The 72,089-nt window shown below is 33.9% G+C and overlaps 1 protein-coding gene and 1 non-coding gene across 2 annotated transcripts; one reads left to right on the top strand and one right to left on the bottom strand.

The window, feature by feature from the left end:
* Positions 1-22,727: 22,727 nt before the first annotated feature.
* Positions 22,728-54,329, bottom strand: LOC139855189 (uncharacterized). The gene is made up of 5 exons (XM_071844431.1): positions 53,916-54,329; positions 48,700-48,830; positions 48,377-48,493; positions 24,580-24,696; positions 22,728-23,286 (listed from the first exon to the last, which is right to left on the bottom strand). The coding sequence occupies exons 1-5, from the start codon at positions 54,327-54,329 to the stop codon at positions 22,728-22,730; spliced, it is 1,338 nt and encodes a 445-aa protein (XP_071700532.1).
* On the top strand, positions 41,963-42,069 carry LOC139856644 (small nucleolar RNA R71). The gene has a single exon (XR_011762112.1). It is a non-coding gene; the product is annotated as a small nucleolar RNA R71 (small nucleolar RNA).
* Positions 54,330-72,089: the final 17,760 nt, after the last annotated feature.

Raw genomic sequence — 72,089 nt, 5'->3', positions numbered from 1 at the left:
GCTAGCAAACTTGAAAGTATTCTTGATTTTATGAAACTAGAACTTTTGGAATTTATGAAGAACACTTAGAACTTGAAGATAGAACTTGAGAGAGTTCAATTAGATGAAGAAAATTGAAGAATGAAAGTGTTTGTAGGTGTTTTTGGTCGTTGGTGTATGGATTAGATATAAAGGATATGTAATTTTGTTTTCATGTAAATAAGTCATGAATGATTACTCATATTTTTGTAATCTTATGAGATATTTCATGCTAGTTGCCAAATGATGGTTCCCACATGTGTTAGGTGACTCACATGGGCTGCTAAGAGCTGATCATTGGAGTGTATATACCAATAGTACATACATCTAAAAGCTGTGTATTGTACGAGTACGAATACGGGTGCATACTAGTAGAATTGTTGATGAAACTGAACGAGAATGTAATTGTAAGCATTTTTGTTAAGTAGAAGTATTTTGATAAGTGTATTGAAGTCTTTCAAAAGTGTATAAATACATATTAAAACACTACATGTATATACATTTTAACTGAGTCGTTAAGTCATCGTTAGTCGTTACATGTAAGTGTTGTTTTGAAACCTTTAGGTTAACGATCTTGTTAAATGTTGTTAACCCAATGTTTATAATAACAAAAGAGATTTTAAATTATTATATTATCATGATATTATGATGTACGAATATCTCTTAATATGATATATATACATTAAATGTCGTTACAACGATAAACGTTACATATATGTCTCGTTTCAAAATCATTAAGTTAGTAGTCTTGTTTTTACATATGTAGTTCATTGTTAATATAATTAATGATATGTTTACTTATCATAATATCATGTTAACTATATATATAACCATATATATGTCATCATATAGTTTTTTACAAGTTTTAACGTTCGTGAATCACCGGTCAACTTGGGTGGTCAATTGTCTATATGAAACATATTTCAATTAATCAAGTCTTAACAAGTTTGATTGCTTAACATGTTGGAAACATTTAATCATGTAAATATCAATCTCAATTAATATATATAAACATGGAAAAGTTCGGGTCACTACAGTACCTACCCGTTAAATAAATTTCGTCCCGAAATTTTAAGCTGTTGAAGGTGTTGACGAATCTTCTGGAAATAGATGCGGGTATTTCTTCTTCATCTGATCTTCACGCTCCCAGGTGAACTCGGGTCCTCTACGAGCATTCCATCGAACCTTAACAATTGGTATCTTGTTTTGCTTAAGTCTTTTAACCTCACGATCCATTATTTCGACGGGTTCTTCGATGAATTGGAGTTTTTCGTTGATTTGGATTTCATCTAACGGAATAGTGAGATCTTCTTTAGCAAAACATTTCTTCAAATTCGAGACGTGGAAAGTGTTATGTACAGCCGCGAGTTGTTGAGGTAACTCAAGTCGGTAAGCTACTGGTCCGACACGATCAATAATCTTGAATGGTCCAATATACCTTGGATTTAATTTCCCTCGTTTACCAAATCGAACAACGCCTTTCCAAGGTGAAACTTTAAGCATGACCATCTCTCCAATTTCAAATTCTATATCTTTTCTTTTAATGTCAGCGTAGCTCTTTTGTCGACTTTGGGCGGTTTTCAACCGTTGTTGAATTTGGATGATCTTCTCGGTAGTTTCTTGTATAATCTCCGGACCCGTAATCTGTCTATCCCCCACTTCACTCCAACAAATCGGAGACCTGCACTTTCTACCATAAAGTGCTTCAAACGGCGCCATCTCAATGCTTGAATGGTAGCTGTTGTTGTAGGAAAATTCTGCTAACGGTAGATGTCGATCCCAACTGTTTCCGAAATCAATAACACATGCTCGTAGCATGTCTTCAAGCGTTTGTATCGTCCTTTCACTCTGCCCATCAGTTTGTGGATGATAGGCAGTACTCATGTCTAGACGAGTTCCTAATGCTTGCTGTAATGTCTGCCAGAATCTTGAAATAAATCTGCCATCCCTATCAGAGATAATAGAGATTGGTATTCCATGTCTGGAGACGACTTCCTTCAAATACAGTCGTGCTAACTTCTCCATCTTGTCATCTTCTCTTATTGGCAGAAAGTGTGCTGATTTGGTGAGACGATCAACTATTACCCAAATAGTATCAAAACCACCTGCAGTCCTTGGCAATTTAGTGATGAAATCCATGGTAATGTTTTCCCATTTCCATTCTGGGATTTCGGGTTGTTGAAGTAGACCTGATGGTTTCTGATGCTCAGCTTTGACCTTAGAACACGTCAAACATTCTCCTACATATTTAGCAACATCGGCTTTCATACCCGGCCACCAAAAATGTTTCTTGAGATCCTTGTACATCTTCCCCGTTCCAGGATGTATTGAGTATCTGGTTTTATGAGCTTCTCTAAGTACCATTTCTCTCATATCTCCAAATCTTGGTACCCAAATCCTTTCAGCCCTATACCGGGTTCCGTCTTCCCGAATATTAAGATGCTTCTCCGATCCTTTGGGTATTTCATCCTTTAAATTTCCTTCTTTTAAAACTCCTTGTTGCGCCTCCTTTATTTGAGTAGTAAGGTTATTATGAATCATTATATTCATAGATTTTACTCGAATGGGTTCTCTGTCCTTCCTGCTCAAGGCATCGGCTACCACATTTGCCTTTCCCGGGTGGTAACGAATCTCAAAGTCGTAATCATTCAATAATTCAATCCACCTACGCTGCCTCATATTCAGTTGTTTCTGATTAAATATGTGTTGAAGACTTTTGTGGTCGGTATATATAATACTTTTGACCCCATATAAGTAGTGCCTCCAAGTCTTTAATGCAAAAACAACCGCGCCTAATTCCAAATCATGCGTCGTATAATTTTGTTCGTGAATCTTCAATTGTCTAGACGCATAAGCAATCACCTTCGTTCGTTGCATTAATACACAACCGAGACCTTGCTTTGATGCGTCACAATAAATCACAAAATCATCATTCCCTTCAGGCAATGACAATATAGGTGCCGTAGTTAGCTTTTTCTTCAATAACTGAAACGCTTTCTCTTGTTCATCATTCCATTCAAATTTCTTCCCTTTATGCGTTAATGCAGTCAAGGGTTTTGCTATTCTGGAAAAGTCTTGGATGAACCTTCTGTAGTAACCAGCTAGTCCTAAAAACTGGCGTATGTGTTTCGGAGTTTTCGGGGTTTCCCACTTTTCAACAGTTTCTATCTTTGCCGGATCCACCTTAATACCTTCTTTGTTCACTATGTGACCGAGGAATTGAACTTCTTCCAACCAAAATGCACACTTTGAAAACTTAGCGTACAATTCTTCCTTCCTCAATACTTCTAACACCTTTCTCAAATGTTCACCGTGTTCTTGGTCATTCTTTGAGTAAATAAGTATGTCATCAATGAAAACAATGACAAACTTGTCAAGGTATGGTCCACACACTCGGTTTATAAGGTCCATGAACACAGCTGGTGCATTAGTTAAACCAAACGGCATGACCATAAACTCGTAATGACCGTAACGTGTTCTGAAAGCAGTCTTTGGAATATCATCTTCTTTCACCCGCATTTGATGATACCCGGAACGTAAGTCAATCTTTGAATAAACAGACGAGCCTTGTAGTTGATCAAATAAGTCGTCGATTCTCGGTAGTGGGTAGCGGTTCTTGATGGTAAGTTTGTTCAACTCTCGGTAGTCGATACACAACCTGAATGTACCATCTTTCTTCTTGACAAACAAAACAGGAGCTCCCCACGGTGATGTGCTTGGTCGAATGAAACCACGCTCTAAAAGTTCTTGTAATTGGCTTTGTAGTTCTTTCATCTCGCTGGGTGCGAGTCTGTAAGGAGCACGAGCTATTGGTGCAGCTCCTGGTACAAGATCTATTTGAAATTCAACGGATCGATGTGGGGGTAATCCCGGTAATTCTTTCGGAAATACATCAGGAAATTCTTTTGCGACGGGAACATCATTGATGCTCTTTTCTTCAGTTTGTACTTTCTCGACGTGTGCTAGAACAGCATAGCAACCTTTTTTTTATTAGTTTTTGTGCCTTCAAATTACTAATAAGATGTAGCTTCGTGTTGCCCTTTTCTCCGTACACCATTAAGGGTTTTCCTTTTTCTCGTATAATGCGAATTGCATTTTTGTAACAAACGATCTCCGCTTTCACTTCTTTCAACCAGTCCATACCGATTATCACATCAAAACTCCCTAACTCTACTGGTATCAAATCAATCTTAAATGTTTCGCTAACCAGTTTAATTTCTCGATTCCGACATATATTATCTGCTGAAATTAATTTACCATTTGCTAATTCGAGTAAAAATTTACTATCCAAAGGCGTCAATGGACAACTTAATTTAGCACAAAAATCTCTACTCATATAGCTTCTATCCGCACCCGAATCAAATAAAACGTAAGCAGATTTATTGTCAATAAGAAACGTACCCGTAACAAGCTCCGGGTCTTCCTGTGCCTCTGCCGCATTAATATTGAAAACTCTTCCACGGCCTTGTCCATTCGTGTTCTCCTGGTTCGGGCAATTTCTAATAATGTGGCCTGGTTTTCCACATTTATAACAAACTACATTGGCATAACTTGCTCCGACACTACTTGCTCCGCCATTACTCGTTCCGACACCATTTGTTCCTTTCGTTCTATTAACCCCTGGTCCGTAGACCTCACACTTCGCCGCGCTATGACCATTTCTTTTACACTTGTTGCAAAATTTGGTGCAGAACCCCGAGTGATTCTTTTCACACCTTTGGCATAGCTGCTTCTGATTGTTGTTGTTGTTGCGGTTATTATTGTTGTTGGGATGATTGTTGTAGTTGCTGTTGTTGTTGTTGTTGTTGTTGTTGGGCCGTTTGTTATAGTTGCGATTGATGTTGCGATTGTTGGGATAATTGTTGCGATTATTGTTGTAATTGTTGTTGTTGTTGTATTGGTGATTCTTATCACCGTTTTCCTCCCACTTTCTTTTGACTTGCTTCACATTGGCCTCTTCAGCAGTCTGTTCTTTAATTCTTTCTTCAATCTGGTTCACTAGTTTGTGAGCCATTCTACATGCCTGTTGTATGGAGGCGGGCTCGTGTGAACTTATATCTTCTTGGATTCTTTCCGGTAATCCTTTCACAAACGCGTCGATCTTCTCTTCCTCATCTTCGAATGCTCCCGGACACAATAGGCACAATTCTGTGAATCGTCTTTCGTACGTGGTAATATCAAATCCTTGGGTTCGTAACCCTCTAAGTTCTGTCTTGAGCTTATTGACCTCGGTTCTGGGACGGTACTTCTCGTTCATCAAGTGCTTGAATGCTGACCACGGTAGTGCGTACGCATCATCTTGTCCCACTTGCTCTAGATAGGTATTCCACCATGTTAACGCAGAACCTGTAAAGGTATGCGTAGCGTACTTCACTTTGTCCTCTTCAGTACACTTACTTATAGCAAACACCGATTCGACCTTCTCGGTCCAACGTTTCAATCCGATCGGTCCTTCGGTTCCATCAAATTCCAAAGGTTTGCAGGCAGTGAATTCTTTGTAGGTGCATCCTACACGATTTCCTGTACTGCCAGATCCAAGGTTATTGTTGGTATATAGCGCAGCCTGTACTGCGGCTATGTTTGAAGCTAGAAAAGTACGGAATTCCTCTTCATTCATATTCACGGTGTGTCGAGTAGTCGGTGCCATTTCCTTCAAAATAGTTAAATGGAACAAGTTAATCATACAGAATATTAAGAGTAGTTAATAGTATTTCGTAGCATAATATGAACTCATTTATAAAAGCTTTTTCTTCATATTAGCGTTTTATAAGTTTAAATTCGGGTAGTACCTACCCGTTAAGTTCATACTTAGTAGCTAATATACAATTCAACTACTACAATTCTATATGAAAAACTGATTATAATAATATTTCGCGTTCAAACTTTTACACAATATTTTACAAACTTACAATACCGCTTATTTTACATATAGCATGAAATATAGCACACAATAAATTTGATACAAGATGGTTGTGAAGATAATTCTAGCTAGTACACAAGTCGTTCAGCAAAGGCAATAAAGACACGTAATTCATACGTCCAGAAACAAGTCATGCATTCTGGTTTTACTAGGATTACTTCCCATCCTTGGTCTTGTGGAACATAACCTTTATGGCCGTTGATAAGACAGCGTGTTGTAACGTCGTCAAAGGGACGAGGGTTACGTAATGACCAACAGTCTCGTAATAACCTAAAAACCTCATTTCTTACCCCAATTACCGACTCCGTCACTTGAGGGAACGTTTTGTTTAATAGTTGTAGCCCGATGTTCTTGTTCTCACTTTGGTGAGAAGCGAACATTACTAACCCGTAAGCATAACATGCTTCTTTATGTTGCATGTTAGCCGCTTTTTCTAAATCACGAAGTCCTATATTTGGATATACTGAGTCAAAATAATTTCTTAACCCGTTGCGTAAAATAGCATTTGGGTTCCCCGCAATATATGCGTCAAAGTAAACACATCGTAACTTATGGATTTCCCAATATGATATCCCCCATCTTCCGAACGAAAGCCTTTTATAAACCAAATCATTCTTGGAACGTTCTTCGAATGTCTTACAAACTGATCTCGCCTTAAATAGTTGTGCCGAGGAATTCTGACCGACTCTAGACAAGATTTCATCAATCATGTCTCCGGGTAGGTCTCTTAAAATATTGGGTTGTCTATCCATTTTGTGTTTTTATACTGTAAAATAGACAAGAGTTAGATTCATAAAAAAAAAAATACTTATTAATACAAGCAATTTTTACATATATCATAAAGCATAAGCACACTATATTACATATATTACACCACACGAATACAATTATCTTATTCCGACTCGCTTGTTTCTTCTTCTTCGGTTTTGGTTCGTTTTGCCAAGTTTCTAGGGATATATGATGTTCCCCTAATACGAGCCGTAATTTTCCACATTGGTTTAGAAAAACCTGGTGGTTTAGAGGTTCCCGGGTCATTGTTACAACTTAAGGACTTCGGGGGTTGACGATACATATAAAGTTCATCGGGGTTGGAATTAGATTTCTCTATTTTTATGCCCTTTCCCTTATTATTTTCTTTTGCCTTTTTAAATTCAGTTGGGGTAATTTCTATAACATCATCGGAATTCTCGTCGGAATCCGATTCATCGGAGAATTGGTAATCCTCCCAATATTTTGCTTCCTTGGCGGAAACACCATTGACCATAATTAACCTTGGTCGGTTGGTTGAGGATTCTCTTTTACTTAACCGTTTTATTATTTCCCCCACCGGTTCCGATTCTTCTTCCGGTTCCGATTCTTCTTCCGGTTCTGATTCTTCTTCCGGTTCCGACTCTTCTTCCGGTTCCTCTTCGGGAACTTGTGAATCAGTCCACGAATCATTCCAATTTACATTTGACTCTTCATTATTATTAGGTGAGTCAATGGGACTTGTTCTAGAGGTAGACATCTATCACATAATATCAAACACGTTAAGAGATTAATATATCACATAATATTCACATGTTAAAAATATATAGTTTCCAACAAAATTTGTTAAGCAATCATTTTTCAAGTAAACACGGTCGAAGTCCAGACTCACTAATGCATCCTAACAAACTCGATAAGACACACTAATGCAAAATTCTGGTTCTCTAAGACCAACGCTCTGATACCAACTGAAATGTCCCGTTCTTATTGATTAAAAACGTTCCATATTAATTGATTTCGTTGCGAGGTTTTGACCTCTATATGAGACGTTTTTCAAAGACTGCATTCATTTTAAAACAAACCATAACCTTTATTTCATCAATAAAGGTTTAAAAAGCTTTACGTAGATTATCAAATAATGATAATCTAAAATATCCTGTTTACACACGACCATTACATAATGGTTTACAATACAAATATGTTACAACAAAATAAGTTTCTTGAATGCAGTTTTTACACAATATCATACAAGCATGGACTCCAAATCTCGTCCTTATTTAAGTATGCGACAGCGGAAGCTCTTAATAATCACCTGAGAATAAACATGCTTAAAACGTCAACAAAAATGTTGGTGAGTTATAGGTTTAACCTATATATATCAAATCATAATAATAGACCACAAGATTTCATATTTCAATACACATCCCATACATAGAGATAAAAATCATTCATATGGTGAACACCTGGTAACCGACAATAACAAGATGCATATATAAGAATATCCCCATCATTCCGGGACACCCTTCGGATATGATATAATTTCGAAGTACTAAAGCATCCGGTACTTTGGATGGGGTTTGTTAGGCCCAATAGATCTATCTTTAGGATTCGCGTCAATTAGGGTGTCTGTTCCCTAATTCTTAGATTACCAGACTTAATAAAAAGGGGCATATTCGATTTCGATAATTCAACCATAGAATGTAGTTTCACGTACTTGTGTCTATTTTGTAAATCATTTATAAAACCTGCATGTATTCTCATCCCAAAAATATTAGATTTTAAAAGTGGGACTATAACTCACTTTCACAGATTTTTACTTCGTCGGGAAGTAAGACTTGGCCACTGGTTGATTCACGAACCTATAACAATATATACATATATATCAAAGTATGTTCAAAATATATTTACAACACTTTTAATATATTTTGATGTTTTAAGTTTATTAAGTCAGCTGTCCTCGTTAGTAACCTACAACTAGTTGTCCACAGTTAGATGTACAGAAATAAATCGATAAATATTATCTTGAATCAATCCACGACCCAGTGTATACGTATCTCAGTATTGATCACAACTCAAACTATATATATTTTGGAATCAACCTCAACCCTGTATAGCTAACTCCAACATTCACATATAGAGTGTCTATGGTTGTTCCGAAATATATATAGATGTGTCGACATGATAGGTCGAAACATTGTATACGTGTCTATGGTATCTCAAGATTACATAATATATAATACAAGTTGATTAAGTTATGGTTGGAATAGATTTGTTACCAATTTTCACGTAGCTAAAATGAGAAAAATTATCCAATCTTGTTTTACCCATAACTTCTTCATTTTAAATCCGTTTTGAGTGAATCAAATTGCTATGGTTTCATATTGAACTCTATTTTATGAATCTAAACAAAAAAAGTATAGGTTTCTAGTCGGAAAAATAAGTTACAAGTCGTTTTTGTAAGTAGTCATTTCAGTCGAAAGAACGACGTCTAGATGACCATTTTAGAAAACATACTTCCACTTTGAGTTTAACCATAATTTTTGGATATAGTTTCATGTTCATAATAAAAATCATTTTCTCAGAATAAAAACTTTTAAATCAAAGTTTATCATAGTTTTTAATTAACTAACCCAAAACAGCCCGCGGTGTTACTACGACGGCGTAAATCCGGTTTTACGGTGTTTTTCGTGTTTCCAGGTTTTAAATCATTAAGTTAGCATATCATATAGATATAGAACATGTGTTTAGTTGATTTTAAAAGTCAAGTTAGAAGGATTAACTTTTGTTTGCGAACAAGTTTAGAATTAACTAAACTATGTTCTAGTGATTACAAGTTTAAACCTTCGAATAAGATAGCTTTATATGTATGAATCGAATGATGTTATGAACATCATTACTACCTTAAGTTCCTTGGATGAACCTACTGGAAAAGAGAGAAATGGATCTAGCTTCAATGGATCCTTGGATGGCTCAAAGTTCTTGAAGCAAAATCATGACACGAAAACAAGTTCAAGTAAGATCATCACTTGAAATAAGATTGTTATAGTTATAAAAATTGAACCAAAGTTTGAATATGATTATTACCTTGTATTAGAATGATAACCTACTGTAAGAAACAAAGATTTCTTGAGGTTGGATGATCACCTTACAAGATTGGAAGTGAGCTAGCAAACTTGAAAGTATTCTTGATTTTATGAAACTAGAACTTTTGGAATTTATGAAGAACACTTAGAACTTGAAGATAGAACTTGAGAGAGTTCAATTAGATGAAGAAAATTGAAGAATGAAAGTGTTTGTAGGTGTTTTTGGTCGTTGGTGTATGGATTAGATATAAAGGATATGTAATTTTGTTTTCATGTAAATAAGTCATGAATGATTACTCATATTTTTGTAATCTTATGAGATATTTCATGCTAGTTGCCAAATGATGGTTCCCACATGTGTTAGGTGACTCACATGGGCTGCTAAGAGCTGATCATTGGAGTGTATATACCAATAGTACATACATCTAAAAGCTGTGTATTGTACGAGTACGAATACGGGTGCATACTAGTAGAATTGTTGATGAAACTGAACGAGAATGTAATTGTAAGCATTTTTGTTAAGTAGAAGTATTTTGATAAGTGTATTGAAGTCTTTCAAAAGTGTATAAATACATATTAAAACACTACATGTATATACATTTTAACTGAGTCGTTAAGTCATCGTTAGTCGTTACATGTAAGTGTTGTTTTGAAACCTTTAGGTTAACGATCTTGTTAAATGTTGTTAACCCAATGTTTATAATAACAAAAGAGATTTTAAATTATTATATTATCATGATATTATGATGTACGAATATCTCTTAATATGATATATATACATTAAATGTCGTTACAACGATAAACGTTACATATATGTCTCGTTTCAAAATCATTAAGTTAGTAGTCTTGTTTTTACATATGTAGTTCATTGTTAATATAATTAATGATATGTTTACTTATCATAATATCATGTTAACTATATATATAACCATATATATGTCATCATATAGTTTTTTACAAGTTTTAACGTTCGTGAATCACCGGTCAACTTGGGTGGTCAATTGTCTATATGAAACATATTTCAATTAATCAAGTCTTAACAAGTTTGATTGCTTAACATGTTGGAAACATTTAATCATGTAAATATCAATCTCAATTAATATATATAAACATGGAAAAGTTCGGGTCACTACACCGATCACTTATTAAAGCTTTCGGTGTTCCAAACCTTGCAAAAAGACGTTTTAAAAAGTTGACTACAACTCGTGCATCGTTAGTTGGGAGAGCTTGTGCTTCCGCCCATTTAGATACATAATCAATGGCTACGAGTATATATAGATTATTATGAGATTTTGGAAATGGACCCATAAAGTCAATACCCCAAATGTCAAATACTTCACATACTTGGATGACATTTTGTGGCATTTCATCACGTTGACTTATTTTTCCGGCCCTTTGACATGCATCACAGGATTTGCAAAGAAGGTGTGCGTCTTTGTAAATTGTAGGCCAATAGAATCCAGCTTCATAAACTTTTCTTGCTGTTAGTTGAGGCCCATAATGCCCTCCTGTTGGTCCTGTGTGACAATGGTTTAAAATTTTACTAGCTTCATCTCCAAATACACATCGGCGTATTATTCCATCGGGACAACTTTTAAACAGATGTGGATCTTCCCAGAAATAGTGTTTTATATCACTGAAGAATTTCTTTCGTCTTTGGTACGATAATCCTTTTTCAAGGAATCCACAAACTAAGTAGTTTGCATAGTCTGCAAACCATGGGATTTCTTTATAATCTATCTTCAATAGATATTCATCAGGAAAGTTGTCTTGTATGGCCGATTCATTCAGAACTTCTAATTCGGGATTTTCAAGACGAGAAAGATGATCAGCGGCGAGATTTTCTGCTCCTCTTTTATCTCGGATTTCAATATCAAACTCTTGTAAGAGTAAGATCCAACGGATTAATCTTGGTTTAGCATCTTGTTTTGAAAATAGGTATCTAAGAGCAGAATGGTCTGTATAGACCACCGTTTTTGCTAGAACGAGATATGATCGAAATTTGTCAAAAGCAAAGACAATAGCAAGGAGTTCTTTTTCAGTAGTTGTATAGTTCGTTTGTGCTCCTTGTAATGTCTTACTAGCATAATATATAGGTTGAAATCGTTTTTCAATCCTTTGTCCTAAAACGGCTCCCATTGCAAAATCACTTGCATCGCACATTAGTTCAAATGGTAGATTCCAATTTGGTGTTATCATGATCGGCGCATTAGTGAGTTTTTCTTTAAGAATATTAAAAGATTTGATACACTCATCTGAAAAGATGAATTGCGCATCCTTTTCTAGGAGTTTATTCATAGGAGTGGCAATTTTAGAAAAATCTTTTATGAAACGTCGGTAAAAACCGGCATGCCCTAGAAAACTCCTAACTCCTCTAACATTGGTGGGATGTGGAAGTTTAGCAATTACATCTACTTTAGCTCTATCCACTTCAATCCCTTCTTTTGAAATTTTATGTCCAAGAACGATGCCTTCTTTAACCATGAAATGGCATTTCTCCCAATTAAGTACTAGATTTGATTTTTCGCATCTAATTAGCATTCGTTCCAGATTAACTAGACATGATTTAAATGTATCACCGAAGACTGAAAAGTCATCCATGAATACTTCCATGCATTCTTCTATCATGTCATGAAAAATCGCCATCATACACCTTTGAAAGGTTGCAGGGGCGTTGCAAAGTCCAAATGGCATTCTTTTGTAAGCAAAAGTACCATAAGGGCACGTGAATGTGGTTTTCTCTTGGTCCTCGGGTGCTATTAGAATTTGAAAATATCCGGAAAATCCATCTAGAAAACAATAGTAACTATTTCCGGCTAATCTTTCCAACATTTGATCTATAAAAGGTAAGGGAAAGTGATCTTTTCTGGTGGCGTCATTTAATTTTCTATAATCAATACATACACGCCATCCTGTTACAGTCCTAGTAGGAATAAGCTCATTTTTCTCATTTGTAATGACAGTCATGCCACCCTTCTTAGGTACGCATTGAACTGGGCTTACCCATGGACTATCAGAGATTGGATAAATTAAACCTGCATCTAGCAGTTTAATAATCTCTTTCTTAACTACATCTTGCATATTAGGATTTAGTCTTCGTTGGCGTTGCACATACGTTTTATGACCTTCTTCCATAAGGATTTTATGTGTGCAATACGAAGGACTTATTCCTTTAATATCATGAATCTTCCATGCAATGGCTGGTTTATGAGCTTTCAACACAGAAATGAGTTGTGATTTCTCATTTTCAGTAAGAGAAGACGATATTATTACAGGTAATTCAGATTCACCATGTAAATAAGCGTATTCCAAATGGTTTGGAAGTGGCTTTAACTCTAATTTCGGAGGTTCTTCTATCGATGATTTATATCGATATCTGTCTTCTTCTTTTAGCATTTGAATTTCTTCTGTTGTTGGTTCATATCCATTAGCTATAAGTGTAGCTAACATTTCAGCTTCATCAATTGGTTCATTACCTTCTCCTAAAGAACATTCTCCTGTTCCTTGTAATTCTGGAAATTCTTCTAATAATTCTGCATGTGCATCTATAGTTTGAATATAATAACATGTATCATCTGCAGATTGTGGTTGTTGCATTGCTCTATCAACTGAAAAGGTAACACTCTCATCCTCTATACTTAGGGTCAGTTTCTTACCGAACACGTCTATCATTGCTTTAGCCGTGTTTAAGAATGGTCTTCCTAATATGAGAGGAACTTGAGAATCTTCTTCCATGTCCAAAACAACAAAATCTACTGGAAATACTAAAGTACCAACTTTAACTAGCATGTTCTCCATTATCCCTCTAGGATATTTTATTGATCTATCGGCTAGTTGTATGCTTATTCTGGTTGGTTTCAATTCTCCAAGGTCTAGTTTAGCGTATAGTGAATACGGCATTAGATTTATACTAGCACCTAAGTCTGCCAATGCTTCTATTGAACTAAGACTACCCAGAAAACATGGAATTGTGAAACTTCCTGGATCAGATAGTTTTTCTGGTATCTTATTCAACAGCACTGCTGAACAATTTGCATTCATAGTGACAGCCGAGAGTTCTTCCATTTTCTTTCTATTTGTGATTAGATCTTTTAAGAATTTAGCATATCTAGGCATTCCTGAAATCACATCAATGAAAGGAAGATTTACATTTATCTGTTTAAACATATCCAAGAATTTGGATTGCTCGGCTTCAAGTTTTTCTTTCTTCATTTTACTCGGGTAAGGAAGTGGTGGTTGGTATGGTTTAACATAAGGTTTATCCTTAACTGTGTTATCTTCATTAACCTTTTCAACTACCGGTTCTTTTTCCTTATCTTGATCAGGTTGTGGTTCTTGTGGAGTAGGAATAGTTTCATCAGAAGTTACAGGTATTTCAGGTGGTTTAAGTGTTGTACCACTTCTTGTGGTAATAGCTTTAGCTGTTTCATTTCGTGGGTTAGCATTTGTATCACTAGGTAGACTTCCCGGTTTTCTTTCACCTATTAACCTTGCTAGGTTACTCACTTCTTGTTCCAGATTTTGAATAGAAGCTTGTTGATTTCTAAATGCTTGAGCATTTTGTTCATTGGTTTGTTTTTGAGATGTGAAAAACTGTGTTTGAGTTTCAACTAGCTTCGTCATCATATCTTCTAAATTCGGCTTTTTATCATCGGTTTGTTGTGGTGGTTTGTTTTAAAAATTCGGTCTTTGCTGATTGTAAGTATTATTGGATACTTGTTGATTGCTTGGACCTTGTTGGTTGTTGTATGGAATATTTCGGTTATAATTCTGGTTTTGATTGTAAATCGGTCTTGGCGGTTGATAATTATTCTGATAATTATTTCCAGGCCTTTGGTTTATGTATGAAATATTCTCTCTTTGTTCCATTGTTAATTCAATACTGAGACAATCTTTTGTCAAATGTGGTCCTCCACACTGCTCACAACTAATTCGTATTGAGTGAATATCCTTAGTCATCTTTTCCATTCGTCTCTCCACAGCATCTATCTTTGCGGAAATGGAATCTAAGTCATGGCTAGAATCGGCTCTAGCTGCTTTAGATGATCTAATGATATCTTTTTCTTGGTGCCACTCATGTGAGTGGGAAGCAGTGTTATCAATAATTTTGTAAGCATCAGTTTCGGTTTTCTTCATAATAGAACCACCAGCTGCTATATCTATATCTTTCCTTGTAGTGATGTCGCATCCTTGGTAGAATATTTGTACTATTTGACAGGTGTCTAAACCATGTTGCGGACATCCTCTTAACAACTTTCCATATCTTGTCCACGCCTCATATAGAGTTTCATTTGGCTTTTGTGTGAACGTAACAATTTCTGCTTGAATTCTTACGGCTTTAGATGCAGGAAAGAATTGTTTAAGAAATTTGTCAATTAAAACATCCCATGTATCAATCGCCCCTTCAGGTAACGATTCCAACCAATCTTTGGCTTCTCCCTTTAAAGTCCAGGGAAATAACATGAGATATATCTGTTCATCCTCCACTTCTCGGATTTTAAATAGTGTGCAGATCCTATTAAAGGTACGTAGATGTTCATTTGGATCTTCCTTCGGCGCACCACTAAATTGGCATTGATTAGTCACCATGTGTAGAATTTGTCCTTTGATTTCATAATCTGGCGCATTAATGTCTGGATGAGTAATTGCGTGACCTTGGCCAGTGCGTTTAGCTCTCATTCGGTCTTCCATACTTAGAGGTTCTAGATTCTCCATAATTGAATTTGTTGAATCGGTATCACTAGATGATTCTGTTTTAATGGTCCGTTCCTCAACAATCTCTGTTTGAATGATTGGTGGTTCCGGAGGAAAGTTTAATGGTTCAGGATCTATGAACCGTTCCTGAATATTCTCTGGATTCTCAATTGTGAGGTTGGGTTCAAAAAATGGATTATCGGAAATTTGAACTGAAGTACTTGGTCGACTGGATGACGATTCTAAAGAAAAATCAATGGCGGTTATATTTGTTAAACGATGTCTTGATCGAGTTACAGGTGGTGAACGTACAAAAGGTGATGAACGTCTTGCTCGGTGCATTCACTGAATATCCTATTAGTTTTTAAAAGGAAAGAAAAATTATAATAAGTTATCCAATCAATAGACTTTTCTGATTTTGCCCACGTTTCGAATAGCCAAAAGATGCAGCAGAGGGGCAGGATTCGTTTGGTCTCAATATAATTGAGGACTGTTTGGCTCCAATAACCCGGTCCACGTACAAATCCAACTATTACTACGAACCAGAAAATTTTGATGTCTATCAATTTAACTACTTAAAATAAATTTTCGTAATTTTAAGAAATTTAGATAAGAAGTAGAAAAAATTCTAAGTCCTAAAAACTAGAATATCGAGAAATAAGAAAGAAAAAGAGTTCGTCGCAAAAGGTCGAAAAAGAAAAAAAATGGTTGAAAAATAAAAGATGACGAAAAAAAAAAAAAAATTAAAGAAACTTATCAAAACTTAAAAATACTTTACTAACCTAACCTTATTACTACAACTAACTTAAAATTATAATCGCAAATTGAAATTACTAATTGGAATGATAATTGGTACATAGTAAAAGGTGTCTAAAAATATTAAAGCTTACAGGAAAAACTAAATCCCAAATGGAAATAACTTAAAAAGAAACTAAAACTTAAAAAGGCGTCGCAAAATTCTAAAGCACCTAAATCTTAGTCTAAAGAAAGAGCACTTAAGGAATTCTACGGCAAAGCCTAAAAATCTAGGAGTAAAAATAACTAAAGCAAAAACTAAGTTTAAAATTAAATATGAGCTAAAAATACAAAAGTTACGCTAAAACGATTAAAAAGGGACAAAATATAAAAATATACAAAAAGTTGTAAAAAGTACAATTTTTTATAAAAATATTATTTTTATATTATTTATTTTATTAAACTATTAATTTTACAATTTTAATAAAACTAATTAAACAAAATACATAAATTAAATAAAAAGTAAAAATAAAACTAAAACTAATAATAATAATAATAATAATAATTAGGGTAAAATAATAATAATTAATAATTACCGTAATTAATGCTCGATTAGGGCTTCCTGTTCGCGTGTCAGAGAAGCTCCGCGAGTCACGGCAATTAATGAAGAAAACCCCGCGAGTCGCGGGGTTTAGAATTTCAGCTGACAGGTTTGAAATTTTACGCGTTTTCTTTATTTTTTTTTATTTATTTTCTGTTTTCTGTTTTTTTTAATAAATAAAAGATTTTAAAATAAAACTTATATTTTTATAAACTAAAATAAAAATAAAGAAACTTATAAAACTTAAATATTTAACAAAATCTTAAAAATACATATATTTTTGTTTTTCTTTTTATATTTTTCGAATATTTAAAACGTATTTTTACAAAACGAATTTTAATAAAAGTAAACTAAATTTTTTTTTATATATTAGCGTTGCGCTTCCGGCGTTTAAGATGAGTTCCCCGGCAGCGGCGCCAAAAATAACTTGATGTTAAGCGAGGTGTATATAAAATAGTTATTATTTTACTAGGAAAATACTATTAAATACGATACAATTTTACACAAGATATTTATTTTATTTTTAGAATGGATATACTTAAACCTTGCTACAACACTTATAGGCAGTGTACCTAATCGTACAGTAGTGTAGTTTTTAGTAAGTCCGGTTCGTTCCACAGGGAAATCTTTAAACAAAGCTCAACGCTATATTAGTTTACTTTTATAAAAATACAAATATATATATAAGTAATATTATTATTATAAAGGGGGGTTTTTACCGTTTAATGACCGGTTTGTCGATTTTAAAACTTTAGTCGCAGTTAAAACCTAATGTAAAATATAAAATAAATAAAAGACGTAATTTAAAGCGTAAAGTAAATAACGATAATGAAATTGCGAATAATAAAAGTGCGATTAAATAACAATAAATAAAAGTGCGATAATTAGAAGTGCAATTAAATATAAAATAAAGGAAATTAAATATGAAATAAAAGAATTATGCTTATTTAAACTTCCGTAATCATGATGTTTGACGTGTTGATTTTAGTTTTATGCCCATGGGTTAATTGTCCTTTGTCCTGGATTATTTAATATGTCCGTCTGGTTTTTGTCCATAACAGTCCATCAGTCATAAATATAAATTGCAAGTGTCCTTGTCAAATTATTATTATACCCGAAGATAAATATTCCAACTAATTGGGGATTCGAATTGTAACAAGGTTTTAATACTTTGTTTAATGAATACACCAGGTTATCGACTGCGTGTAAACCAAGGTTTTACTACTTTGTTAACAATTACACCAATTACCCTTGAATGTAATTTCACCCCTGTTTTAATTATTCTAGTGGCTATTAATCCATTCCCGTTTCCGGTTAAATGAACGATTATTCGTACATATAAATATCCCGCCCATCGTGTCCGATCGAGTGTATATGGTAATTTATAGGGACGCCCAATTGTAAATCTTTATATTAACATTAACAAACTTTCATTTAGTTAAACAAATATAAAGCCCATTAATAGCCCATAGTCTAATTTCCACAAGTGTCGTTCTTTTGTCCAAACCCCAATTATGGTACAAAGCCCAATTACCCAATTTTAGTAATTAGCCCAACATCATGATTACTTCGTTTTAAATAAGCATAATAATAACTTAGCTACGAGACATTAATATAAAAAGGTTGAACATAACTTACAATGATTAAAAATAGCGTAGCGTTACACGGACAGAATTTCGACTTACACCCTTACAACATTCGCTAACATACCCTTATTATTAGGATTTAAAATTAAAATTAAAATATAAATTATATATATATATTACGTATATATTGAGAGAGATATAGAAATAGAATATGAAATTTGATCAGAATTCGGTTTGCTTTATAGCCAGAGTTGAATTTTGGGGCTCCGCGACTCGCGGCAAAATCCCCTTCAAACTCCGCGAGTCGCGGAGATAGTATTTACAGCTCAGTCCTTGGAGTTTTCTCTGCCGACGGTTTTATATATATAAATATAATATATATATATAATTAATATAATTAATTATATATTATATTATATTTATATACATAGTTAACTTGTAATTTTTAGTCCGTTGCGTCGAGCGTTAAGAGTTGACTCTGGTCCCGGTTCCGGATTTTCGAACGTCCTTGCGTACAATTTTATATTTTGTACTTTGCGTTTTGAATCTTGTACTCTTGTAATTTCGAGACGTTTCTTATCAATAATTGGAACCTTTTTGATTGTCTTTTGTACTTTTGAGCTTTTTGGTCGTTTGCGTCTTCAATTCGTCGAATCTGTCTTTTGTCTTCACCTTTTATTATTTAAACGAATATCACTTGTAAATAGAACAATTGCAACTAAAAGCTTGTCTTTCTTGAGGAATAATGCTATGAAATATATGTTCGTTTTTAGCATTATCAATTTCCCTAGATTTGCGGGCTGACGTGGCATGCGGCTTGCTTGCATGCTTGTTCCGTGATCAAGTGGTCACTCCGGGACAGAGTGCCTACTTCGTGGCAATGTATTCTGTTCCGGGACAACGTGCTTGTCTCGGGAGTTTCTTCATGTCGGTTTGAAATTCCGAGACGGTAGTGTCGGCGGGTTGATTTCGGTTAAGGCTTCACGGTGCTCTCAGTCTAGCCGAGTAGGTTTCGCCAGACACTTGTTCCAAGTGTTTCTTCTCGGTCGTGATTATAATGATTGGCTTTACGGTGCCTAGTTGTGATTATCCTGACCACCTGCATGGTGCCGGTTGTGTGTGTCATCCAAGTTCTTGGTCCTGCCATTTGTCCGTCAAGGTAGGATAACTGGGAAGACGTCAGACAGATGTCGAGAAAGGAGTCGGCAACCCGGGACGCGTAGTACCGGGTAAGATTTTGCCGAGATGCTTGCCTATTTTGAGACGGATCGTTATGCATATCATTAAATCCCCCCAGTTTGGTAAGGTCATCTGGGACAGTTGAGTTGCCAAACTTAAATTATTATGACCCGTTCACGTGATTCGACGTGCAATAAATGCGCGTTGCATGCTGTCTTAATCATAGTACTTCTCGTGTTCCAACGCACCTTTTTTTATTTGAGTGGGTCCCGCGCAGGACTTTTTCCTATATAAAGGAGCATTTCTCTTCATTTTATTCTTCCCACCTTCGATAATACTTGCTTTTTTAAATTACAGAGAAACGATTTTCTTGTCTTCTGTGGTTTGTATCTTCATCTTTTTTTTTCTTTTTAGTATGGCCCCCAGACCTAACATTCTTCATGATGTGTTACGTGCACCCAGCAGCGTTGACAAAGCGTATCTCGATAGGATTTGTCACATATGCCCTCAGTTGCGAGGTTTGGAGTTGATCATTCCAAGGTCACATCAGCGCTCCTGTGGGCCCCCCAATCATTGTGCTATCTATTTGAGACCGTTCGAGGTTTCGAATTTGAGGTACCCCTTCACCCGCTTTTTCACGAAGGTTTTAAATTTCTATAACCTTTGCGTTGCTCACTTACATCCGAATGGGGTTCGTGCGATTGTGTTGTTCGAGATGTATTTCAATGGTTTAGGCATGAGCCTAAGCTTGAATATTTTCAGGAGCTTTTTTCGGCTATCATCCTATCGTAAGGGGTGGTACACGTTTACTGACGAAATTGATTTTCTGGAGGAGGCACCGGCGATTGTAGACAATTGGGTGCAATCGTTTGTTTTTGCCAAGTGTTCTGACTTTCCATTGAAGAACGAACAATTCTATCTATTTAGGTCTGTGACTGTTCAGCCGCTAAGGCAGCTCTCTGAGCTAGGCGAATCGATGGTAGACCAATTGAGGGGCCTGAGGATTACTCAACGGTCTTATGAGGAGCAGGTGCTGGTAATGGCTAATGTTAGCAATAACTGGACTCATGCTGATAGAATCCCTGTTGCCCGAAGAGGCGGGAGAGGTAACTTACCGTTTGATGCTTTCCGTCTTTTTAAAGTTACTGTGATTTATAGGATGATAATTTATAATCTGCACAGAGTTTACCGTGCCGGAAGTTCTGAGGGCGTTGAGCCTGGATGGCATGGTCTTTACCGATAAACTGGTTGAAGGGACCGCACCGGCTTCCTCCAGCCGCCGCAGGGTGGCGCCTCCTGAAGATTTGGAGTCTTCGACTGGTGGCTCTTCGTAGGGCGGACTGATCCGACGTACCAGGCGTCGGATTGAGCCGGTAGCCGAAGATATGCGTTGGTCCTTTACTTTCTTTGACTTAACTGTATCTGATGCTGATTATATTATCGTTTGTGTTTTGTGCAGGTAACACAGTTGTGACCCCTACGAGGGCGCAGGCGTCTGCTCGCTCGGTGCCATTGCTGGAAGGGGCCGTTTCCTGGGAGGGACATGGGCCGGTTGCTAGGGAGAATCGGAGCACAGAAGGGTCAGTCATGGGGAGAGAGACGGCTCAAGGGCATCGTCCCGGTAAAGAACCCGTCATAGAGGTCTCGGATGCTCATCCCCGGTTGACGACTAGTGCTGAGCAGAATGTTTATGTGCTGCCCGACTGTAATATTGGGCCATTCCGTGATCTTTTTCGTTGTGAAGCTTCAGATTATCCAGTCTTTAAGGAATATCTTGATTTCATTACTTTTCCGGCTTTGAAAGAGGCGTTGGCCGCGCTTTCCGCTACTCAGGCACAACACTTGCGTTCTCAGTTCGCCGTATTTGCTCAGCATCTTGCGGCAGATGAGCTGAACCGAAGCGAGGCTGATGCTCGTCGTATTCACGAGCATTATGTGCTGTTTGAAAATGATAACCGTCAGGTAGCGAAATTGTCAGGTACGATTGCTCGCCTTGAAGGGGAGTTGGTGTCGGCCAGGGAAACGCAGGAGTCGTTGAAAGCTGCGCTTGCCCAGGAACAGGAGAAAGTCGCCTTACTTTCTGATGACAATAAAAAGTTATCGGAGAAGGTGTCAGCCACGTTAGGCGAACTTACCCGTCTTCAGTATGGCATTCCCGTGCTTTTTGCCCGCCTCCTGAAGTCATCTATTGTTCATCAGCCGTTCAGTGTCTTTATTAAGGCCATTAAGAAGTTGACTACGTTTGAGGTATTGAAGGCGGTGTAGTGTTTCCTACCTCCTGGTAGCGTGGCCCAGAGAAAAAAGGCTGCTTTGAGCGTTACCTGTGTGCAGGATTGCCACCGGGCACATGAGGCTCTCGGCCGGATTAGTTTTGATGAACTAGATAAAATCTGTAGGGATGAGAACTCATCCGTTGATGATATTGTAAGTTACCAACCGTAGAGATATGCACTCGGTTGGGTTTTTGTATAATTAATGTGATTTCGTTACATCGTGTTGCATGTTGTGTATAAACTAGTTTACTTTTCCGTTGTGTTTCGTATATTTGTCATGACAAAAACGTAGATATCTAGACTACGCGTGAGTGTGGTCGAGTTGTTTATGCGGTAAAACCGGGCCACCAATGATATGGTCGGACGTCCTTATTATCCGTTAAGGTTCTTCAAGGAGTGTCCTCCTACCAACGAAAGCTAGAAAGCATTTCTTCTGGCGGTAGGTCCGAAATATGCCAAAGGATTTTTGATGTTACTTGTGTCATATTCAGAGTCATTACAGTGCATAAGTATAGATAATGAAGCTTTATTGATGACTTATACATAGAAATTATTTGAATACATAAGTGTTTCTGCCGTCCGAGTGGGTGATTAGTCTTCACGGTTGCAGGTAAGTTACACATGATATTTCTTTAAATGAAAGGCGTGCCAAGGGCGTTGTATCGGAATTCCGTCCGGTGTCTCCAGGTGGTATGCACCGTACTCAGTTATTCCGACAACCCTGTAGGGTCCCTCCCATTTGGGGCCTAATTTGCCGAAATCTTGCTGCCGGCTGGCCTCGTTGCTGCGCAATAACAAATCGTATAACTGAAAGTCCAGTAGTTTGACTTTTTTGTCATAGTTGGTTGCGATTTGTTGCTTCTTTTCAGCTTGCCGGATATGGGCTATTGTTCATCGCTCTTCGAGAGCATCCAAGTTTTCGCTTAATGCGTCATCATTTTGCTGTTCATCAAATTCCATTATTCGATCAGTTGGAACTAGTACTTCAGCCGGTATGACCGCTTCGGTTCCGTATACCAGACTGAAGGGTGTTTCGTTCATACTGTCTTTCGGCGTTGTCCGATGTGCCCACAGTACATGTTGGAGTTCATCTACCCATCCTTGTCGGTGTTTGCCTAATCTTGCTTTTATGCCGGCAACGATGTCTCTGTTTGTGACCTCGACCTGCCCATTGGCCTGCGGGTAGGCCACGGAGGTAAATGACTGTTGAATGTCCATGTCGGCGCACCAGTCTTTGAATGGATTATGTGCGAACTGCGTGCCATTGTCGCTGACTATCTCTCGTGGTAAGCCGAAACGACAAACAATGTCCTCCCATACAAATGTTAAGATCTTCCTTCCTGTAATTGTGCTTAACGGTTTCGCTTTGACCCACTTGGTAAAATAGTCGATTGCGACTACTAAGAATTTAACGTTGCCGACACCCCGTGGGAATGGGCTATGACGATCGCTTCAAATCCATATGGACGAACACGTCATTCATCGATTTCATTGCGAGGTATTTGACCTCTATGTGACGACCCGGAAATTTCTGACCAAATTTAAACTTAATCTTTATATGATTTCGATACGATAAGCAAAGTATGTAATGTTGAGTCTAGAAAATTTTGAAACGATGTTCATATATTCAATTGACATTCGACTGCTCTTGACGATTCACGAACAACTAATTATAAATAGATACATACATATATATATATATATATATATATATATATATATATATATATATATATATATATATATATATATATATATATATATATATATATATATATATTGATTTGAAATATTATTTGAAATAATATATGATGTAATTATTGAAAACGAATAAGTAAAATAATATGCGCTTTATATTATTTGAAATTGAAAATAAATAATGGACGAGCATTTTTAATCCAGTTTCCACATTCAATAACCAAAATAAATAAAGATTTTAAATTAAAAATATAGGATTTTTCTAAAAGACTTTTATCCGCCACTGATTAACAACGGAGTACGATATAATCTCCGTGTTAAAATCGTCCGTACCAAATAATAAGATGACAGCTAAATGAATTATAATTCATTAACTTTTACTATTTTCCCTTTTGAATTCTTGAGATTTCTATTTGGCTATTAGTAAAGATTCGGTTATATATCACTTTCATATTATCTCATGAGTGATTTAAATTAGAGTTACTATTAGATAGTGTAAATGTGATATTTAATAAAAAGATTACTGTGTTACTAGTTAGTTTTGTCTCTTCACAATTTAATAGTAATACATATATGGACGTTTGCATTTTACATGATCAATCATCTGTTTCCTTTTGACAATATCACCAACTCTCCACTGCTACTAATTGATTACCTTTGCCATTTAATATTATGATTGATTGACACTAGGCTTGTTTTGGTACGTCACTCATTAAATTATATACATATAGTACATATGCACATAGTTACATATATACACACTGCATATTAATATTGAGGATAGTCACAAACACCTACTCCACTCACAAATTATGGATTAAAAAAAAAGGGGGCAGTTAATCATCTAATTCACTTTTTACTTGTTTTATTTTTGTTTTTGTCTGATTGTCGACTCACACACCAATTCACTTAAAAGCAAATCGATCCTCATTACCATCTTCTAACCTTGTTACTTGAAACCACCTCAACCGAAACACTTAATGTATTAACTTCAGTTTCTATTCAATCTCTAGCTAAATCGGACTATTGACTTGGTTGTTGTTACCATTTGTCTTCTGTTTGTAGCTCAAACATTAACCAAAACTGCACCTTCTTCTTATTCGAATCACCACCACCACCTCGGCACTCTAACCACCACCATGTGTCATCTTTTCTGTTGCAACTAAGATCAAACACACTCATTAACCAAAACAGATTCATTTTGTTCAATCACCATCTTCAACAAACATATACACACAAGAGTTATTATTTTGAACTAGATATTAAAACAAACCACCATTAGTTCCTAACTGTTAACCCATCATCTCTTAATCACAACCAACAAGAAACACTATGATCGAGCTACTGCTATGCTATACTTGCTACTACTATTCGAAGAACTTCACAACCAATAAACCAAAGAAAACTGCTACTGCTCTATCTATTATGTTCCTGTTACAGTCTCCTTTGAAAACCACCGCCACCAAATAGCCATCACCAATATCCTTGTGTCTGTTTTTCTGTGATCAAGCAAACAAAACATAAAGCCACCATCAATCGCCACCACTCCACACATCACCAAACCATATTCTCCTGCCTCTATTATATCGTTTCTACTTCTATTCTCTTCCTCGTTACTACTCAATTCGAAACCCACTTGTTGTGTTAGAACTGAGACCAAGAACCAAAACACCATCATCAATTTATCATCATCATCATCATTGTCAATCTATCACTGCCATAATTATTCGACAATCACTAAACAAATCATCATCTTTCGATAATTGTTACTATCGTATAGAAACCATAACCAAAAATAATCATCAAAACGGTATCAATACCTGCTATTAACTGCTATCAAACTGCTACTGTGTTGTTGCTTGCTCATTCGTCACTCAACAAACCGAAATCACCATCATCACAAATTCTGCTACAAACAATCAATCAATTCGTTCATACAATAATTAATAAATTAAACCGCCTTCAATCAAGTAACCGAATTTCAATTGATTCAAAGAAATTGAAATCCCTTTTTAGTATTTTAATTCAGTGACTGTCTATTAATTTAGAAAGAATTAAAGGAACATACCTATGACTTGTCCCCATTCCTTGTGAAGAATCTTGAACGAATGAACGAACAAACGATTTAGGGTTGATGAATGAAATAAGGTTGAAGACTCTAGGGTTTGTAATTGTGCGTAGATGATGGTGAATGATATTATGGAAGTAATTGGGGTAAATTGGTTACCTAGAAATCGGAATACCTAATAAGTAAGATAATGCTCCGTATAAATATATATTTTTTATTTACTTTATTATTTATTATTTATTAATACTAATTATTATTATTATTATTATTATTATTAATATCATTTTCATTTATTACTATTATTATTATTATTATTATTATTATTAGGGTTAGGATATAAAAATTTGATATATTAATAGAATTCGATATGTTATATATAATCAAAAAAAGATGATCAAGTTTATATTTATAATGAAAAATTGATATAGCTTTATGATTATGAAAATTAAGATTATTATATGTGATCACTAAATTATAAAATTTTGATAAAAATGACGATATTATGATTATAGATGTAAACTTTAATAACTGATAACTATATGTACTATTAATAATAATAATAATAATATTATTATTATCATTATCAATATTAGTAAAAGTATTATTATTATTAGAATTATCATTTTTTTATCATTATTATTATTATGCTTATTATTATCTTGTTATATAAATATTAATATTAGTTTTATGAATATTACTATTAATATAATTTTATACATATTATAATTATTATTATTATCATTATTATTATGATTTTTAACATTAATATCATGATTTTTAATATTATTATTATTACTATCATATTATTATTACTAGTATCATTTTTATTATTATAATAACTATTATTATTATTATAAAATAAAATAACTCCTTATTATCAATATTATTTTTTCATATAATTATTAGTTATATAAAACTATATTTAACATAACTATATTAATAATTTTTATATAAATTATTTATTTAAAGTATACAAAATAAATATAATTAATTAAGTTATAAATGAAACACATGATTAAAATAACAATTAGATCACTAATAATATATATATTTGTTTGATTATCATTACATGTTTTAATATATATAACTGATATAGGTTCGTGAATCCGAGATCAACCCTACACTTGTTAAATGATGTCATATGTATTTTTACTACAAAATACAATATTGTGAGTTCATTTGCTCCCTTTTACTCTTTACATTTTTGGGACTGAGAATACATGGGCTGTTTTTACAACTGCTTTATTAAATGCTTTTGAAATATATTTTGAACTGCGAATACATGAAATACTTTTATAAATGTTTGACGAGATAGACACAAGCAAAACATTCCTCGAACGAATTATTATGTAGACAGAAGTTCTGTGGATTATTATTGAATTATGTGGACTTGATAATTGCCACTAATTGTTGTGAATATTTTTTCCCTGATTATTATTGCTTGGTAACCTAAGAATTAGAATCGGGTATGGCCCTAATTCACGCGAATCCTAAAGGTAGCTACCGGGTTTAACACCCCCACCCAGAATGTTCACTAGACGGAAGGGCTAGTGGGCGTGGTGTTTAGTACTTCGAAGTTTATATGATTATTATACAGACGAGATGTTCTGTTTTGGGGATATTATTATGCTCATTATATGTTAAGGTCGGTTACCAAGCCAAGCTATGAAAGAAATGAAAAGTGAATGTTATGTATCGAGAAAATGATTTTATACACAGGTTATGTGTATGTTATTTTTGTGCACGAGATATGTGTACGGTTACTAAGATTTATGAAAAATGATTTCGTACACGAGAAAGGTGTACTGTATTTAAAAGATATCGCATGTGCATTACAGGTGGGTATAGGATTTGGGCCCATTTGTACCATGCAGGATTTAAATCTTGTAGTCTATCAAAATGATGAATTTTATTGTTTTATGATAAACTTATGAACTCACCAACCTTTTGGTTGACACTTTAAAGCATGTTTATTCTCAAGTATGAAATAAATCTTCCGCTGTGCATTTGCTCATTTAAAAGATATTACTTGGAGTCGTTCAAGGCATATAGACGTCAGTTCATTGCGATGGTACCATATGTTATTGTGTTCGTTCAGGAAGATTTTGGACAGGGTATGACATGTGGTATCAGAGCGGTGGTCTTAGCGAACCAAGTCTTGCATTAGTGTGTCTAACTGATAGTTGTTTAGATGCATTAATGAGTCTGAACTTCGACCGTGTCTGCATGTCAAAAGTTTTGCTTATCATTTCGTGTCGAAAATTACCTACTTATCATTATTAGGGAATCATTTGCTTATCATTCTTAGTCTAGACACATCTTACTGCATTGATTGCATGAAAAGTGTATAGACAAAATTCATATCTTAGCGTATATGCTAATTCATTTCTTAGCGTATCTTTTACTGTAAACTATGCCTGGCATATTCCGTAAATTCCTCCTTAATCTACGGGGTCTTTTATACTATATATAGGTATTCTATGTAATTAGAATATCATCCGACATCCGAATCATTCCATATCGAAAAATCCTTTATCTAACCGTGCAAGATGAATTTTGCAACCAGTTCAAGTTCCTCGGATTCCGATATGGATTTCCGCTCGAGTTTCGAAAGCAGTGTAACCGGAATGGGTCAACCAATTAGCCATCATAAATTCAGGATGAATTGAGAATGGGTACGAAGTAAACTTAATCAATGGAGATGCGAAGAAGCGATCCTTTCCATCAACCGAATTCACCTCTTGGCGAAGAACCTGAAGCACTTACCGGCGAACCTGTTCATAATACCATTTTTTCTCTCATTTTCAGGGTATCTCGTCATGACTATATGCTATCTCAGATTCTAAATCTTATTCATCCGCTCGTCCGAACCGACAATCATCCCGGTGTAATAGAAGAAGTAAAGGAACTTCGCACTCGGGTAGTAGCTTTGGAGAATATGGTGCAAAGGTTACAAGCACCAGCAGCAACACCGACAGCAATAGTACTACCATCAACAACTCCAACAATACCATCACCACCGCCAACAGCAACATCCGCATCACACGTCTCGACATCACAATCTATACCTCGAACATCAACATCATACGCACCATAGATACCAAGGAGTACCAAGAACAATGAACGATGAAGTATTGATCCATAACTTCATTAATATTCTGCGAAGAATATGTGGTTCCTAATAGTTTTAGAGATTACTTATTCTAGCTCAAACCGAAAATCATATGAGTTTAATATCATATTAACTCATTAAATCCATGATTACATCTGAAGAAAATATATATGTATATATGTTTTCATAAAGATTGTAATAAAAAATTCTTTTGTACAAACTGATAATGGTGAAAATATTTTAACGGGTAGGTAATACCTGAGGAATATTTAGTTTCACATTAATAAGTTACACTGTATATTCTCCGAATCTGATTCAACAGTCATTTACGATCCTACTTACATCGGCAGATATACGAATCCGTTCACCACTGAATAACCATTTTTATTCGATTTCATATTTGGATTTTGACTTATCAGAATCAAACAAGTGGCATAATGAAGAAAACATTGGACAATTAAAATGAATTAAAATATTGATTATAACATGTGAAACTAAACAATTCTTCAAGTCTGCCACTTGATTTCATCTTAAACCTCATTTGTATCTTGACGATTACAATCTGCATTCAAACCTTTCATGATTCTTGAAAACACCTCAATCGAGAGGATGAACCAACCGCACTTCATCTACGGAAGAAAAGAGTGAGGCATATAGCTATGCACCTGAAAAATTCTCGAAACCTGAGTAAACGTTTAACACATATCTGTGCTAGCTCCTTTGGTGTTGTTATTACTGAAAATAACTTTACAATTTCTTTCCAAATTAGTCAATTTTGTCACAACTCCAGCAAGTCAACTTCGACTTTTCGTTCGAAACAACCTTATTATAATCTTGATATATATACGTACTCTTTTATTGTTACTGGGAAACCTTTTATATTCCACCATAGTACCATCAGCGTTTAATCATCTAAAAACACAATTCTCCTGAAACCACCTCGGATTGATAACCGACGATTCAAATATCGTAGCATTAAATGCAGAGGAAACAGAAAAATTGTAGATGGTCTAAACGGCCAAAAGTTTGATGATAAAGAAGGGAGTGTTAGGAACGCTCGATAGAAAATTAGGAACTGAAAAATGGATTGAGCAAACTATGAAGGAGACCGAGGACAAATACAAGGTCCAAACTCTATATTCAAAGAATCCAGATAATTCTGTATCCAATGAAATCTTTAGAGAATATCTTGCTCCGAAGTCATGTTAAAATGTTGCGAAAAATTTTTCTTCATCAACCATCGAACTTAGAAATTCTAAAATATCATCATAAATATCGTCGATATTTCTGAGGATATTTTCATAAACATCCTTATCTGAAACTATCTACCTCTTCGTGTTTTCTGTATTCCATTATACCGGAAACTTCTTTAAAACTCAAGTATAAATTAGAAATGATTTGTGGAGAAGTGTTGGGAATTGAAGCATGTGTTAGTATAATATAATGATGCTTGGCCAACGTGATTATATTACAGTAAGTTATGCTGAGTTTCTATTGGAACATGATGATTCACAGATCATAACGTCATCATGTGCCATGTTACATAACTCTTTCATTCTACTTAACTTCTGAACATATCAAGAAAATGTATTCCTGATGGTTCTATCTTCCGTGATGTTGAAAAAAATATTTGAAAATCAAATCGTGCTATCATGTTCCTTCCTGCTTAGAACATTATAATCATTCGAAACTCTATATCTACGAATTCTGGACCATTATTCGTGATGTTATGCGAGGTGTATATAAAATAGCTTATATTTTACAAGGAAATACTATTAAATATGATACAATTTTACACAAGATATTTATTTATTTATAGAATGGATATACTTAAACCTTGCTACAACACTTATAGGCAGTGTACCTAATCGTACAGTAGTGTAGTTTTTAGTAAGTCCGGTTCGTTCCACAGGGAATCTTTTTCACAAAGCTTAACGCTATATTAGTTTAAATTTATAAAAATACAAATATATATATATAAGTAATATTATTATTATAAAGGGGGGTTTTTACCGTTTAATGACCGGTTTGTCGATTTTAAAACTTTAGTCGCAGTTAAAATAAAATGTAAAATATTAAATAAATAAAAGACTTAATTTAAAGCGTAAAGTAAATAACGATAATGAAATTGCGATAAATAAAAGTGCGATAAAATAAACTTGAGTTAAAATAAAATGTAAAATATTAAATAAATAAAAGACTTAATTTAAAGCGTAAAGTAAATAACGATAATGAAATTGCGATAAATAAAAGTGCGATAAAATAAACTTGCGATAATTAAAAAGTACGATAATTAAAAGTGCAATTAAATACAATAACAATAAATAAAAGTGCGATAATTAGAAGTACAATTAAATATAAAATAAAGGAAATTAAATATGAAATAAAAGAATTATGCTTATTTAAACTTCCGTAATCATGATGTTTGACGTGTTGATTTTAGTTTTATGCCCATGGGTTAATTGTCCTTTGTCCTGAATTATTTAATATGTCCGTCTGGTTTTTGTCCATAACAGTCCATCAGTCATAAATATAAAGTGCGAGTGTCCTCGTCAAATTATCCTTATACCCGAAGTCAAATATTCCAACTAATTGGGGACTTAAACTGTAACAAGATTTTAATACTTTGTTTAATAATTACACCAGGATGTCGACTGAGCGTAACCTAAGGTTTTAATACTCTGTTATCAATTATGCCAAGTGTCCTTGTACATAATTTCACCCCTGTTTTAATAATTCTAGTGGCTATTAATCCATTCCCGTGTCCGGTTAAATGAACGATTATTCGTACATATAAATATCCCGCCCATCGTGTCCGATTGAGTGTATATGGTTATTTATAGGGACGTCCAATTGTAAATCTTTATATTAAAATTAACAAACTATCATTTAGTTAAACAAATATAAAGCCCATTAATAGCCCATAGTCTAATTTCTACAAGTGTCGTTCTTTTGTCCAAACCCCAATTATGGTACAAAGCCCAATTACCCAATTTTAGTAATTAGCCCAACATCATGATTACTTCGTTTTAAATAAGCATAATAATAACTTAGCTACGAGACATTAAATTAAAAAGGTTGAACATAACTTACAATGATTAAAAATAGCGTAGCGTTACACGGACAGAATTTCGACTTACACCCTTACAACTTTCGCTAACATACCCTTATTATTAGAATTATAATTAAAATTAAATTTAAAATTAAAATATATATATATATATTTATATTACGTTTACATATAGAGAAAGAGAGATTTTTGGATATATTTTTCGTCGAACTGCGTTGGCTTTTATAGGAATTTGAGCCCAGGTGAACTCCGCGACTCGCGCCCTTTTTGCTCTTCAAACTCTGCGAGTCGCGGAGTTTGTAATTACAGCTCACCCAGCTTTGGCTCTTTGTTTACCGATGGTTTATTATATAAATATAATATATATATATATATAATTTATATAATTAATTATATATTATATTATATTTATATACATAGTTAACTTGTAATTTTTAGTCCGTTGCATCGAGCGTTGAGAGTTGACTCTGGTCCAGGTTCCGGATTTTCGAACGTCCTTGCGTACAATTTAATATCTTGTACTTTGCGTTTTGAATCTTGTACTCTTGTAATTTTGAGACGTTTCTTATCAATAATTGGAACCTCTTTGATTGTATTTTGTACTTTTGAGCTTTTTGGTCGTTTGCGTCTTTAATTCATCGAATCTGTCTTTTGTCTTCACCTTTTATTATTTAAACGAATATTACTTGTAAATAGAACAATTGCAACTAAAAGCTTGTATTTCTTGAGGAATAATGCTATGAAATATATGTTCGTTTTTAGCATTATCAAATATTCCCACACTTGAGCGTTTGCTTGTCCTCAAGCAATATAGTCTTGATATACTAGAATCACTTCTTTATTCTTCACACTTTGTACATCAGTGATTTCTATACGGCGGTATAAACAATTGTAGTAACGATATGGTTTACAGTCCCACATGACTATAAAAATTTAGATCCATTAAGGAAATTGGATCTTTATGAAAACATTTGATCTTTTGAAAATTAAATCTAGCTTTTACCCTAGATAAGTTTTCCGAAATAACCCTTCACCGGTGTTTGCAAATTCTTTTTGTGGGTTTGGTGGGTTTTAGATTTGAAAATTTTGCTCAAAACTTGTGGTTTTGTGTCACCCACTTGCTAACCTTGTATTAGGAAAACAACACGTCCAGTATACTTGCTCCGTATATTACCTTTCGGTAAACTACCGTCCGGTTGTAAAGGAAAGCGTTGAACAAGCAACTTTTAAGGCAATGTCCCTTGACATGCTTTTAATTATGGTATATAACGTGTCGGACGCAATTACTATCCTTTGTAGGAGCAATAGTAAAGCTCACCCTTATAATTTTCCGGTCTGGCACAAGGTCCTGTCTTTGACCATGCTATGCAACCACCGTTCTTACGGTTGACACCCGATTTGGTTCAGATGACCTAATGAATTCCAGGTGAATTCCTAGGATTTTACGTTCAAAGGTAATGAACGCATTGAAAATGGGTTTTCAGAAAACAAATCGGTTTATAATTTGATCAAAATATTTTCTCGTTCAAGCTCGAGTTTAGATATCATTGAATTCCATGAGTTTGAATTCTCAATCTTTAAGGTCAATCTCAAGGATTGAGTAATATCAGTCTTAAAAGCTGATTTTTGATCTTTAAGAAGATTATCCTTTCTGGGGATCTGATTCATTAATCTTATCCAGCTAATTCGCACGGTGCCCCCCATTTTACGAGATAAATCCTTCTCATGGCTAGGATAAATCTGACCACTTGGCGACCCTGTTTGATGCTGAGGTCCGTGGATTTCCTGCTGATTTTAGTGATGACTTTTCTAGATTTTTCGTCAACCTACAGCTGGTCTGGACGACAACTTCTTAACCTAAATCAAGAAGCGCGTGTCTTTTTCGGAAGACTTTACTTCCTTTTAATGATGGAATTGATTCATCGTGTAGATCCATCTTTCTTACAGTAAATTAGCTAAAACAGTTAATTATCGTCCAAAACAAAAGTATCTTCAATTAATTGTACAAAAATATGTGATATATATTTTGAATAACTTGGTGAAAATTTCCCACACTTGGCTTTTATTTTCCTTTTTATTGTCCTCTATTCCATTTTAAATGAATTCTAACATTTTGGTTTGTTTCTCAATTTATGTCCTTTCCAAGGTAACAATAATTTCGGTGTTAACACCTAGTTTTATCGTTCATAAATATGTATAAACATGATTTTAAATTCATTTAGTTAAAAATTTTGAAAAATTTTACTAGAATTGGGTAGTCAGTATATAAGACTAGGGCTGTTCTTTATTATCAGAGAGCACTAGATTCTAATACAACTACTGCTTTACTAGTATTTTTAATGGTAACCAAGTGTATAAAGTAAAAATTTTAAAAATCCGAAATAATTTAACCCCTTCCCACACTTAAGATCTTGCAATGCCCTCATTTGCAAGAAATCAGTAACAATTTAAATTATTGAGGGTGATTAGCGTAGAAATGATTAAATTTTATCAAAGTTTCCAAACATATTTGTGTTTGTTTGCTGAATGATAAATGGTGCATATCATTTGTTCATTCCGTCTTGTTGTTATATCACATTTATTTTGCATCTTGTCGTCAAAATTAGTTGCTTTTGCTGAACTTAATGCCAGTCTTTGAAAATGCGTTGTTTTACCCTGTTGTGTACATAAGATAAACTGCAAACATATATACATATTTTTGAAGTTTGGTATATTACCCCACATTCAAACATTATTAAAATCTAAAAATAAAAATTTGTAAATTATAAAAACTAATACAATTCCAACATAAGTATTAAATGTATCAACATTACAAATTATAAAATAAATAAAACTAAGTAGACCAGGGATGATACTGATACCAGTAGGGGTTCCATGCATAACCATATGTGTTATAAAATGCTTCGGCTGGGTTATACGTAGGATACGGTGGTTGGATCTCTATAGACCAGGGAGGAAATACGGGCGATGGAATAGGAATATAGTTTCTACCTACATGTTGGCAATGAGCTATGATTTGGTTTTGATGAACTTGCCAATCTTCAAATGCTCGATGTCTAGCATTTTCATACTCTTGTGAAGCTATAAACCTTTGCATTTCTGTCATTTCATTTCCTCCTCCCACGTTACCTGGCTGTTGGTTTCTCTCAACCTGTGGATGTCTACCATGGTATTGTACTGCGGCGTTATTTCACCTCTTCAAAACCTTCGCACCATGGTATACATTTAAACCTATTGTATCGCGGGGTTCTGGTTCTTCGACTAATAATCCCCCCCGACTTATATCCACACCGAGATATTCAGCAATCAAAGTAATAAATATACCACCTCCTATTATGCTATGCGGTCTCATCCCCCTAACCATAGCTGATAAATAATAACCCACACAATAAGGTATACTTACAGCGCTTTGTGGGTCTCGAATACACATGTGGTAAAACAAATCCTGTTCATTTACCTTTTCCTTATTCTTACCTCGTTGTGTAATCGAATTGGCTAAAAACTTATGAATTACTCTTAACTCTACTCTATCTATATCCAAATAAGAGTAATTTCCCCCTTTAAATCGGTGTTGGCTAGTCATTTGACTCCATACACCATGCGTATCAAAATTTTCATCAATTTTCCTACCGTTCAATATCAACCCTCTACAATCGGCAGATGCTAACTCCTCAGGCGTATATATACGTAAGGCCTGAGGCATGTCTAGTAGAGACATGTGGCGCATTGAACCTCCTAAAAAAAATCTAATAAAAGATCGATCGGTTAAACTAGCTACCCGATCATTTATTTCTATACTACACAATAATTCTTTACACCATACTTTATATACAGGTCTACGCATGTTGAATAAACGTACCCAATCGTTAAAAGTAGAATTACCATACCTCTGTGTAAGTAATTCTCTAATTGGCCCGGCTAATTCTACAGCTTCTAACGGTGCCCATTCTATTACCCTAGGTACTTCAACAACTTTAGAATGAAGAGTATGCAAACCCCTTTGGTATTTTGGATAATCTATCCAACGTCTGTCAAATCTCAAGTTCGGGTGCAACTCATCCAAGTGCATATCTGAAAATGTCATAACTGGATGAGGTATATCTTGTTTATAATAGCTATCAACATCCTGTTGTTCCGCATTCTCAGGAGGAGAATTGCGAGCTTGGGATGAAGATTCACCCCTTTCAGTCTGCAAAACACATCAAACACAATTTTTGTGCATTCAAATATGCATTAGTGTCAGCAAAATCATCAATCAAAATAATTACAATGATATGTTCAATGTATATCAAACTTAAGCTCATTTTCATATTTTTATCAAATCTACACTTTTTCAAATAAGCATATACGAAAATGTTCACCAAGTTCATAAGCATTCAACTCAAATAACATGTCAAAATAACCATCACTAGCAATTAAACAAGTTTCAAATGGCATTATCTCTCAAAAATCAAGTTCATGAATTTTAGACTTGAAAAAGTCCACTTTAATTCTTAAAATCAAGTTTAGGCTCAAAGTTTGGATCATTTAACTACCTAAACATGTTACACTACTTAATTTAGCAATAATTCATAACAAAAATTGGCCATAACCTGTTTATATCAAAAAGCCCCAAATTGCTCAAGAACACAAACCCTAGATTACCCAAAATTTGAAGTTTAAGGCTTCTAATCATGTTAAATAGCATCAATCTAGGTTATACAAGCATAATACACAAGCAATTTAAGCATAATTACACTAAAAAGCATTAAAATCGAATTGGGAAAAAAATGCTCAAGAACACTAATTTTCGGATTAAATGGTGTTTAGGTGTAGAAATTTACCGTTTTCCTTGAGTAATTCCTTGATAGCATCCTTCTCAACATGATTTTAGTAATAGATTTGTTGATAAACGGTCAAAAATTGCGAATTTGGTGTGTGTTTTTTGGGTGTTTGCGCAGTTTGGAGTGGGTGGGTGTGTGCAACTGAGCTGTTCAGCTCGTTTTATTTTTTTCCTGGGTTTTAGTCTCTCCGCGAGTCGCGGCATTTGACTCTTTCAAACTCCGCGAGTCGCGGTGTTGGGTTTTTTTTTGTTTTTTTTTTATTTTTATATAAGCCTTAACTTATAAAACAAATATAAAATAAATTTAAAATGTTGTTTTCCTTTGTTTTAGGACGAGGTCGTTTCGGATCGATGTCCTAGTCCGTCCTTCGACAAAATTTTAAAATTTGTCTTTTTGTAGCGATTGTTTTAAAAGCTAAGATTTTTGGGTTTTTTAAATGTTTTTGGCATACTTTAAGTCAATAAGATTAAAAATAATGATAATAAAATTTCTTTCCCTCCCTCGGGTAAAGCAATTTCGGTTTAAAGACCTAGTCTTCAACTTACGACGAATTTTAAAAATCATATTTTTAACTTAGCGAAATAAAGTAAATTTTTGTTTTTAAATTCACACCACTTAAATTTAAAATGCATAAAATTAAAAATTCATATTTTAAAAATAAAAAATTCACACCAAACTTAATTTAAAAATTAATATTATAAATTCACACCAAACTTAAATTATATTATTGTTTTTATACATGCAAACTTATATTAAAAATATTAATTTTTCAAATATTTACAATTTTAAGTATATTAATTTTAAAAAGTTTACAATATTATTTTAATATTAATTTTAAAAACAAAGTAAAAATAAAATTAAAAATCTTTTTGGCTTTTATCCCACTTTAATCAATCAAATATTATCAAAAATATGCGCCCCTCTTTTCGGTAAAGTAATTTCGGTTCCATGACCTAATTTAACTCATGACGAATTTTTGAAATATTTTGGGTTGATTGATTAAAGATATTTATACCTTAAGAATAAACGTTAAATTTTGCAGTGATGTAATAAATTTTTGTATGATATCAATAATTTCGGTCGCCAAACCTAATTTTATTGAATACCAATTTAATACTTTATAGCGAACAAATTAGCGTTTATTATCAAAAGGTTAAAAATGAAAATAAAAAAAATAAAAACTGTACAGACTTACCTGTGAGATAGTATTCTTAGTGATATGATCTATCCCACTCATAAGATAGTCGGTTTAATTGGTTTTCCATAGCTACAAAGGCGTAACCTCGAGCATTCAGTGTTTTTTCTTCTAAACATATGAACGGTCCGTCTCTGCATAAAGTAACAAATTCGGTGTTTGAATAGGTTTGATTATTTGAACATTTACCTCCATGTGACCATTTTCCGCATTTGTGACATCTTTCTAGGTGTCGTGCTCTTCTTTTCGCTGCGGATTTTGATTTTCCTTTACCAAATTGTAACTTATTATCTTCGCATCTGGATTCTTTTCTTACTCCGTCCAATCTTTCTCTGATTACTGATACTATTTCACTCGGAAGTGTGTCATTATTACGTTTAGTGATCAAAGCGTGTAGCATTAGACCATGGTTTAGTTCACAGGCACTCTTCATATCGTAAAAAAAACCTTAAAAAAAATAAAAATTCAGAATGGGGGGAGAAGACTAGTTCTTTAGGGTCTGCTAGGGAAAGACCATTCGGGTTCCATTTTCGAGAACTACACGAAAACAGACAATCTAACTCTAACAGAAATACATATTATCCTTTAAAAGACTTGATTCTCCCCACACTTAGTTAGCTGTGGTATCAAAATTGTGATTAACTTCATTGTCAACTTCCATTGGACTATCTATGTAATGTTTAACTCTGTGACCATTAACCTTAAATTCAATCTCATTTGAATTTATTAATTCTATCATTCCGTAAGGGAAAACTCTTTTGACTATGAATGGTCCAGACCATCTTGATTTCAATTTTCCAGGAAATAGCTTGAATCGTGAATTGAAAAGAAGAACTCTGTCTCCTTCTTTAAATTCTTTTGAACTTCTGATTCTTTTATCATGCCATTTCTTCATTCTTTCCTTATAGATTAACGAATTTTCGTATGCTTCATGTCTTAATTCTTCTAATTCGTTTAGTTGACTTAACCGTAGACGTCCAGCTTCATGTAAGTCGAGATTACATGTCTTCAAAGCCCAAAATGCTTTGTGTTCAATTTCTACTGGAAGATGACATGCTTTTCCATAAATAAGTTTAAAAGGTGTGGTTCCAATTGGAGTTTTGTAGGCTGTTCTAAAAGCCCAGAGTGCATCTTCCAATTTAATGGACCATTCCTTCGAATTTGATCCTACAGTTTTTTCTAGAATACGTTTTAAAGCTCGGTTGGTATTTTCAACTTGTCCACTTGTTTGTGGATGATATGCTGTGGAGATTTTATGAGTTACTCCATATCTTTTGAGAACTTTCTCAAGTTGATTATTACAGAAATGAGTACCCCGATCACTTATTAAAGCTTTCGGCGTTCCAAATCTTGCAAAAAGACGTTTTAAAAAGTGGACTACAACTCGTGCATCGTTAGTTGGGAGAGCTTGTGCTTCCGCCCATTTAGATACATAATCAATGGCTACGAGAATATATAGATTATTATGAGATTTTGGAAATGGACCCATAAAGTCAATACCCCAAATGTCAAATGCTTCACATACTTGAATGACATTTTGTGGCATTTCATCACGTTGACTTATTTTTTCGACCCTTTAACAAGCATCACAGGATTTGCAAAGAAAGTGTGCGTCTTTGTAAATTGTAGGCTAATAGAATCCAGCATCATAAATTTTTCTTGCTGTTAGTTGAGGCCTATAGTGCCCTTCTGTTGGTCCTGTGTGATAATGGTTTAAAATATTACTAGCTTCATCTCCAAATACACATCAGCGTATTATTCCATCGGGACAACTTTTAAACAAATGTGGATCTTCCCAGAAATAGTGTTTTATATCACTGAAGAATTTCTTTCGTTTTTGGTACGACAATCCTTTTTCAAGGTATCTACATACTAAGTAGTTTGCATAGTCTGCAAATCATGGAATTTCATTATAATCTATCTTCAATAGATATTCATCAGGAAAGTTGTCTTGTATGGTCGATTCATTTAGAACTTCTAATTCAGGATTTTCAAGACGAGAAAGATGATCAGTGGCGAGATTTTCTGCTCCTCTTTTATCTCGGATTTCAATATCGAACTCTTGTAAGAGTAAGATCCAACGGATTAATCTTGGTTTAGCATCTTGTTTCGAAAATAGGTATCTAAGAGCAGAATGGTCGGTATAGACCACCGTTTTTGCTAGAACGAGATATGAACGAAATTTGTCAAAAGCAAAGACAATAGCAAGGAGTTCTTTTTCAGTAGTTGTGTAATTCGTTTGTGCTCCTTGTAACGTCTTACTAGCATAATATATAGGTTGAAATCATTTTTCAATCCTTTATCCTAAAACGGCTCCCATTGCAAAATCACTTGCATCGCACATAAGTTCAAACGGTAGATTCCAATTTGGAGTTATCATGATCGGCACATTAGCTATTAGTGTATCTAACATTTCAGCTTCATCAATTGGTTCATTACCTTCTCCTAAAGAACATTCTCCTGTTCCTTGTAATTCTGGAAATTCTTCTAACAATTCTGCATGTGAATCTATAGTTTGAATATAATAACATGTATCATCTGCAGATTGTGGTTGTTGCATTGCTCTATCAACTGAAAAGGTAACACTCTCATCCTCTATACTTAGGGTCAGTTTCTTACCAAACAAGTCTATCATTGCTTTAGCCGTGTTTAAGAATGGTCTTCCTAATATGAGAGGAACTTGAGAATCTTCTTCCATGTCCAGAACAACAAAATCTACTGGAAATACTAAAGTACCAACTTTAACTAGCATGTTCTCCATTATCCCTCTAGGATATTTTATTGATCGATCGGCTAGTTGTATGCTTATTCTTGTTGGTTTCAATTCTCCAAGGTCTAGTTTAGCGTATAGTGAATACGGCATTAAATTTATACTAGCACCTAAGTCTGCCAATGCTTCTATTGAACTAAGACTACCCAGAAAATATGGAATTGTGAAACTTCCTGGATCAGATAATTTTTCTGGTATCTTATTCAACAGCACTGCTGAACAATTAGCATTCATAGTAACGGCCGAGAGTTCTTCCATTTTCTTTCTATTTGAGATTAGATCTTTCAGAAATTTAGCATATCTAGGCATTCCTGAAATTACATCAATGAAAGGAAGATTTAAATTTATCTGTTTAAACATATCCAAGAATTTGGATTGCTCGGCTTCAAGTTTCTCTTTCTTCATTTTACTCGGGTAAGGAAGTGGTGGTTGGTATGGTTTAACATAAGGTTTATCCTTAGCTGTGTTATCTTCATTAACCTTTTCAACTACCGGTTCTTTTTCCTTATCTTGATCAGGTTGTGGTTCTTGTGGAGTAGGAATAGCTTCATCAGAATTTTCAGGTATTTCAGGTGGTTTAAGTGTTGTACCACTTCTTGTGGTAATAGCTTTAGCTGTTTCATTCCGGGAGTTTGCATTTGTATCACTAGGTAAACTTCCCGGTTTTCTTTCACCTATTAACCTTGCTAGGTTACTTACTTCTTGTTCCAAGTTTTGAATAGAAGCTTGTTGATTTCTAAATGCTTGAGCATTTTGTTCATTAGTTTGTTTTTGAGATGTGAAAAATTGCGTTTGAGTTTCAACTAGCTTTGTCATCATATCTTCTAAATTTGGCTTTTTATCATCGGGTTGTGGTGGTTTGTTTTGAAAATTAGGTCTTTGCTGATTGTAAGTATTATTAGATACTTGTTGATTGCTAGGACCTTGTTGGTTGTTGTATGGAATATTTCGATTATAATTCTGGTTTTGATTGTAGATCGGTCTTGGCGGTTGATAATTATTCTGGTAATTATTTCCAGGCCTTTGGTTTATGTATGAAATATTCTCTCTTTGTTCCATTGTTAATTCAATACTGAGACAATCTTTTGTCAAATGAATTCGTATTGAGTGAATATCCTTAGTCATCTTTTCCATTCGTCTCTCGACAGCATCTATCTTTGCGGAAATGGAATCTAAGTCATGGCTAGAATCGGCTCTAGCTGCTTTAGATGATCTAACGATATCTTTTTCTTGGTGCCACTCATGTGAGTGGGAAGCAGTGTTATCAATAATTTTATAAGCATCAGTTTCGGTTTTCTTCATAATAGAACCACCAGCTGCTATATCGATATCTTTCCTTGTAGTGATGTCACATCCTTGGTAGAATATTTGTGCTATTTGACAGGTGTCTAAACCATGTTGCGGACATCCTCTTAATAACTTTTCAAATCTTGTCCATGCCTCATATAGAGTTTCATTTGGCTTCTGTGTGAACGTAACAATTTCTCCTTGAAGTCTTACGGCTTTAGATGCCGGAAAGAATTGTTTAAGAAAATTTTCAACTAAAACGTCCCATGTATCAATCGCCCCTTCAGGTAATGATTCCAACCAATCTTTGGCTTCTCCCTTTAAAGTCCAGGGAAATAACATGAGATATATCTGTTCATCCTCAACTTCTCTTATTTTAAATAGTGTGCAGATCCTATTAAAGGTACGAAGATGTTCATTTGGATCTTCCTTCGGCGCACCACTAAATTGGCATTGATTAGTCACCATATGTAGAATTTGTCCTTTGATTTCATAATCTGGCGCATTAATGTCTGGATGAGTAATTGCGTGACCTTGGCCAGTGCGTTTAGCTCTCATTCGGTCTTCCATACTTAAAGGTTCCAGATTTTCCATGATTGAATTTGTTGAATCTGAATCACTAGAGGATTCTGATTTAATGGTTCGTTCCTCAACAATCTCTGTTTGAATGATTGGTGGTTCCGGAGGAAAATTTAATGGTTCATGATCTATGAATTGTCCCTGAATATTATCCGGATTCTCAATTGTGAGGTCGGGTTCAAAAAATGGATTATCAGAAATTTGAATTGGAGTACTTGGTCGACTGGATGACGATTCTAAAGAAAAATCAACGGCGGTAATATTAGCTAGCTGTCTTGATCGAGTTACAGGTGGTGAACGTACAAAAAGTGGTGAACGTCTTGCTCGGTGCATTCATTGAATATCCTATTAGTTTTTAAAAGGAAATAAAAATTATATAAGTTATCCAATTAATAGACTTTTCTTATTTTGCCCACGTTTCGAATAGTCAAAAGATGCAGCAGAGGGGCAGGATTCGTTTGGTCTCAATATAATTGAGGACTATTTGGCTCCAATAACCCAGTCCACGTACAAATCCAACTATTACTACGAACCAGAAAATTTTGATGTCTATCAATTTAACCACTTAAAATAAATTTTCGTAATTTTAAGAAATTTAGATAAGAAGTAGAATAAAAATCTATGTCCTAAAAACTAGAATAGCGAGAAATAAGAAAGAAAAAGAGCGCGTCGAAAAAGGTCGAAAAAGAAAAAAAAATTGAAAAAGGCGTCGAAAAATGAAAGAAACAGAGAATGACTATAAAACTTAAAAACACTCGACTAACCCAACCTTATTACTATCACTAACTTAAAATTATAATCGCAAATTGAGATTACTAATTGGAATGATAATTGATACATAGGTAAAAGGTGTCTAAAAATATTAAAGCTTACAAGTAAAACTATATCCCAAATGGCAATATCTTAAAAAGGTACTAAAACTTAAAAAGGCGTCGCAAAATTCTAAAGCACTTTAATCTTAGTCTAAAGAAAAAAACACTTTAGGGATTTTACGGCAAAGCCTAAAAATCTAAATAAAAAAAAAATAACTATGGCAAAAACTATGTTTAAAACTAAAAACTAGCGAAAAACACAAATATTACGTTAAAACAATTAAAAAGGGACAAAATATAAAAATATACTAAAAGTTGTAAAAAGTACAATTTTTATAAAAATATTATTTTTATATTATTTATTTTATAAAATTATTAATTTTATAATTTAATTAAACTATATAAAATTAAATAAAACAAAATAAACTAATTAAAACTAAATATTATAATAAAAATACCCTAATTAGGGTTTAGAATTAATAATAATAATAATTATCCCGTAATTAATGCTGTTAGGGTTCCTGTGTACCCGTGTCAGGGCTGCTCCGCGATTTGCGGTGCCCGAGGCTGGAAAACTCCGCGAGTCGCGGAGTTTCAAATTTCAGATCAGGTTGCTTCGTTTGACAGGTTCAACGTAATTTTATTTATATATATTTTTTTATTTTTTTATTTTTAATTTAATTAAAATATTTATATAATTTAAATAAAACTTATATTTTAAAAACTAGAATAGAAATAAAAATATGTTACAATTTTATAAATAAAAATCTTAAAACTAGATTTATATATAAATTTTTTTTTTGGTTTTTGATTTTATGTTTTAAATAAAAACAAAATATTTAAATAAAACTTATATTTTTATAAAATAAAAATAAAGAAACTTTATAAAACTTAAATATTTAACAAACTCTTAAAAATATTATATTTTTATTTTTCTTTTTATGTTTTCGAATATTTAAAACGTATTTTTACGAAAGCGTCTTTTTATAAAAGTAAACTAAAAATAAATTTTTTTTATATATTTATTAGCGTTGCGCTTCCGGCTTTTAAGCTAGATTGTCCCCAGCAGCGGCGCCAAAAATACTTGATAGTTAAAGCTAAGGGGTATAAAATACTATTAAATTTTACTAGGAAATACTATTAAATACGATACAATTTTACACAAGATATTTATTTATTTATAGAATGGATATACTTAAACCTTGCTACAACACTTATAGGCAGTGTACCTAATCGTACAGTAGTGTAGTTTTTAGTAAGTTCGGTTCGTTCCACAGGGAATCTTTTTTACAAAGCTTAACGCTATATTAGTTTAAATTTATAAAAATACAAATATATATATAAGTAATATTATTATTATAAAGGAGAGTTTTTACCGTTTAATGACCGGTTTGTCGATTTTAAAACTTTAGTCGCAGTTAAAACAAAATGTAAAATATTAAATAAATAAAAGACTTAATTTAAAGCGTAAAGTAAATAACGATAATGAAATTGCGATAAATAAAAGTGCGATAAAATAAACTTGAGTTAAAACAAAATGTAAAATATTAAATAAATAAAAGACTTAATTTAAAGCGTAAAGTAAATAACGATAATGAAATTGCGATAAATAAAAGGGCGATAAAATAAACTTGCGATAATTAAAAAGTACAATAATTAAAAGTGCAATTAAATACAATAACAATAAATAAAAGTGCGATAATTAGAAGTGCAATTAAATATAAAATAAAGGAAATTAAATATGAAATAAAAGAATTATGCTTATTTAAACTTCCGTAATCATGATGTTTGACGTGTTGATTTTAGTTATATGCCCATGGGTTAATTGTCCTTTGTCCTGGATTATTTAATATGTCTGTCTGGTTTTTGTCCATAACAGTCCATCAGTCATAAATATAAAGTGCGAGTGTCCTCGTCAAATTATCCTTATACCCGAAGTCAAATATTCCAACTAATTGGGGACTTAAACTGTAACAAGATTTTAATACTTTGTTTAATAATTACCCCAGGATGTCGACTGAGTGTAACCCAAGGTTTTAATACTCTGTTATCAATTATGCCAAGTGTCCTTGTACATAATTTCACCCCTGTTTTAATAATTCTAGTGGCTATTAATCCATTCCCGTGTCCGGTTAAATGAACGATTATTCGTACATATAAATATCCCGCCCATCGTGTCCGATTGAGTGTATATGGTTATTTATAGGGACGTCCAATTGTAAATCTTTATATTAAAATTAACAAACTATCATTTAGTTAAACAAATATAAAGCCCATTAATAGCCCATAGTCTAATTTCCACAAGTGTCATTCTTTTGTCCAAGCCCCAATTATGGTACAAAGCCCAATTACCCAATTTTAGTAATTAGCCCAACATCATGATTACTTCGTTTTAAATAAGCATAATAATAACTTAGCTACGAGACATTAAATTAAAAAGGTTGAACATAACTTACAATGATTAAAAGTAGCGTAGCGTTACACGGACAGAATTTCGACTTACACCCTTACAACATTCGCTAACATATATATATAATTAAAATTAAAATTAAAATTAAAATATATATATATATTACGTTTACATATAGAGAAAGAGAGATTTTTGGATATATTTTTCGTCGAATTGCATTGGCTTTTATAGGAATTTGAGTCCAGGTGAACTCCGCGACTCGCGCCCTTTTTGCTCTTCAAACTCCGCGAGTCGCGGAGTTTGTAATTACAGCTCACCCAGCTTTGGCTCTTTGTTTACTGACGATTTATTATATAAATATAATATATATATAATTTATATAATTAATTATATATTATATTATATTTATATACATAGTTAACTTGTAATTTTTAGTCCGTTGCGTCGAGCGTTGAGAGTTGACTCTGGTCCCGGTTCCGGATTTTCGAACGTCCTTGCGTACAATTTAATATCTTGTACTTTGCGTTTTGAATCTTGTACTCTTGTAATTTTGAGACGTTTCTTATCAATAATTGGAACCTCTTTGATTGTATTTTGTACTTTTGAGCTTTTTGGTCGTTTGCGTCTTCAATTCGTCGAATTTGTCTTTTGTCTTCACCTTTTATTATTTAAACGAATATTACTTGTAAATAGAACAATTGCAACTAAAAGCTTGTCTTTCTTGAGGAATAATGCTATGAAATATATGTTCGTTTTTAGCATTATCAATTCGCTTGATTTAGAATCGGGAAGAGAAAACAAGAGCATGGAGCTCCGAAACATAACAAGAAATATACAACCGATCACAAACCCAGAAATTACAAACCGTGTATATCAGTGTGTATAGCAATATAAAGACATGACATTGGAGTATGATAAACACAATAACCCCAAGAGCGAAGTAGAAGTAAACAGATTCCTCGGGTGGGAGTTGAAATAGAAGAATGATTGTTGTGATAGTCAGAATGAGGTTAAGAACCAGAGTTGGATTAAGCATATTCACAATCATTGAAAGTATGGATCGAGAAAGAAAGTATTGGTGTGGTGAAAATAATGGAACGGAAGAAGTTCATTTATAGTAAAAATACCAGACAAAGCAATCGAGACAGATAATCGCATTTAATTATAGCGATCTTAATTTCCTTATTCGCCGAAGAATCAAATCTTTTAGATTTCGAAGATTTTCTTCAAATCCCTTGAATTCCGGAATTCAACCAAAACAACGTCAAAAGTTAAGACGCATCCTATTTTCAAAAATTCAAACGTGACTACGACAAAAGTAAGACGAATCTCTATTCCTCATTTCCCTCTTTTGTGACAGCTTCACTTGTACATGTCACTTAATCGAATCAATTTATCCCTATTAATCAATAATGATAAAACTCTACTTATCAACTCATATTCGTCATAAAAACATTTTAATTGTTAGTTATGACGACCTCACTCAAATTTCGGGACAAAATTTCTTTAACGGGTAGGTACTGTGACGACCTGGAAATTTCTGACCAAATTTAAACTTAATCTTTATATGATTTCGATACGATAAGCAAAGTATGTAATGTTGAGTCTAGAAAATTTTGAAACGATGTTCATATATTCAATTGACATTCGACTGCTCTCGACGATTCACGAACAACTAATTATAAATAGATATATATATATATATATATATATATATATATATATATATATATATATATATATATATATATATATTGATTTGAAATATTATTTGAAATAATATATGATGTAATTGTTGAAAACAAATAAGTAAAATAATATGCGCTTTATATTATTTGGAATTGAAAATAAATAATGGACGAGCATTTTTAATCCAGTTTCCACATTCAATAACCAAAATAAATAAATATTTTAAATTAAAAATATAGGATTTTTCTAAAAGACTTTTATCCGCCACTGATTAACAACGGAGTACGATATAATCTCCGTGTTAAAATCATCCGTACCAAATAATAAGATGACAGCTAAATGAATTATAATTCATTAACTTTTACTGTTTTCCCTTTTGAATTCTTGAGATTTCTATTTGGCTATTAGTAAAGATTCAGTTATATATCACTTTCATATTATCTCATGAGTGATTTAAATTATAGTTACTATTAGATCGTGTAAATGTGATATTTAATAAAAAGATTACTGTGTTACTAGTTAGTTTTGTCTCTTCACAATTTAATAGTAATACATATATGGACGTTTGCATTTTACATGATCAATCATCTGTTTCCTTTTGACAATATCACCAACTCTCCACTGCTACTAATTGATTACCTTTGCCATTTAATATTATGATTGATTGACACTAGGCTTGTTTTGGTACGTCACTCATTAAATTATATACATATAGTACATATGCACATAGTTACATATATACACACTGCATATTAATATTGAGGATAGTCACAAACACCTACTCCACTCACAAATTACGGATTAAAAAAAAAGGGCAGTTAATCATCTAATTCACTTTTTACTTGTTTTATTTTTGTTTGTGTTTGATTGTCGACTCACACACCAATTCACTTAAAAGCAAATCGATCCTCATTACCATCTTCTAACCTTGTTACTTGAAACCACCTCAACCGAAACACTTAATGTATTAACTTCAGTTTCTATTCAATCTCTAGCTAAATCGGACTGTTGACTTAGTTGTTGTTACCATTTGTCTTCTGTTTGTAGCTCAAACATTAACCAAAACTGCACCTTCTTCTTATTCGAATCATCACCACCACCTCGCCACTCTAACCACCACCATGTTTCATCTTTTATATTGCAACTAAGATCAAACACACTCATTAACTAAAACAGATTCATTTTGTTCAATCACCATCTTCAACAAACATATACACACAAGAGTTATTATTTTGAACTAGATATTAAAACAAACCACCATTAGTTCCTAACTGTTAACCCGTCATCTCTTAATCACAACCAACAAGAAACACTGTGATCGAGCTACTGCTATGCTATACTTGCTAATACTATTCGAAGAACTTCACAACCAATAAACCAAAGAAAACTGCTACTGCTCTATCTATTATGTTCCTGTTACTGTCTCCTTTGAAAACCACTGCCACCAAATAGCCATCACCAATATCCTTGTGTCTGTTTTTCTGTGATCAAGCAAACAAAACATAAAGCCACCAACAATCGCCACCACTCCACACATCACCAAACCATATTCTCCTGCCTCTATTATACCGTTTCTACTTCTATTCTCTTCCTCGTTACTACTCAATTTGAAACCCACTTGTTGTGGTAGAACTGAGACCAAGAACCAAAACACCATCATCAATTTATCATCATCATCATCATTGTCAATCTATCACTGCCATAATTATTCGACAATCACCAAACAAATCATCATCTTTCGATCATTGTTACTATCGTATAGAAACCATAACCAAAAATAATCATCAAAACGGTATCAATACCTGCTATTAACTGCTATCAAACTGCTACTGTGTTGTTGCTTGCTCATTCGTCACTCAACAAACCGAAATCACCATCATCACAAATTCTGCTACAAACAATCAATCAATTCATTCATACAATAATTAATAAATTAAACCGCCTTCAATCAAGTAACCGAATTTCAATTGATTCAAAGAAATCGAAATCCCTTTTTAGTATTTTAATTCAGTGACTGTCTATTAATTTAGAAAGAATTAAAGGAACATACCTATGACTTGTCCCCATTCCTTGTGAAGAATCTTGAACGAACGAACGAACAAACGATTTAGGGTTGATGAATGAAATAAGGTTGAAGACTCTAAGGTTTGTAATTGTACGTACAGGATGGAGAATGATATTGTGGAAGTAATTGGGGTAAATTGGTTACCTGGAAATCGGAATACCTAATAAGTAAGATAATGCTCCGTATAAATATTTTTTTATTTACTTTATTATTTATTATTTATTAATACTAATTATTATTATTATTATTATTATTATTATTATTATTATTATTATTATTATTATTATCATTATTATTAATATCATTTTCATTTATTACTATTATTATTATTATTATTATTATTATTATTAGGGTTAGGATATAAAAATTTGATATATTAATAGAATTCGATATGTTATATATAATCACAAAAAGATGATCAAGTTTATATTTATAATGAAAAATTGATATAGCTTTAAGATTATGAAAATTAAGATTATTATATGTGATCACTAAATTATAAAATTTTGATAAAAATGACGATATTATGATTATAGATGTAAACTTTGATAACTGATAACTATATGTACTATTAATAATAATAATATTATTATTATTATCATTATCAATATTAGTAAAAGTATTATTATTAGAATTATCATTTTTTATCATTATTATTATTATGCTTATTATTATCTTGTTATATAAATATTAATATTAGTTTTATGAATATTACTATTAATATAATTTTATACATATTATAATTATTATTATTATCATTATTATTATGATTTTTAACATTAATATCATGATTTTTAATATTATTATTATTACTATCATATTATTATTACTAGTATCATTATTATTATTATAATAACTATTATTATTATTATAAAATAAAATAACTCCTTATTATCAATATTATTTTTTCATATAATTATTAGTTATATAAAACTATATTTAACATAACTATATTAATAATTTTTATATAAATTATTTATTTAAAGTATACAAAATAAATATAATTAATTAAGTTATAAATGAAACACATGATTAAAATAAAAATTAGATCACTAATAATATATATATTTGTTTGATTATCATTACATGTTTTAATATATATAACTGATATAGGTTCGTGAATCCGAGATCAACCCTACACTTTTTAAATGACGTCATATGTATTTTTACTACAAAATACAGTATTGTGAGTTCATTTGCTCCCTTTTACTCTTTATATTTTTGGGACTGAGAATACATGCGCTGTTTTTACAACTGCTTTATTCAATGCTTTTGAAATATATTTTGAACTGCGAATACATGAAATGCTTTTATAAATGTTTGACGAGATAGACACAAGCAAAACATTCCTCGAACGAATTATTATGCAGACAGAAGTTTTGTGGATTATTATTGAATTATGTGGACTTAATAATTGCCACTAATTGTTGTGAATATTTTTCCCCTGATTATTATTGCTTGGTAACCTAAGAATTAGAATCGGGTATGGCCCTAATTCACGCGAATCCTAAAGGTAGCTACCGGGTTTAACACCCCCACCCAGAATGTTCACTAGACGGAAGGGCTAGTGGGCGTGGTGTTTAGTACTTCGAAGTTTATATGATTATTATACAGACGAGATGTTCTATTTCGGGGATATTATTATGCTCATTATATGTTAAGGTCGGTTACCAAGCCAAGCTATGAAAGAAATGAAAAGTGAATGTTATGTATCGAGAGAATAATTTTATACACAGGTTATGTGTATGTTATTTTTGTGCACAAGATAGGTGTACGGTTACTAAGATTTATGAAAAATGATTTCGTACACGAAAAAGGTGTACTGTATTTAAAAGATATCGCATGTGCATTACAGGTGGGTATAGGATTCGGGCCCATTTGTACCATGCAGGATTTAAATCTTGTAGTCTATCAAAATGATGAATTTTATTGTTTTATGATAAACTTATGAACTCACCAACCTTTTGGTTGATACTTTAAAGCATGTTTATTCTCAGGTATGAAATAAATCTTCCGCTGTGCATTTGCTCATTTAAAAGATATTACTTGGAGTCGTTCAAGGCATATAGACGTCAGTTCATTGAGATGGTACCATATGTTATTGTGTTCGTTCAGGAAGATTTTGGACGGGGTATGACATGTGGTATCAGAGCGGTGGTCTTAGCGAACCAGGTCTTGCATTAGTGTGTCTAACTGATAGTTGTTTAGATGCATTAATGAGTCTGAACTTCGACCGTGTCTGCATGTCAAAAGTTTTGCTTATCATTTCGTGTCGAAAATTACCTGCTTATCATTCTTAGGGAATCATTTGCTTATCATTCTTAGTCTAGACACGTCTTACTGCATTGATTGCATGAAAAGTGTATAGACAAAATTCATATCTTAGCGTATATGCTAATTCATTTCTTAGCGTATCTGTTACTGTAAACTATGCCTGGCATATTCCGTAAATTCCTCCTTAATCTACGGGGTCTTTTGTACTATATATAGGTATTCTATGTAATTAGAATATCATCCGACATCCGAATCATTCCATATCGAAAAATTCTTTATCTAACCGTGCAAGATGAATTTTGCAACCAGTTCAAGTTCCTCGGATTCCGATATGGATTTCCGCTCGAGTTCCGAAAGCAGCGTAATCGGAACGGGTCAACCAATTAGCCATCATAAATTCAAGATGAATTGAGAATGGGTACAAAGTAAACTTAATCAATGGAGATGCGAAGAAGCGATCCTTTCCATCAACCGAATTCACCTCTTGGCGAAGAACCTGAAGCACTTACCGGCGAACCTGTTCATAATACCATTTTTTTCTCATTTTCAGGGTATCTCGTCATGACTATATACTATCTCAGATTCTAAATCTTATTCATCCGCTCGTCCGAACCGACAATCATCCCGGTGTAATATAAGAAGTAAAGGAACTTCGCACTCGGGTAGTAGCTTTGGAGAATATGGTGCAAAGGTTACAAGCACCAGCAGCAACACCGACAGAAACAGTACTACCATCAACAACTCCAACAATACCATCACCACCGCCAACAGCAACATCCGCATCACACGTCTCGACATCACAATCTATACCTCGAACATCAACATTATACGCACCATAGATACCAAGGAGTATCAAGAACAATGAACGATGAAGTATTGATCCATAACTTCATTAATATTCTGCGAAGAATATGTGGTTCCTAATAGTTTTAGAGATTACTTATTCTAGCTCAAACCGAAAATCATATGAGTTTAATATCATATTAACTCATTAAATCCATGATTACATCTGAAGAACATATATATGTATATATGTTTTCATAAAGATTGTAATTAAAAATTCTTTTGTACAAACTGATAATGGTGAAAATATTTTAACGGGTAGGTAATACCTGAGGAATATTTAGTTTCACATTAATAAGTTACACTGTATATTCTCCGAATCTGATTCAACAGTCATTTACGATCCTACTTACATCCACAGATATACGAATCCGTTCACCACTGAATAACCATTTTTATTCGATTTCATATTTGGATTTTGACTTATCAGAATCAAACAAGTGGCATAATGAAGAAAACATTGGACAATTAAAATGAATTAAAATATTGATTATAACATATGAAACTAAACAATTCTTCAAGTCTGCCACTTGATTTCATCTTAAACCTCATTTGTATTTTGACGATTACAATCTGCATTCAAACCTTTCATGATTCTTGAAAACACCTCAATCGAGAGGATGAACCAACCGCACTTCATCTACGGAAGAAAAGAGTGAGGCATATAGCTATGCACCTGAAAAATTCTCGAAACCTGAGTAAACGTTTAACACATATCTGTTCTAGCTCCTTTGGCGTTGTTATTACTGAAAATAACTTTACAATTTCTTTCCAAATTAGTCAATTTTGTCACAGCTCCATCAAGTCAACTTCGACTTTTCGTTTGAAACAACCTTATTATAACCTTGATATATATACGTACTTTTTTATTGTTACTGGGGAACCTTTTATATTCCACTAAGTGTAATCCGGCTATTAGTGCTTCTTACTCGGCCTCATTGTTTGAGGCAGCGAATTTTAGCCAGATAGCGTAAGTGATCTCTTCTCTGGTTGGGGAAACGAAGAGAATGCCTATGCCAGCTCCTTCCTCACTTGATGCCCCGTCCGTATATAGTTCCCAGAATTCGTCCACTTCCCTTATTGTAACGGTGGTTTCGCCCTATTTGATCATGTCGGAAGGGAGCTCTACTAAGAAGTCTGCTATGACTTGTCCCTTGACCGAATGCCTCGGGAGAAAAGTGATCTCGTGTTCTCCGAGTTCTATTGCCCATTTTGCCATTCTACCGGAGATTTCCGGCCTGGTCAGAACGTGTTTGATTGGTTGGTAAGTAAGGACTTGTATCGGATGTGCTTGGAAGTATCGCCGCAGTCGTCTGGCTGTGTGTACTAAAGCGTAAATCAGTTTTTCCATGGCTGGGTAGTTTACCTCTCCATTTTACAATACTTTGCTTAAAAAGTACACCGGCATTTGAGTCTTGCCTCTATCAGCGATTAGAACTGAGATAATTGCCTCGGTGGAGGCAGCGAGATATACCGTGAGGGTTTCTCCCGGTATAGATGCCGGTAACACTGGTAGCTCTTTTAAGAATGCCTTCGTATCCTGAAAGGCTCTTTCTGCTTCGTCCGTCCATATGAAATCTTTTTTGCTCAGGCATCCTTTTAATGTCTGGAAAAAAGGGAGAGCCCTGTCGGCGGCCCGTGACAGGAACCTTGTGAGTGCCGCTAGCTTCCCGTTTAAGCTCTGCACGTCCTTTTTGCTCTTGGGTGACTGCATGTTCTCGATTGCTTGAATCTTCTTCGGGTTTGCCTTGATCCCTCTCGGAGTGATCATGAAACCCAAGAAACGGCCTTCTTCCATTCAGAAAGAACATTTTGACGGATTTAGCCTCATATTGATTTTGCGTAGTGAATCGAACGTTTTGATGATGTCTAGGATCATTTGCTCTTCTGTTTTGCTCTTGATGACGATGTTGTCCACGTATGCTTCGATATTTCGTCCGATTTGGTCCTGGAATGCTTTGTTAATTAACTGTTGGTATGTTGCTCCAGCATTCTTTAGCCCGAATGGTAACCTATATGCATTTGTTCGTGAAGAATGCGGTTTTTTCTTCTTCAATTTCTGCCATAGGGATTTGTTGATAGCCCCTATATGCGTCCAGGAAGCTTAGAAACTGGTAACCTGAGAGAGACTCAACTTTTCAGTCAATTTTTGATAGAGGGTAATTGTCTTTTGGGCATGCTTTGTTGATGTCTTTGTAGTCAACACACATGTGCCAAGATCCGTCTGCCTTCTTTACCATCAAGGGGTTCGCTACCCATGTTTGATATTTTACTTTTTTCATTATGCCGGCATCGACTAGTCGTTATACTTCGTTATCCATGAATTCACTTCGTTCTAACGCCATTGCCCTTTTCTACTGTACAACTGGTGTGATATTCAGGTTTACGTTTAGCCGATGTTGGGCTATGTCGCGTGGGACACCCGTCATGTCCGATGGTTCCCAGGCGAAGACGTCAATATTTACTGCTAGGAGTTTGCAGAGCGTATCCCTTGCATTTGTGCTCAAAGTAGTACCAATCTATATCCGTTGGTCCGGATGCTTGGGATTTGGGGAAACATAACCGTCGTCATGGACGACGATATCACTTGCTCCGTTGAATATTTGCATGCATACAATTGGTTCCATTTCTTGTATCCGGATTGTAGCGATTCTGGCTGGAGTCGGGAATTTCAGCATACCAAGGACTGTGGAGGCAATCTCGCCAAACTTCTGCATGGCATTACGTCCCAAGATGACGTTATACCGTGAGTCTGTTTTGACAATAGAGAATTCTATGTCTGCTGCACTTTGAAAGGGTAATGTTCCCAAAACCACCTTCAGGGTTATGGACCCCACCGGCCAAGTTGCAGTGCAATTGAATCCTGCTAGTGGTGAAGTTGCTGCCTTCTTTTGTCATCTGATGTTTTCTAGTAGCTGCAGAAAACAATGTTCGAACATGACCTCAGCTCCCGCACCAGTGTCGGTGTATATTCGCCCGATCTGGCAATTGGAGATATGTTCTCGTATGATATCAGGGTCTGAAGATGGGTTGATGTTAAATAATGAGGGGAAAATTATGGGTTCGTGTTTCCATTCATCTAACACCCCTAATTTCCGTCTCTGTCCCATGACCCATGAATGAATCATATGAACATCGGTGTCGCTGGTGCTGCGTATGCTTGATTCTTCGTTTTCTAGCTCGGTTTGGCAAGTTGTTATTACTTTCGTACCTTTAGATAGCGCCATTTGATCAAACCAAAATCGTTACGTGTAAATGGATTTCGGGTTTGAGTGCTTAATTTGGGAAAAAGAGTAGGTTGATTGTTTTAACTCCAATAATTGTGCAAACCCCGATTTGGAATCTGGATTCCAAGGGCGTAAAACAACCAATTGAATTAACCTTATTCGATCAGAATCGAATAAGTTAATATCTTAGCGTGGATTAACTCGGATGGTGATCGGAGCACTGATCGGAATTAAATTAACGACTGGAGTGACGTTGTCGCCATTGATTTTGGTAGAGTAACGTTTATGCATCCAGTGTTCTTCAAATGAAGGATTTCACTTGTGTATTTATAGATGTTATGGAGAGAATGATGACGTGGCACATGTCCCTTTCATGGTTGTAACAAACTTTGTCAATCCCGAGGGGTGACGTGGCACCTGTAGTGACCCGGAAAATTTCGACTAATTTTAAATCAAACTCTCGATACGATATTGTATTTTCAACACGATAAGCAAAGTCTGTTAGGTTGGATCTCAAAAATTTTGAACTGTTTCATATATTCAATTGACCTTCGACCATTCTCGACGATTCACGAATAACTATTTGTAAATAGTTATATATATTTAAATATATATATATATATATATATATATATATATATATATATATATACATATATATATATATATATAAATATAAATATATATATAAATATTACTTGTAAATATATAATATTATATTTAGTTGTTTAAAAGAATATAATTAATATATTTATTTACTTAAACTTGTTAATTAAGATTTGATATATATATATATATATATATATATATATATATATATATATATATATATAAATATATATATATATATATAATGTGTATATTGAAAATGATTGATTTCGAGCCTAATTAGTAAACGTCGGTAACACTCGGTTGACCTTTCGTTAGTTTTAATATAGATATATTACATGTTCATGAAGGACTAAAATAAAAGTTGAACTGTAAATCGATTACGAAGATGTTAGATTTGTTAAAAATATTTTTACCTTTTTAAGTTTAAATATTAGTACTCCGTACATATAAATTGGAACAGAAAATAAATAATTATCGAACCTTTTTGATCAGGTTTCAAACAGTTAATGAGTGAAATAATTAAATATATTTAATCTAAAAATTTGGGATTTTTAAGGACACTTTTATACGTTAACTGTTTAGCAATGGACACGATATAGCATTCTGTGACAAACTGTCGGTAACTAAATAACAAATCATTTCGATACTACTGTACTTAATTGATAAATTTAGTCTACTATGCGTGTTTGATTCCTACACATTTTCAAACTTGAAAGTTAATTATATTATATTTATGATATCACTGTGTTTGAATGAGATATGCAACCGAATTTGTCTGGTTTCATTTCTTCAATCATATATGTTACATATACATAACTTTATACATATAGATATAGAGGAACACCCTATATTTCCTTCTCTCTAATCCCTGCACAACACCTTCCACCTTAACTCCTCTTCATCGTCTATCAATTATGAAACCACCATTTTCTTTGTTACAAAGCCACCATCGGCCACCAATCACTTTATTCTTCAACCCATGTAACCACCATCCACCACCTTTTGCTCCGGCAAACCTAACACAGTCAAGAACCACCTTCACACTCATACCAAATGAATTCAATTAGTCAATTTCAGCAGAGAACTAATATGATAAGTTTGATTCAATTACATAATCAAACACAAGGTTTGTTTCCATCAAAACACCATCTACAATATTATTATTTTTCCTTGTTTGTATGAACCGACATCAAACACACAACCATATCATCAACTTTCTTCCTTTCAATTTCTATATTTTTCTTCCTTTTGCCTAGACCAAATCGCCATGACCATGAACACCACCTCTTTCGTTAAATCCATAACTCACCACCACTTTCGATATCATATTTTCCTAACCAACTTCAACTCTTATTATTAAAAGTTTACAACGTATTTGCATTATACAAAAATTCTCCACACATGTTCATTTTCCTAAAAACTCGATCAACTAAATACACTATATTCGATACTGTGCAAAACCTCTATTGCTATATAACTTGTTTCTATTCGGCTTCACCACCAAAATGTTCCCTTGCTGCTGCTACATCCTGTCAAAACCAGAATAAACGTCACATGTTATTCATTGGCTGCTGCTATATTATATATTTTTTGTAGAGTTGATCATATATCAAGACCCACGAAATAAACTACCATCTTTTACTCACTGTTTCTGTTAAAGATTACACGCGAGTGAAAATGATGATATTACTAGATGAAGATGACGTGAGTAGAGGATAAAAAGTGAAGTTGTTAAGAATTAATAATGATGATGATGTTTGCACGCCTCATTTTCTTCTTCTTTGGCCGACAACCCACCTCACCACTTGACTATATTAAAGTTCTTTATAGATTTATTTATAAAAAAAAAGACGGGACATATAATAATACATGTGGGACAATATGCAACCTTCTTGTTGACTGAATGATGTAACGAGAATTAATTGTTTTGAATGGGCCAAACGGCCAACTAATTTGATAAGTGGACTTCAAATCCAATCGGTTTCTTTTGGGCTCACAATCAATTGGGATGTGCGACTGGTTTTCTGCTTGCTACAACAAGCTGTGAAGAAAATCATTTAATATATAAGATAATACATTGTGGTATTCGATCATGATAATGATAGTGATGATGGATAAGATAGATACTAGGTGATGATATTGATAACAAAGGTGATATAGGATGATGATATTATAAAGGTAACAAGAAGGGTAATATTGATTATGATATTGATGATGATGTTAGATTATGATGATGATCAGATGATGGCTTAATTATGAATGATGATGATTTTCGCAGATTATGATTATTAATGGGTTATTGGTCGATTAAAATTGAAGAAGAAAAAGAAACTGAATTACTAGTTAGATAGGTTTGAGTTGGGGAATTAAAACAGAAATGCAAAGACAGCAGACCGATTAGGCGTGTTTCAGTTTAACGAGAGGTCGCGGGTTCGAACCTCGGTTGTGGCATTTTTTTTTTAAGAGAAGAAGAAAGGAAAACAGGAAGAAAAGGGGTTATATAAATATAAGTATCATATTAATTAGGAAAAATAGACACAGATGAATGGTTAAGGAATTTTGTCGGGTTAGCGGGACGTCGCGGGTTCAAACCCGGACTTGGGCATTTTTGTTTGAGCTACTACTTTGAGGTAGCATTACTATTACCTTATTATTAGTATTATCATTAAATATTAGTATTATTATTATTATTATTATTATTATTATTATTATTATTATTATTATTATTATTATTACTAAAAGTATCATTTTTTTATAAATTATCTTGTTTATTAAAAGTAGTATTATAATTGAAACTAACATTTTTTTTATCAAGATTATCATTTTTATTATTAAAATTATCATTATTATTATTAGGATTATTATGATTTTTATAATTAGTATTATTTTTATCATTATTATTATTAGTATTATTAATTATTAATATATCAAATAAAGGATTCTATATAAAAATATATTTACAACATAAAACATAACTATATTAATATTTTTAATAAATATGAATTATCTATTTAAAGTATATAAAAATAAATATATCTAATTATGAATAAATGAAACATATATATATATATATATATATATATATATATATATATATATATATATATATATTCAATATAAAAATAATATAACTAATAAGGTTATATATATATATATAAAATTTGATCGATTACGATTATGTATATTAATAAATATACAAATGATATAGGTTCGTGAATCCGAGGCCAAACCCACACTTGTTCCATGTCGTTATATGTATTTTTACTACAAAATACAATATGGTGAGTTCATTTGATTCCCTTTTACTCTTTACATTTTTGGGACTGAGAATACATGCGCTACTTTTACAACTGCTTTATTAAATGCTTTTGAAATACATTTTGAACTGCGAATACATGAAATGCTTTTATAAATGTTTGACGAGATAGACACAAGCAAAACATTCCTCGAATGAATTATGTGGACGTGATAATTGCCACCATTGAATTATGTGGACGTGATAATTGCCACAATTGATATGAATATTTTTCCCCTGATTATTATTGCTTGGTAACCTAAGAATTAGGGAACATCACTAATTTTGAGAATTAGTGCACGCCTAATTGACGCGAATCCTAAAGGTAGCTACCGGGTTTAACACCCCCACCCAGAATGTTCACTAGACGGAAGAGCTAGTGGACGTGGTGTTTAGTACTTCGAGATTTATATATTATACAGACGAGATGTTCTGTTTTTGGGGATATTATTTATGCGCATTATATGTTAAGGTCGGTTACCAAGCCAAGCAATGAATGAAAAGTGAATGTTATGTATCGAGAGAATGATTTTATACACAAGTTATATGTATGATATTTTTGTACACGAGATATGTGTACGTTTACTAAGATTTATGAAAAATAGTTTCGTACACGAGAAAGGCATACTGTATTTAAAAGATATCGCATGTACATTACAGGTGGGTATAGGATTCGGGCCCATTTGTACCATGCAGCATTTAAATCTTGTGGTCTATCAAAATGATGAATTTTATTGATTTATGATAAACCTATGAACTCACCAACCTTTTGGTTGACACTTGAAAGCATGTTTATTCTCAGGTATGAAAGAAATCTTCCGCTGTGCATTTGCTCATTTTAAAGACATTATTTGGAGTTGATCATTGCAATGGGACCAGATGTTGGTGACTTCGTCCAGATGGATTAGGACGGGGTATGACAGCACCGGTCCCTTTCATGGGGAATAACAGATCCTAACGAATTTCCCTAGATTTGCGGGCTGACGTGGCATGCGGCTTGCTTGCATGCTTGTTCCGTGATCAAGTGGTCACTCTAGGACAGAGTGCCTACTTCGTGGTAATGCATTCTGTTCCGGGACAACGTGCTTGTCCCGGGAGTGTCTTCATGACGGTTTGGAATGCCGAGACGGTAGTGTCGGCGGGTTGATTTCGGTTAAGGCATCACGGTGCTCTCAGTCTAGCCGGGTAGGTTTCGCTAGACACTTGTTCCAAGTGTTTCTTCTCGGTCGTGATTATAATGATTGGCTTTACGGCGCCTAGTTGTGATTATCCTGACCGCCTGCATGGTGTCGGTTGTGTGTGTCATCCAAGTTCTTGGTCCTGCCATTTGTCCGTCATGGTAGGATAACCGGGAAGACGTCAGACGGATGTCGAGAAAGGAGTCGGCTACTCGGGATGCATAGTACCGGGTAAGATTTTGCCGATATGCTTGCCTATTTTGAGATGCATCGTTATGCGTATCACTATAAATATTATATAATATATAATTAATTATATAGATTATTAATTAATTAATTATATTTTGAGTGTCGGCAAAGCTGATTGATCGAAGATGAGCTGGAGGAGACCTTCATGCGATCGCATGGGCTTTACTCCTCTATGCCATGTGATCGCATGGTGAGCATGAACCAGAATGATTGAGTTTTTCTTCGCACGTTGCAATATTTATGTATATATATACCTATACTATCGAGTTCTAACACACACCTAAAACTTATATCTTTCTATCTCTCTGAATCATTATCATACTATGTAATATTTATTTAAATTATTTTTTTTATTATTAATATTATTATTAGGAGTATTATTATTATTAGTAATATACATAAAATACTATGACGAGGTTATGAGCGAGTTATTTCAAAAACAGGTTTTATGAGCTGGGCAGAGCTAAAGAAATTATGGGTTATAGCTATGAAGATTATGGGTAGTGTTCGGGGTATATCTCATAAGGTCAATCTAGTGTTTATCATCTCCGTTACGTCTATGTACCTTTTTTGCAATATTGAATCTTAATATTGATACGTGAGCACTCATAACTCAACTTTTATATATTAATAGTGTATCCCTGACTAATGCTCGAATATATATGATTATGCATGCTTGTATGTTTAATTTTTATCGTTAGATAGTTATGATAAATCACGAATTTGATACATATGCGATTGAGATAGGGTATATGATATGACGTCGTTGAAAAGCTGACGAAAAATCAATAACTTTTCATTTAGAAATCGTGTGGTTTCGATGAACGGATTAAAAGATATCGTCAATTGAATTATCTATAATTTTAAGTATTATTGTTAAAATGATTATTATTATTATTATTATTATTATCGTTATCGTTATCGTTATCGTCATTATTATCGTCATTATTATTATTATCTAATAATCAATATTATTATTATTATTATTATTATTATTATTATTATTATTATTATTAAAATAATTAAAATTTTTATCAAAACTATCATTTTATTATTTTTATCGTTATTATTATTAAAATTATCATTAATATTAAAACTATCATTTTTTATTAAAATTATGATTTTAAAAGAAATATCATTGTTATTATCAAATATTATTATTATTATTATCATTTTAGTATTATTATTATTAAAAATTATCATAGAATTATTATTTTTATAAAATATTATTATTATGGCATTAGTATTATTATAAATGATCATTATTAATTATCAAAATTATTATTATCATTTGTAAATATAAATATTGTTATTATAATTAATATTATTATTACCACAAAATAATACAACTTTTACTTATTATTATTAATATTATTTTATCAAATACAAAGATATTTTTATCACACGTAATATAATTACATTTATAATATATACCACTATATTTTTTATGATATTAAATGAGCTTTATAAATTGTTATTACTTTAAATATATATAAAAGTATATTTTTTTATCATATATAAATTTTAAAATAAAGTTTTATAAATGATTTGTATTATTTACTCTAATAAAATCTGTTAAATATATTTAAATATATAAAACGACTATATTTAAGTTATATATTAAACATGTATAGATTTTGAAAATCATTTTGGGTCAAGTTGACTTTTGTTGATTTTTGCATGATAATCTCGAGCATTAGGATTGTGATACACTATGACTTGGCTTAGCTTATTAGACATATATTTGAACAACATATACTTAATATAGGTTCGTGAATCCGAGGCCAACCTTGCATTTGTTCAATGCCATCATATGTATTTTTACTACAAAATACAGTATCGTGAGTTTCATTACTCCCTTTTTAAATGCTTTTGCAATATATATTTTTGGGACTGAGAATACATGCGTTTTTATAAATGTTTGACGAAATAGACACAAGTAATCGAAACTACATTATATGGTTGAATGATCGAAATCGAATATGCCCCTTTTAGTCTGGTAATCTAAGAATTAGGGAACTGGCCCCTAATTGACGCGAATCCTAAAGATAAATCTATCGGGACCGACAAGCCCCATCTGTGATGCCCCGTACTAAATCATCATGTACGGACCATCAACAACAGGATCATTACAAGGTTAAGTACTATATGCGATTTCAAAAGAAGTTTGCATTCATATAAATAGTGATGTCATAACCAACATCGAATGTTTTACAACCCAAAAGCATGCTTCACTAAGTAGAAGCAAATAATAATTGTAATAAAGTTTGTATGCAAAAGTAAACGTTCATGCGGGACATTTCTAAAGCAGCGGGTTGTCTACAGCAAGACTAGTACAACAGCGGAAGCAACCTTAAGCACCTGAGAAAAACATGCTTAAAAACGTCAACACAAAGGTTGGTGAGCTATAGTTTAAGTATAACTGTAATGTAAGTAGGCCACGAGATTTCAGTGCTACAACGAGCGTTTCAAAATAGTAATCCAAATCAGTATGTTTAAGTATATGCTCAACCGTGGGCACTCGGTAACTAACTTAACGTTTAAATAATATATCACCCCCTGAAAGTACACTTGGCAAGTGCGTATGTTTACGAAGTATTAAACACTCGTTAAATGCTAGCGCGACTAGCCCGAGTGGGGATGTCAAACCCTATGGATCCATATCTAAGATTCGCGTTCACGGTTCAAAAACCGATGATTAAACGTTACCGAGCTAAAGGGAATGTTTATGCCGTTGTATAACCCACACATATATAAGTTTAAGTACTCGTGCCTAGTATGTAAAACATAAAATCCGCATGTATTCTCAGTTCCCAAAATAAGTTAAAGTAAAAAGGGAATGCTATAACTCACAGTGATAAAAGCGGTAAAGTCGGTAATGAAAGTACGCAAGTAGTAAGTGGGTCCGAAAGGTCGTCAACAAGCAATACTAGAAAGGAAAGAAAGAAAGAACAAGTGTGTGTGAAAACCAAAATGAGCAAGTGATTTGAATGAGAGGTAAATGGCTAGTATTTATAAGCAAGGAATTTGACAAGGATTGATGACATGGACAAGGGCTAGTATTTATAAGCAAGGAATTTGACAAGGATTGATGACATGGACAAGGGCTAGTATTTATAAGCAAGGAATTTGACAAGGATTGATGACATGGACAAGGGCTAATTAATTGGGTCACTAGCTAGAGTAGGCTGGGCTTGAGCCCAACAAGGTAGAAAGTCCAACAAGACTAACTATTGTGCATAATTAAATTACTACGCGTAATTAAGCATCCAAAAACCCAGGTAATTATTATTATAAAATAATAATTAATATCTCGCAGTCATAATATTCCGATTATGACAAAAGTTAAACATGCGCGCAAGTTCGCGGTGTATTCGAAACGTCAAATAACACTAACGGTTATAAAGGCTTCCAATGATCAAGTTATGTATCCTACGTACTCTAAGGCATGTTTTAACATATAAATGGAAGTAAACCACGTAAATCAAGTTTTCGGAGTATAAAGTAACACAGTACGCACAAATACGCAGTTTCGCAAAAACACAAGGCACAAAAGCAAGTCGAAAAAGCCGGGTCGTTACATTACCCACCTGTTAATGGAAATTTCGTCCCGAAATTTGAGGAGTGAAAAAAAAATGGTACCGTAATCGATTAAGAGGGGTGTATCAAAGTTCCGTGAGACCTGTGGGCTCAGAAGTAAGTTATTTACCCTGAAAGGTATTTCGGTATATGAAAGTAAGAATGGGTACATGCCATTAATTAAGTCTCTTGTCCTAAGAGATCAACAAATTGATTCCGTTTCCGATTAACCTGAGTATGTCATCTGAATGTATATCTACAAAAAGAAAGATGGTGTGTCTAGGCTTACAGGCATCTTCGGTAAGTTGGATGCGTGAAATGCATCATGAATGATTCTAAGCTCATCTAAAACATTGAGCGTGAATGTCGTAATATAAGCTGACGGTAGAATGGAAAACATAGTGATTACAACCATGCGATTTGATGTCTGGATAGCGTTAGCCACGGATTTTACCAATCTCTTGGTTTCGGAAGGAGGCCATAGGCATAGGAACTCGATATTTAAGAACGTTTCATTTGAATAAGTGAATTGAGATTTTAGCTAAAAGTGATCAATCGGACTTGCAAGCCATAATTATTCATAGTGCCTTCAGAACGGTCTGAACGAACAATGAGGAATATCACCTAGTTTACCATACTGCAGGTGAACCTACCCTTGGATGAAATGAAAGCACAGTTCTGTAATGTAACTTCATCCTTTCAGTTACATGTTGAAGTAGGGTTAACGTTAACTAGAGCAATATACAGTTGCAACCAATGAAGGAAGGAACATATAGAGTATCCACATCAGTGTCGTAAATGTTTTAAGCAGTCCCCTCCCAAGGGATAACAAGATTCATAGGTTCTCAAAGTATCTTATATTATATTTCCGAAGGAAAGTCGCACGAAAGGTGTGGTCTTTGAATCGAGAGTGAACTCTTCGAGTGGTTTGTTCCGAATTTATCCGTGTACTTAAGGGGTTGTGCGAATGAGAAGATACGTGAACCCTTGGTTCTAACGAATGGTTTACTCCGAGTGAAAAGAATCTCCAAATATGATTCTTGTGTCTCAACATACTGATTCATAGAGATGAGGTTTAAGAGGGCGTTGTGATTTGCCGTGAAGTATTGAGAACAGTAACCCACCTAGTACCTTTCCTACAATAGGGTGGCCAATGAGTGTACCTAAAAAAAATTGATTTATTGGCCCGCATTTTTGTCATGTTTAGCTTTTAAAAGAACATTTTATGGGCGCAAAGATTTTCTCATAAATTTTATAAAACCGCCATCCAAAGTGGCTCAAGGGTTTTTTTTTTTTAACAAAGATCTTAATAGTAAGTTTCATCTCTAACGGAGGGCGAGAAAAGTGTGATCCATACATGGTGTAGTCTAATATGAAAACCTTTAATAAAATCAACTAAGGGGGTTTTGAAAAACAAAACCTTTAAACGCTTGTTGTGACAACGTAGACGGAACGAAGTTCCTAGTAAATTTAGGAGTAGGTACAACGTGTACCATTTTGCTTAAAACTATTTGACTTAAGTTGAATAACTCGGTAAAGGAGCGGTTTTTAAATATTTTGAAGATATAACTTAGTATCAAAATAAGTAAGTATAAATTTATACATATATGATTTTATAAATCGTTTAAGTGACCGAAAAGTTTTTAGTACTTTCATTGTCTGTAAATCTTGTGACCGAAAAGTTTTTAGCACAAATAAACAACGTGTAATAAAAAAAATTGATAAACATAGTTTTTCGTATTTCAAAGGTTACGAGTTGAAAAAGATTGAGTGAAAAAAAAAAAGCTTGGAATCCTCGGGTGACCAGTTACTAGGTAATGAAAACTAATGACATAAATGTAGTTTTGGTAATTATCAGGACACAAGTCTTTGGGCCAAAAATATTTACGTGCGAAGCCGTTGCTAAAAGTGAGGTACGAAGGATAAAGCACGAGGATGAGAAGTTAATTGCTTCTTGAATTTGCAAAGTGCCAAACAGGTTATCACTAATATTAAAGCTGGAATAATGATGGTATTAATACCACTAAATGAGAATTCCTTAGAATGAGTCAGGACTTAGAGCCATGTAAGAAAGAGCATTGTTTCAACACGTGTGGTGAAATAAATACATGGGGTAACGTAATAATTTTGAATGGTTTAAGTGTTAGCGGATGCCCGAAGGCCTTGCATGACGTGGTAGTCAGTGCCTTTATCACATACACATGAATCTTTCGATTTCGACGGTTATAAAGCTTTTAGGATGACTTGGATACGAATAACACGAAAAGTTTTGTATAATACGCAACGAAAGTTTTATAGAAATTGTTTATGGTGACAATGCAAGAGAAGAAACGAAGTTCTTAGTAAATTAGGGTTATGTACAACACGTACCATTCAAAGTATAATATCTTCTGAATAAAAGATTTGATTTGTAAAAGTGAAAGTAAAGTTTCATATGTATTTGTCAAAAATAAGTAATCATTTACTTTATTTTACATAACGGATACGATTTCAAAAATTTGCATGAATGGCAGATAAAATAAATTTATTTTTATAAAGCTTTGGGAGGATAGCACAGTAAAATAATGTGTGTAAAATTTTGGCAAACAAAATTTTTCATATTTCGGAGGTTACAAGTTGGAAAAGATTGATGAGAATCGAGTAAAAGACTTTTGAAAATTTCGAGTGATATTTGAGGTAATAAAAACCATTAAATTTAGATGAGATTGACAACTATTAGTAGGGCATAAGTTCCTTGACCAAAAATGCCTAAGTGTGAAGCTGTTTCTTATGAGTGAGGTACGAATGGGACAGTATGAGGATGAGGGTTAACCACTCATTGATTTTAGGAAAATTTCGAACTGGTATGACTAATATTGAAGTGAGAAGGATGAGGTTGTGGTTATCATCGAATAAGAAATTCCTTGTAATAAATTAGGATTTAGAGTTACGTAAGAATGAGTATCAAATGAGATTCTTGGGTAATCCTCAATATAGAATTTGAATTGCTGAAGTGACAGAATACAATTTCCTTTAAGTATCGCTGTGCAAGTTTGTCCATTGTATCGGTTTCTTTCATGGCTAGAAAATGAGCAGTTTTGGCGAGATGGTCAATAATAACCGAGATGAGGTCCTATCCGCATACCGTCTCTGGTAGTTAATGATGAATTTCTTCCCATTTCCATTGTGGGATTTCGGGGTGTTGTCATGTAACTAATAAGGTTCCATTTTCGGGCTACATCTCTCCCCATAATAGTTTCACCATTCTTGCGAGGTATACAAATAAATTTTTCCCATTATAAATAAATTCCGCTTTCCTCCTTGAAAGTCAGTTCGTTCCAACTATTTCATCAAAGCTTCCTGGCTCGATGAGTATTAGGTTAAGCTTAAAGTTCATCCCAAATCAAATCTTACTGTACTACTGTGAAAAATTCTATCAATCTTTTCGAATAGCGTATGCCTGTACGTAGGTAACTAATCCCTTTTCAACTACTACATTAAAACTTCCAAGTTTGGTTAATACGAGGTCATCTCCAATGACCCACCTGTTAATCTTAAAGTACTACCTTAAATTATTCCTCTATCTTCCTCAGTTTACCATTTGCTTGTGTCGTATAGAATACTTAATTCCCATTGTTGTTGATGGTTTACTATTCATGATAATGCTAAGGTTCTTAGATGTAAGGTTTCTATCATTCTAGTATTAAACAACTCCGAAACAATAAAACGTTGTGCCGAAACGTACCCTAACAAGAATCAGGATCCATGCAAGTTTCCATAATGATTTCTTTACCGCAGGTAAGTTTAAAGTTTTTCCTATATGAGAACTTTTTCATTAAATGCCCAGGGTGTCGATATCTATAACAAATTTTCAGGTTATCAATTCTGTAATCAAGGCCCCTCTTGTACAGTATCTGGGCTACGTGGTTATTCCTTCCCTACCCTTAACAGACTATAATGCGTATGCTCAAGTGATCCCTGCCAAAATTTTCCCTGGACCACCTCATATTCCTCATGTAGTAACATTGGAACTTCTGCATGATTTACTTCAATATAATCACGCTGGCCTGGCGTCATTATATTGTACTAAATCGTACGTTCATTCCAATATCACTTTATATTGTCAATGTGACATGATCACTTCAAGTTCTACTCAATTTTATCTAACGGTGATTTACCTGTGTTGTCTTAAAATAAAATCTACATAATCAATCTCACGGTTTCTCGGTGTGGATGCGTAAGCTCCATAGGTCATGCATCAATGCCTAAGTGCTCCGAAATTTCTTCAAAATATTCGGGTTCAAGTAACATCGTTAGATTCCTTTCTAGAAATTCAATCTGGGTCTCGTGCCGAGTTGTACGTGTAGCAAGTAGTGATACGATATGTCTCGAGGCGACTCCCAAGTCCGTGGGTATGGCTGAGCATCAGTAGAAGACACTATGACCTCGTTAAAGGGAATGCCTTCCCGACTTCTTCAATCCCTAAATATAGAAGTGTTAGGGACTTAAGTCCAGAAGTGTCGTTAGACCGTTGAGCTGTGGTAAGGAATGAAAGAGTTTAGTGACGGTCACAAAAGCGTACAGGGTATGTGTCAACTGTACAATCTTCTAGATCGCGTGAAGTAATGTTTCGATCTCTGGAACGGTGGAGCAGTAGTAACAGGTCGATTACACTATTAGTTCTTATGGTTAGACGAGTGGGAAAGTAGTTCGGGAAAACATCTGAACTCGGAAGGATGAGTTCTCCAAGTCGGTATAGCGAACAATAGGCATGTAGCAAGAGTGTAATCAGGCATATCAACTACAGCAGCCTAGATCGTTTACGACAGCACGTAACATGGCAATAGTAACAGTATCATACCGAGTTAACATGTTAAAAGCAGATAGTAGTTTACAGTAGCGAGAGTAAACAAAGGCATACAGCGAGTTTACATAGCAGTAAAAGGAAACGGTAGCATGCAGTAAGTTCATACAGCAGTAGAAGTAAGCAGTGACAGGCAGTAGTAGTAAACGGTAACATGCAATAATATAACACAGTTGCATGCAATCGAAAGCAGATAATAGCATGCAGTAGTGAAAACAGGTAGTAGCATACGGCATATAGCAGTAAAAGTAAGCAGCAGCATGCAGTAAGTTCAGCGGAAACAAGTAAACTAACAAGTTGTAGATTAGTCCTATTAGTAAATCCTACTCGGGTCGATCTTAGACTCACTAATGCAACCTAATTCCCTACAACCAATGCTCTGATACCAAATGTGATGCCCCGTACTAAATCATCATGTACGGACCATCAACAACAGGATCATTACAAGGTTAAGTACTATATGCGATTTCAAAAGAAGTTTGCATTCATATAAATAGTGATGTCATAACCAACATCGAATGTTTTACAACCCAAAAGCATGCTTCACTAAGTAGAAGCAAATAATAATTGTAATAAAGTTTGTATGCAAAAGTAAACGTTCATGCGGGACATTTCTAAAGCAGCGGGTTGTCTACAGCAAGACTAGTACAACAGCGGAAGCAACCTTAAGCACCTGAGAAAAACATGCTTAAAAACGTCAACACAAAGGTTGGTGAGCTATAGTTTAAGTATAACTGTAATGTAAGTAGGCCACGAGATTTCAGTGCTACAACGAGCGTTTCAAAATAGTAATCCAAATCAGTATGTTTAAGTATATGCTCAACCGTGGGCACTCGGTAACTAACTTAACGTTTAAATAATATATCACCCCCTGAAAGTACACTTGGCAAGTGCGTATGTTTACGAAGTATTAAACACTCGTTAAATGCTAGCGCGACTAGCCCGAGTGGGGATGTCAAACCCTATGGATCCATATCTAAGATTCGCGTTCACGGTTCAAAAACCGATGATTAAACGTTACCGAGCTAAAGGGAATGTTTATGCCGTTGTATAACCCACACATATATAAGTTTAAGTACTCGTGCCTAGTATGTAAAACATAAAATCCGCATGTATTCTCAGTTCCCAAAATAAGTTAAAGTAAAAAGGGAATGCTATAACTCACAGTGATAAAAGCGGTAAAGTCGGTAATGAAAGTACGCAAGTAGTAAGTGGGTCCGAAAGGTCGTCAACAAGCAATACTAGAAAGGAAAGAAAGAAAGAACAAGTGTGTGTGAAAACCAAAATGAGCAAGTGATTTGAATGAGAGGTAAATGGCTAGTATTTATAAGCAAGGAATTTGACAAGGATTGATGACATGGACAAGGGCTAGTATTTATAAGCAAGGAATTTGACAAGGATTGATGACATGGACAAGGGCTAGTATTTATAAGCAAGGAATTTGACAAGGATTGATGACATAGACAAGGGCTAATTAATTGGGTCACTAGCTAGAGTAGGGTGGGCTTGAGCCCAACAAGGTAGAAAGTCCAACAAGACTAACTATTATGCATAATTAAATTACTACGCGTAATTAAGCATCCAAAAACCCAGGTAATTATTATTATAAAATAATAATTAATATCTCGCAGTCATAATATTTCGATTATGACAAAAGTTAAACATGCGCGCAAGTTCGCGGTGTATTCGAAACGTCAAATAACACTAACGGTTATAAAGGCTTCCAATGATCAAGTTATGTATCCTACGTACTCTAAGGCATGTTTTAACATATAAATGGAAGTAAACCACGTAAATCAAGTTTTCGGAGTATAAAGTAACACAGTACGCACAAATACGCAGTTTCGCAAAAACACAAGGCACAAAAGCAAGTCGAAAAAGCCGGGTCGTTACACCATCCATTGTTGCGGATGCTTTAGTACTTCGAAATTTATCATGTCCGAAGGATGTCCCGGAATGATGTGGATATTCTATATACATCTTGTGAATGTCGATTACCAGGTGTTCAATCCATATGAATGATTTTTATCTCTATGTATGAGATGTATATTTATGAGAAATGGAAATGAAAATCTTGTGGTCTATTAAAAATGATGGAAATGAATATTGATGATAAACTAATGAACTCACCAACCTTTTGGTTGACACTTTAAAGCATGTTTATTCTCAGGATTGAAAGAGATCTTCCGCTGTGCATTTGCTCGTTTTAAAGATATTACTTGGAGTCATTCATGGCATATTTCAAAAGACGTTGCATTCAAGTCGTTGAGTTCAATAAAGATTACGATTAAGTAAATGACAGATTAGGTCATTTATAGTTGGATATTATGAATTGGTATGCATGTCTGTCAACTTTCGATGAAATGAAAGTTTGTCTTTTAAAACAAATGCAGTGTTTGTAAAATGTATCATATAGAGGTGAAATACCTCGTAATGTAATCATATGTTATTGTATTCGTCCTTATGAATTAGGACGGGTTGTCTCATGTGGTATCAGAGCGATGGTCTTAGCGAACCAGGTCTTGCATTAGTGTGTCTAACGGATAGTTATTAAGATGCATTAATGAGTCTGGAC

Source organism: Rutidosis leptorrhynchoides, chromosome 6 (genome assembly GCF_046630445.1).
Source record: "Rutidosis leptorrhynchoides isolate AG116_Rl617_1_P2 chromosome 6, CSIRO_AGI_Rlap_v1, whole genome shotgun sequence".
In the NCBI taxonomy this organism is placed as follows: domain Eukaryota; kingdom Viridiplantae; phylum Streptophyta; class Magnoliopsida; order Asterales; family Asteraceae; genus Rutidosis; species Rutidosis leptorrhynchoides.
The sequence above is the reverse complement of the archived record's forward strand: the minus strand, read 5'-3'. Positions and strand labels throughout refer to the sequence as shown.

Coding starts and splice junctions, on each gene's coding strand:
- LOC139855189 (XM_071844431.1), bottom strand. CDS start 54,329: ATGGAAGAAGGCCGTTTCTTGGGTTTCATGATCACTCCGAGAGGGATC. Junction 24,697..48,376: donor CTACAAACAGAAGACAAATG/GTAACAACAACT, acceptor GTTTGATCTTAG/TTGCAACAGAAAAGATGACA. Junction 23,287..24,579: donor CTACAAACAGAAGACAAATG/GTAACAACAACC, acceptor ATGGATTTGAAG/CGATCGTCATAGCCCATTCC.